The sequence below is a fragment of the Silene latifolia genome, chromosome 6 (assembly GCF_048544455.1).
Source record: "Silene latifolia isolate original U9 population chromosome 6, ASM4854445v1, whole genome shotgun sequence".
In the NCBI taxonomy this organism is placed as follows: Eukaryota; Viridiplantae; Streptophyta; class Magnoliopsida; order Caryophyllales; family Caryophyllaceae; genus Silene; species Silene latifolia.
In genome coordinates, this window is record NC_133531.1 from 27,501,183 (window position 1) to 27,573,271 (window position 72,089).

Below are 72,089 nucleotides of genomic sequence, written 5' to 3' on the forward strand. Positions count from 1 at the left end.
AGGCTCATGGCGACCTAGCTGTAGGTAAGCCAAAGTTCAAGAAGCCAGGAAACGGTAAGAGTGGGCCTGGTGAGACTAGTGGCTCACAGGGCAAGACAAAGAGCAAGGGCGGTGACATTGAGTGCCACCATTGTCACAAGACTGGACATTGGAGGAGGAACTGTCCCGTGTACCGTGAGGACATAAGGTATGTCATCTTATATTCATATGATTGAGATAAACCATGCAAGTTTCGGAACTTGGGTACTTGATACTGGCTGTGGTTCTCATCTGTGTAATAATTTACAGGACCTAAAGAACATCATACCTCTCGAAAAGGGTGATGTGGACCTGCGAGTCAGGAATGGAGCACGAGTTGCTGTAGTCTCGAAGGGAACATACGTAATCCAACTCCCTAGTGGTTTTGAGTTATTTTTATAACTGTTACTATGTACCCAGTTTATCTAAGAACATTATTTCTATTTCCGTACACGATATAGACGGTTTTGCATTTTCAATAAAGGATAATACCTGTATTTTCTTTTTAATGAAATGATTTATGGCAAAGCAGTTTCCATGAATGGAATTTACATCATAGATCAAACCACGGAAGTATTACACGTTAATAATAAGAAATTAAAGGTTGGTGACAAAGATCAAACCTATCTATGGCATTGTCGAATGGGACACATAAATGAGAAACGCGTGAAGAAACTCGTCGATAATGGGACTATTCCCGCATTCGAATTTTCTACATATGGCACGTGTGAATCATGTCTCATTGGCGAAATGACTCGAATTTCCTTCAAAGGTGTTGGAATGCGCTCTAGTGACCTATTAGGACTCATACATACTGATGTTTATGGACCTATGTCAATTACCGCTAGAGATGGCTATAGATATTTTATCACTTTCACGGACGATTTGAGTAGATACGGATATGTCTACTTAATGAAGCATAAAAGTGAGTCCTTTGAGAAATTCAAGGAATACCAGAACAGGGTTGAAAACCAACTGGGTAGAAAGGTTAAAGCACTCCGTTCAGATCGGGGTGGCAAATATCTTTCAAATGAGTTTGATCAACACCTTAAAGACCGTGGAATCGTTTTGCAGTTAACTCCACCTGGAACACCTCAATTAAATGGTGTGTCCGAACGGAGAAATCGAACCTTACTTGATATGGTTCGATCCATGATGAGTCACACGGTAGTGCCTGATTCATTATGGGGTTTTGCTCTTTTGTCAGCTGCTCTTATACTTAACCGAAGTCCGACTAAAGCTGTCGACAAGACTCCATATGAAATGTGGAAGTGAACGGTCCCTAACTTGTCCTTTATTCGGGTTTGGGGTTGCGAGGCATATGTCAAGTGGAGACACGAGGATAAGCTCGGCCCGCGATCGGTCAAGACATACTTTATAGGTTATCCAAAAGGAACATTTGGTCATTACTTCTATTCGCCTACCGAACATCGAGTTTTTGTTGCGGCTAGTGCGACGTTCTTAGAGAAAGAATTTCTCGAGAACATGACGAGTAATAGAACCTTCGAGCTATCGGAGATTCCAGAACCAACAACCGAGGAACAGATAGAGGAAGTTGTTCCTCCAACTGATGATACGGTTAATATTCCTGAGGAACCTAGGAGGTCGGGTAGAGTCTCTAATCCTCCGGACATATACATTGGTATGGTCGAGGAGAATGACGTTTTACTCCTTGAGAGTAATGAACACGCTACCTATAAAGGTGCTATGTCCTGTTCCGACTCAAAGCTATGGCTCGAAGCCATGCAATTCGAGATGGACTCCATGTATGAGAATAACGTATGGAATCTAGTTGACTTACCTAATAAGGTAAAACCTCTACAGTGTAAATGGCTTTACAAAATAAAGCGTTCTATAGACGCGCAACCAGATACCTATAAGGCACGACTAGTGGTAAAAGGTTTCGCTCAAGTGCACGGATTGCATTATGATGAGATTTTTGCACCTGTAGTCATGCTACGTTCCATTCGGACAATATTAGCGATTGCCACCTTTCATGACTATGAAATTTGGCAAATGGATGTAAAAACCGCCTTCTTAAACGCTTATTTGGAGGAAGAGTTGTACATGGTGCAACCCGAAGGTTTCATAGATCCTGAACATCCTAAGAAAGTATGCAAGCTTAAGCGTTCCATTTATGGACTTAAGCAAGCTTCTCGGAGTTGGAATCATCGTTTCGACCAGGTGATAAAAGAGTATGGTTTCACTCGATCGGTCGAAGAACCATGCTTATATATCAAGTTGAGTGGGAGCAAGATTGTATTCTTGATATTGTATGTTGATGACATACTCTTGATTGGGAATGGCATTCCTCTCCTATCTTCGGTTAAAGAATGGTTGAAGAATCATTTCCAGATGAAAGATCTGGGTGAGGCACAACGCATTTTGGGAATCCGTATCTACCTAGATAGATCACGACGGACGTTATCACTAAGTCAGGAGTCTTATTTGGATAAGATTCTTGAGAGGTTCAGCATGACCAACTCCAAGAAGGGGAACCTTCCAATGACGTCTGGGATGCAGTTGAGCAAGTCTCAATCACCCACGACGCCTAAAGGGATTGAGCGCATGAGTCGTGTTCCTTATGCATCTGCAATAGGATCAATCATGTATGCTATGATATGCACACATCCAGACGTGTCATATGCATTGAGTATGACGAGTCGGTACCAAAAGAATCCAGGTGAAACATAGTGGATAGCTGTTGAAAATATCCTCAAGTACCTACGGAGGACTAAGGATAGGGTATTGACTTATGGAGGCGATACTAAGCTATGCACAATCGGTTGCGCAGATGCTAGCTTCCAAACGGATCGAGATGATTAAAAATCTCAGTCTAGATTCGTTTTTACTCTTAATGGTGTCTTTGCTGGTCAGTGGAATATTTCAAACAGGAAGTTGTAGCAGATTCTACTACTCGAGCCATTGAAATATGATAAGCATGGAGGGCACGTTATTTTCATGAGAATTAAACGTGTACCTGAGTTATAGTAGTTGATTATGAATTCGATACGTTATCTTTTTCATATACTATTTATAACTTCATCGTTTTAATATAATATTTTGTTTTTCATGTGGATTGTACTGACAACTTTGAACGCCATAAAGTGAACTGAATTACATTATATTTTGTTTGGTCCGTAATCGCCTACAAGAGCTGATAACTCTGGCTATTATATTGTGCAGTCGATTGATGGTGGGTTCAACGAGCCATAAGTCAAACTGTTGACTGATCGATCACAAATGCGAGATTATAACGATACCTCGTAGGACAAATTTTTGGGACAACGTAATGGAGTCCTAAATGTTTAAAACATTCGGTGCTAGGTCGTGGATAGGACATCCATTGTATTCCTAGAGTTGATTCTTTTGACTATCGACTGTCTCTTGAGATTAAGGCAGTTTTTGGGTGACTTTGGTTTCTTTCTCACGGTCTGCCGTGAATCGGAGGCTAAGTAGATTTTTTCGGGTCATTTCATCTTTGTGCTTACATCGGCAGGATTCGAGTTGAGGAAAATATCCAACCCTTATCAGGTATAGTTATTTCTTAGGGCCACTCGAGGAGTTGTAAATCGAAATGCATGGCCATGCTCGAATGTTGATTCGTTTATCGGTTAAGTTACTCTCTAGTCGGGAAAACCACTCTTGATAATGATCGCTTGTAAAATACGACCTTTGTGAATACGGATTTGCAAATTGTTTTACATTGAGTGGGAGAAATTTTAGGATATGAGAATCGGTTATCGCACATACACTTGTGAGGACAAGTGGGAGTTTGTTGGAGCTTGTGTCCTCCACAAATTAGTGTGATAACATTTGTAAATCTCTTACAGGTTCACAAGGGTATACTTCGTATTTTAATCAGTTGATTAACGATTACCTAATAACGGTTGGCTTGCTAGAAAGTTTGACGTTATTATCATACGATGATGGTGATCAACTGGTCCTAAAGGTCACACCTATAGGATGTGTTTGAGAGATGTGGTTATAGAAATATAATCACATTGATGCCTTATATGACTAAACAGTTAGTCAATGTGTTGATGAGACAATTATTTAATGAAGATTAAATAATATTAGTTGAGACGAATTAACTGTCAATTCGTAAATTGAATATAATAAGTTATATTTAATTAAATGTATGTAATGTTAGCTTGGACGAATTAATCTGTTAATTCGTAATTAAATGTAATCGGTTATATTTAATATCAACAAGATGAATGCGTCATAGTGGTAATAGTGAGGGTACTCAAACCAAGAGGTCATGGGTTCAATCCTCACTAGATGACAATTTATCTTTAACACATTTATACATTTTTGGAATAACCGAAAATAAGGATTTTAATCCTTATTATTTCGGTTCATATGGGCCGATTTTTGGAAAAAGAAAATCAACCCTATTTCTCCATATACTCGGTTATAAGGAGAGTTAGGTTTTTTTTTTTTTTTTTTCAAAAAAACCGAATTTTTGCTCATCATTTTCTCTCATCAGAAAATCACACAAATAAACCCTAATATTTACAGAAAATTGGGGATCTCATTCTAGCAATTTGAGGGGCATTTCTCGGAGCATCTTGGGTGCAACTGATAGGAGAATATCATTGCGATATTGTTCATAGGCCATAAAAGCTAGGACCGAAGGTTATTTCTTAATCCTTTACTATTTTGTTTATGCAATTTATTTTATGACTAGTTATCATCACTTTATAATTCGTTATAATCCTTAAATATAAAGGGATGCATACAGATAAATCCCACACATGTAAATAATTCATTGTTGATTAATTCGTCAATAAGTCCCGACTTAAATCCCTTATAATTCATATTTGCAGGTTTTCGTCATTAAAGTCAATCCGGTTTTTAGAGGTTCGATTCATTAATATTGAGTCTCTGGAATTCGATCTTTGATATATTTCCATCTGTTATTTATCATATCCGTCATTGATTCATCCTTAATTTAACCTAATTAGTTTATTCAATTTATTAATTAACCTTTTAATCTCACAATAATTAGTTCTAATTAGTTTTTATCCATGTTTTATCGTTTTTATTACCTCAATCATATGTAAATAATCTATTAATCACTTTCATCCGAGTCAATTATTCATAATCAAGCATTAAAACCACCAACGAATATTAACAATTTGCAATTCCGACTTCACAGCCAGAACTGAGCCAAGGAACGAACGCAGCAACTGTTGCGCCTCTTCCAGGGGACGCAGCTCTGTTGCGCCTGTTCCTGGTTGATTTATTTCCCTGAACTCCCGTTTTGCCTTGACCTAGTTTATTAGTTTACGTATTAATTAACTATTAATCGTATTATCACCCTAATTCCTGTTCGTTAATTTGTTTATTCTTTCTTTTCTCAAACGATCCGTTTTAAATGTATTTTCGACATAAATCATTAAATCCGATGTAATTATTGTAATTTTCATTATTTTTGTTATTGTATTGTTTGTATGCTCTCACATGTAATCAATCTAAATTCCTACTTCGACATTAATTGCATGCTAAATTACGTGATAACCGACTTAGCTAATTCTCACATGCTAGGACTAATCTAATGAATGTTGCATTGCATGCATATAATTGACAATATATCGAGTATAGACAATTTCCCTAATCATTAGTAGAGGCCGCTATCGAGGCGGGCGGGATTAGGTGTTCGATCAAAAGAACTTCCTAATACGTAGCCTCACCCCTTACTCCAGATCTCTGTGAACATCCGTGTTCATTGGCATCCACGAGAGTCATTCTAGACATAGAATGCTAAGGGTAACGAGTTCTTGGTGTTCATGTTACTACTTTGTGTCTTGACATGGCACGAGGTATTCGAACGGTTTCCAATTTTCCACAATAAATTGGTAGCGACTCCACAAATGCAAACGCTTGTTCCCAAGCGCCCCCGTGGGCCCGCGTCCACAGTTCCTTGTAAGGAAAGACAACGAAAACAAGAATGATTCCATCAACAAACACAAAACAACAACTACTTTCTCTCTCTAGAAATAAGACTACCTTAAGCAACTAAGAGAGAGTAACGATACCGAGACCCAAGCCAAAGGCATCGGATAATATCTGAGATTACCTAACTGACTTAGGCATCGGAGAGGGCCCCATCGGGACACCCCACACCCTTTTCCGAGGCCCTGTGTGCTACGTGTGTAAGGACAGTTCGAAGGTAGAGGTAGAGGGGCATGCATCCAACAAATAATCGAGAGGAGCGCGTTGACCTGAGTCCGAGCCGGGCAACGTTGACTTGATTGTTTTCAACCCGAAACAGCAACGTTATCGAGTATTAATCAGTTGTTACACTTAAGTGACAAATAATGACTACTCTCTCCATTCAACTCCATAGTACCACTATACTTTTTGCACAGATATTAAGGCAAGTATTAAAAAATAATAAAAGGACAAGCATTAAAGTAAACTTGCTTTATTAGGATGAAAATCAAGTTGTATTAAGTATTGGATTAAGGAGTTAAAACTCCCACCAAAAAGTATAAACCTGAATAAAAAGCCAACCAAATTTACAAGTGTTTAAAAATCCCACCAATTACCCCCAAAAAACATCAAATCAGCAACCACACTTGCTCCTTTACAAAACCTGATTTCACCCTACATAATTACACATTTCTTCTTGAGCCAACAAAATTTACTCTTCACATCCAAATAATTTATAGTTTCCAGTCCAAAAATTACACAAACATTAAATTACAAAGGCAACAAAAATTTTAGATTCTTCATTCAGCAATGGTAGGCAAGTGTCTTTCAGAAAAACGAAGGCAGGATGTGGCCATATACTTGCTCCAACAATCAAAACAGGGCAAGCTCAATCGTGGTGCAGTGAAGGAAGAAGCTCTGAGGTATGGAGATAAGGATAGAACAAACTCTTATATTTGGAAACTTACAAATAAACCAAGATTAGTTTGTGAAATGCTAGATGTCAAAAGCAAAAGAATTGGCAACAACAATATAAAACGAATACTCCCTGACATATAGCAATTAAAAGCACTTGAATGGGGTCAAAGAGACACCATTGTTAGGGTGTCTGAAAATACAGGAGTTTCAGTGGGAACAGACCACTCATGGGTTTGTGAAGGTTTACTTAAACCACACTCAAGCCCACTACATCCTCAACTCACTGATACAAACAAGATCCACAGATTGAAGCATGCTTTGAAGTGCTTAGTAGTTGAACAGGTTGTACAAGAATTTGTAGATTTAAATGCAGTGCTAGTCATAAGTTCAAATTTGGTGAGATGAACAACATTATACGCATGGATGAGAAGTGGCTTTACATTACTTATGATGGTCACAAGTTTTGTGTGGTTGAAGGGGAAGAGTTGCCATATAGGAGTTGTAAATCAAATAAGTATATCACAAACGTTATGTTTATGTGTGCAGTTACTAGGCCAATATATTCAAAAGATGGGGAGTTACTCTTTGATGGAAAAATTGGCATGTTTTCATTCACAAAACAACAACTAGCAGCAAGGGTAAGTAGAAACAGACCAAGGGGAACATTGGAGACAAAGCCAGTTGACTCAATTACAAAACAAGTTATAAGAGAATGCATCATAGAACAAGTGATACCAGCAATCAAGAGTAAATGGCCTGAAGGAGCAAGTAAACATATCTTTATACAACAAGATAATGCAAGGCCTCATATAAAGAACAATGATTTAGATTTCATGGCAGTTGCAAACACAAATGGTTTCAACATTGAGTTAATTTTCCAATCTCCAAATTCACCAGATTTAAACTGTAATGACCTTGGGTATTTTAGGGCATTACAGTCCTTACAGTCAAAAAAAGCAGCTAGGTCAGTTGATGAACTAGTGAATTCAAATATGCAAGCATTTGTTGATTATAGTCCAACAAAACTCAACTACATTTTTCTAACACTTCAATCAGTTATGGTTCAAATTATGAAATGTAAGGGTCATAATGATTTTGCAATCCCCCATATGTCAAAGGATCATCTTGCTTCCCTTGGCATATTACCAAGAAATTTGGAGGTAAATGAAGAGTTGGTAAGGGAATGCATTGGGTATTTACAAGGAATAGGTCAAACAGAAGGTTTAGAGTACCTGTTGGGTGAATTAGGTTACAATGTTGAAGCAATTGTAGTTTAGAATCTGTATGTAATGACCAATGTTTTTGAGATTTGTTTAGAGAATAAATATTTCTAGTCTAAGAAATGTTTAACTTCTAATCAAATTATGATTGTTTGGATTGCTATGTAATGCAGAACAATGTAATGTAAGAAGTTCAGTTCAGTTTAATGTTAAAAGTTCAATTCAGTAAGGAATGTTAAAATTTAATGCAACAATTACATAAACTTCTCAGGCCAATGTGGCCTCATCATTGAGTTGTGTGAAATCTTAAGCCTTCCTACACAAAAAAAAAATGAAGGTAGACCATACTAAGTCCATGAAATAACAGTAAGAATTCAGGCAACATAATACATAAGTAACTCATAGAACATGTGTATGCCTTATTACTGCAATATACCATGATTAGCACACACACCCAATCAATTGTTAACCATGTGGAGGCTTAAATACTTCATGAAAATTAAGTTCTCTTTATCAAAGCAATGAAAATGGAATACTTGTAATGTGGAGTTAAATGAAGTTTTAAAATTGAAAGTGCTCTCAAACTATTAAGGAGTCATCATCACTGAGCAACCTCTTAGTACAAAATGAGCCTCACTGAGGTATAGAACCAACCACAGTTGACAGCCAAAAAAATTACAGAAGCTTCAATGAGCAAACGAAAAGTATATTAACTCTCAGGCCTAATTGGCCTCATCATTGAGTTATGTAAATTAGTAATGTCTCCTACACACACACCCAATGAAGGTATACCATACTATGTCCATTAAGCAACAAGCAACAACAAACACAACTCTCAAACCAGTCAAGGAAAAGTTATCATTGAGCTGAGATACACTTTGGTTTAGTTTATTACTGCAACTTAAATGAATAAGCACACACACCTAGACATTGGTAGACCATGTGATGACAAAACTACTTCAAGTAAATGGCCAATTACCTTAACTTTTTTCAACTCTAGAACAGATATTGCTCTTAAACCATTTAGGTACAATCATCATTGAGCAAATACTATGACTACTACGACCTTATACCAGCATAAGCCAACAGCAACTCATAACTGAACCCAATAAAAACCAGCCATGAAAAAACACTACCAAATTCAATAGTTAACCACCAACCAAATTCAGTAGTTAACTAACCACCAATTTCAGTAATTAACCAACGACCAAACTCCACAACCAATCATCAGAAATATTTATAACCAAACAGAATTAACAACAAAGAAAACAACAGAGTACCTTAACATTACCCAACAACACAATGCCCCATGTAACAACATAAACAGCGAAGACAAAATCACATGATAAAAGTAAATATACCCCAACAACAAATAAACAAAAAACATGTTGAAACACAATAACAAAAAACCAAAATTAAACCAGAGACAAACAATAGAAAATTAAAAAGAGAATGAAACAAAGTGTATAAAAGTTTAAGAAAAAGAATTGGACCTCCCTATTTAGATGATTAACTGCGTTTTGCCAAGAACCTCTCCTCATACTTTTTCATTTTAATTGAGCTTGGTGTTTCGTGTTACGCTCAACTTGTTGTGCATATTCATTCCCACCAGATCTACAAGCAACCTCAAAAGCAGACGCTTTATTTTGTTTTGCTATGAATCTTTCACAAAACTTTCTGAATTTAACGGAGCTTGGTGATTCAGGTTGAGACTCAACTTCTTCAACCGGATTAACACCAGACTAAATTCATTATCATCTCTTGGACGGACATATGGAATCTCATCATATTCAGGAGTATTAGGAACACAGAAAAGAAGATCATCAAACTCAATTTCACAAACTTGAGTTCCCAAATCCTCCGGATCTAGTGTGTCATGTACGACAATGTTTGGAGGAGGAGAATCATTGACTGATTGTTCTTGCTCATCTTCATCATCAAAAGTACCAAGTGTATACTAATCAAGAACACATTGCAAACACTCATTAGAACAGTTTGCATGTGATCTCCCTATGGTAATCTTACAACAAAAGAACGAAATTTGAAGATTTGTGATAAAATAAAACAAGAATAAGGCGAAAATAAAAAAGGATGAAGACGAAGACGAAGTTTAGAGAGTATGAGGAGGAGATAATCTGAGGGTTTGAGTGGAATTTTCTGGAGAGTTTAGAGAGAGAGAGAGAGCAAACGAAAAGTATATTAACTCTCAGGCCTAATTGGCCTCATCATTGAGTTATGTAAATTAGTAATGTCTCCTACACACACACCCAATGAAGGTATACCATACTATGTCCATTAAGCAACAAGCAACAACAAACACAACTCTCAAACCAGTCAAGGAAAAGTTATCATTGAGCTGAGATACACTTTGGTTTAGTTTATTACTGCAACTTAAATGAATAAGCACACACACCTAGACATTGGTAGACCATGTGATGACAAAACTACTTCAAGTAAATGGCCAATTACCTTAACTTTTTTCAACTCTAGAACAGATATTGCTCTTAAACCATTTAGGTACAATCATCATTGAGCAAATACTATGACTACTACGACCTTATACCAGATAAGCCAACAAAGAACTCATAACTGAACCCAATAAAAACCAGCCATGAAAAAACACTACCAAATTCAATAGTTAACCACCAACCAAATTCAGTAGTTAACTAACCACCAATTTCAGTAATTAACCAACGACCAAACTCCACAACCAATCATCAGAAATATTTATAACCAAACAGAATTAACAACAAAGAAAACAACAGAGTACCTTAACATTACCCAACAACACAATGCCCCATGTAACAACATAAACAGCGAAGACAAAATCACATGATAAAAGTAAATATACCCCAACAACAAATAAACAAAAAACATGTTGAAACACAATAACAAAAAACCAAAATTAAACCAGAGACAAACAATAGAAAATTAAAAAGAGAATGAAACAAAGTGTATAAAAGTTTAAGAAAAAGAATTGGACCTCCCTATTTAGATGATTAACTGCGTTTTGCCAAGAACCTCTCCTCATACTTTTTCATTTTAATTGAGCTTGGTGTTTCAGGTTCTGGCTCAACTTGTTCAGGCATATTCATTCCCACCAGATCTACAAGCAACCTCAAAAGCAGACGCTTTATTTTGTTTTGCTATGAATCTTTCACAAAACTTTCTGAATTTAACGGAGCTTGGTGATTCAGGTTGAGACTCAACTTCTTCAACCGGATTAACACCAGACTAAATTCATTATCATCTCTTGGACGGACATATGGAATCTCATCATATTCAGGAGTATTAGGAACACGAGTAAAAGAAGATCATCAAACTCAATTTCACAAACTTGAGTTCCCAAATCCTCCGGATCTAGTGTGTCATGTACGACAATGTTTGGAGGAGGAGAATCATTGATCGATTGTTCTTGCTCATCTTCATCATCAAAAGTACCAAGTGTATACTAATCAAGAACACATTGCAAACACTCATTAGAACAGTTTGCATGTGATCTCCCTATGGTAATCTTACAACAAAAGAACGAAATTTGAAGATTTGTGATAAAATAAAACAAGAATAAGGCGAAAATAAAAAAGGATGAAGACGAAGACGAAGTTTAGAGAGTATGAGGAGGAGATAATCTGAGGGTTTGAGTGGAATTTTCTGGAGAGTTTAGAGAGAGAGAGAGAGCAAACGAAAAGTATATTAACTCTCAGGCCTAATTGGCCTCATCATTGAGTTATGTAAATTAGTAATGTCTCCTACACACACACCCAATGAAGGTATACCATACTATGTCCATTAAGCAACAAGCAACAACAAACACAACTCTCAAACCAGTCAAGGAAAAGTTATCATTGAGCTGAGATACACTTTGGTTTAGTTTATTACTGCAACTTAAATGAATAAGCACACACACCTAGACATTGGTAGACCATGTGATGACAAAACTACTTCAAGTAAATGGCCAATTACCTTAACTTTTTTCAACTCTAGAACAGATATTGCTCTTAAACCATTTAGGTACAATCATCATTGAGCAAATACTATGACTACTACGACCTTATACCAGCATAAGCCAACAGCAACTCATAACTGAACCCAATAAAAACCAGCCATGAAAAAACACTACCAAATTCAATAGTTAACCACCAACCAAATTCAGTAGTTAACTAACCACCAATTTCAAAAATAATTAACCAACGACCAAACTCCACAACCAATCATCGAAATATTTATAACCAAAAAGAATTAACAACAAAGAAAACAACAGAGTACCTTAACATTACCCAACAACACAATGCCCCATGTAACAACATAAACAGCGAAGACAAAATCACATGATAAAAGTAAATATACCCCAACAACAAATAAACAAAAAACATGTTGAAACACAATAACAAAAAACCAAAATTAAACCAGAGACAAACAATAGAAAATTAAAAAGAGAATGAAACAAAGTGTATAAAAGTTTAAGAAAAAGAATTGGACCTCCCTATTTAGATGATTAACTGCGTTTTGCCAAGAACCTCTCCTCATACTTTTTCATTTTAATTGAGCTTGGTGTTTCAGGTTCTGGCTCAACTTGTTCAGGCATATTCATTCCCACCAGATCTACAAGCAACCTCAAAAGCAGACGCTTTATTTTGTTTTGCTATGAATCTTTCACAAAACTTTCTGAATTTAACGGAGCTTGGTGATTCAGGTTGAGACTCAACTTCTTCAACCGGATTAACACCAGACTAAATTCATTATCATCTCTTGGACGGACATATGGAATCTCATCATATTCAGGAGTATTAGGAACACAGAAAAGAAGATCATCAAACTCAATTTCACAAACTTGAGTTCCCAAATCCTCCGGATCTAGTGTGTCATGTACGACAATGTTTGGAGGAGGAGAATCATTGACTGATTGTTCTTGCTCATCTTCATCATCAAAAGTACCAAGTGTATACTAATCAAGAACACATTGCAAACACTCATTAGAACAGTTTGCATGTGATCTCCCTATGGTAATCTTACAACAAAAGAACGAAATTTGAAGATTTGTGATAAAATAAAACAAGAATAAGGCGAAAATAAAAAAGGATGAAGACGAAGACGAAGTTTAGAGAGTATGAGGAGGAGATAATCTGAGGGTTTGAGTGGAATTTTCTGGAGAGTTTAGAGAGAGAGAGAGAGCAAACGAAAAGTATATTAACTCTCGTGCCTAATTGGCCTCATCATTGAGTTATGTAAATTAGTAATGTCTCCTACACACACACCCAATGAAGGTATACCATACTATGTCCATTAAGCAACAAGCAACAACAAACACAACTCTCAAACCAGTCAAGGAAAAGTTATCATTGAGCTGAGATACACTTTGGTTTAGTTTATTACTGCAACTTAAATGAATAAGCACACACACCTAGACATTGGTAGACCATGTGATGACAAAACTACTTCAAGTAAATGGCCAATTACCTTAACTTTTTTCAACTCTAGAACAGATATTGCTCTTAAACCATTTAGGTACAATCATCATTGAGCAAATACTATGACTACTACGACCTTATACCAAAGATAAGCCAACAAAGAACTCATAATCGAACCCAATAAAAACCAAACCATGAAAAAACACTACCAAATTCAATAGTTAACCACCAACCAAATTCAGTAGTTAACTAACCACCAATTTCAGTAATTAACCAACGACCAAACTCCACAACCAATCATCAGAAATATTTATAACCAAACAGAATTAACAACAAAGAAAACAACAGAGTACCTTAACATTACCCAACAACACAATGCCCCATGTAACAACATAAACAGCGAAGACAAAATCACATGATAAAAGTAAATATACCCCAACAACAAATAAACAAAAAACATGTTGAAACACAATAACAAAAAACCAAAATTAAACCAGAGACAAACAATAGAAAATTAAAAAGAGAATGAAACAAAGTGTATAAAAGTTTAAGAAAAAGAATTGGACCTCCCTATTTAGATGATTAATCGCGTTTTGCCAAGAACCTCTCCTCATACTTTTTCATTTTAATTGAGCTTGGTGTTTCAGGTTCTGGCTCAACTTGTTCAGGCATATTCATTCCCACCAGATCTACAAGCAACCTCAAAAGCAGACGCTTTATTTTGTTTTGCTATGAATCTTTCACAAAACTTTTCAATTTAACGGAGCTTGGTGATTGAGTTGAGACTCAACTTCTTCAACCGGATTAACACCGGACTAAATTCATTATCATCTCTTGGACGGACATATGGAATCTCATCATATTCAGGAGTATTAGGAACACGTAAAAGAAGATCATCAAACTCAATTTCACAAACTTGAGTTCCCAAATCCTCCGGATCTAGTGTGTCATGTACGACAATGTTTGGAGGAGGAGAATCATTGACTGATTGTTCTTGCTCATCTTCATCATCAAAAGTACCAAGTGTATACTAATCAAGAACACATTGCAAACACTCATTAGAACAGTTTGCATGTGATCTCCCTATGGTAATCTTACAACAAAAGAACGAAATTTGAAGATTTGTGATAAAATAAAACAAGAATAAGGCGAAAATAAAAAAGGATGAAGACGAAGACGAAGTTTAGAGAGTATGAGGAGGAGATAATCTGAGGGTTTGAGTGGAATTTTCTGGAGAGTTTAGAGAGAGAGAGAGAGAGAGAGAGAGAGAGAGAGACTGTGTTGTGAGGAAATAAGGGAGTCACTTAGGGTTTCATAGGAATGATCTAGAAAATGGATCATTGAATTGGGTTGGTTGAGGAGATGAAGACCAAATTTTCAAACGGATTATAGGGGGTGAGTTGGGTTACTTTGGGGTGGGCCAATTTTTTTTGTAGGGAAAGATTAGTGGGTTGGGTTGGGTTATGAAATAAATTTGGGTTAATAATTAGTTTAGGGTGGTTTTTTTTTTGGTGTATTAAGGTGGGGTAAGGATGACATTTATTGTAAATATGGAATGTCAATAAGGATTGAATAGTCATTTTCTTAGCCAAATAAGGAAACCTGTAATGTGAAGTTGAATGGACAAAAAAAGAATACTTGTAATGTGGAGTTGAATGGAGAGAGTATATTTATATGTTAATCATTTGGTTAATTAATTATGTGGTAAAACTATAAGCATACTTTATTTCAAAATTTTGAAAGTTTACATTATTTTAAGCATTTATATTTGTTTTATTTGCTTTAAATACAAATTTTCAATGAATTTACTCATTTACAGGTCGAGTTCGAGTTTTGACCCTAAATTTGCGAGTTATTGTCGGGTCGGATTGTTTTCGAATTTATATTATTTTCGGATAGTTTACGCGGTACCCCTAAGGTTTGCCACTTCGCACGAAATACCCAAATTTTTGATCCGGAAATCTTAAAGAGGTCATAACTCGTGTTTATGAGTTCCAAAAGTGACGATTTTTTTAAAATTCCCAAACCGTTCATCTTTCCGAGAACTACAATTTGAAAAAAAAAAATTGTCGCATTTGGATTCCTCTATTAGGAGTTATTGTGCGTCAAAGTTTTTTCGACCGAACAAACTTTGAGTGAGCATATCTTCTGGTCACGAGTTCCAAACTCGTCCAACTTGTTTTTCAAATCGTAGTACTCGGAAAGATGATCGATTTGCAAAAAAAAAAAAAATCTTCACTTTCTAAGTTCGTAAACACGAGTTATGGCCTCTTTAAGTTTTTCGGATAAAAAATTTGGATATTTTATGCAAAGTGGCCACCTTCAGGGTACCGCGTGAATTATCCGTATTATTTTTGTGCGAGTTCAGTCGGCTTATTTTCGTACAGATTTCAGTCGATTTTTCGAATCGGGTCATCTTTTCATATGTCTAATTGCAACCGAATTAAAAAATACTCAATTTTTGAAAGATATCTATTTACTACTTGTTTCATCCATTTCACTATATTAATCTAAGTCCCCAACCTAGAGTTTTTACAAATGTAGTGAAATAGACTAAAGAGTACCTTCATTCATTCATCCCAATGAGGCAATGACCCAATCATCATCTGTTTACCGTTTTCAATTATGTGTGAGTGATATTTTAATCAAAGGTAAATAAATTACTAAAATGGAGAGAATATGCATTTTAAGTTTTACTTTGACTAATGCATGATTATTAAGTGAAATTTACAACTATCATATTGAGTCTCTACTTGATTCGACTTCGACTCAAATCAAAGTTGTACCGACTCAAAATAGTACAAACTATTTAAGGTGGTTGACTAAAATGCGCTGAACTATTATTATTATTTCAGTTCAGATCAGACCAGTTCAGTTCAGTTCAGGTTTATTAAGTTCAGTTCAGTTTAGTTCAGCTCTATTAAATACAGTTCAGTTTAGATAAATTCAGTCCAAAAGAACCGGGCCTAAGTGGTTGTAAACTTTGAACACATAAATTACACAACTTATTAAGTAGATATCCAATAATCTCAAAATAAGGTATCCGAAATACAAACATCCTTCCAACTCAAAATCAACAAAACTATTCCTGCTAGTTCACCTTTTTTTGGCAGGAAATCACATATGCTCCATAATCATGCCATGCACACAACTTAATAAATATACTCAGCATAATATAAATAACATATATAGACCGAATAACGGGGACATATATTAGGTTCCGAACCGGTAAGGACCGTCTCCCATGTAATGGCCATCCATGTAGATAGGGCCATTGTGAGGATGAATGCCATCCATCACCATGAACTGCATGTCTTCTGATGGTTTCCAATGCCTTTTCCTTTGGTTTATGAACCAATTGTTGATTTGTTTCTGGTCTAGTCCTGTTGCTTCCGCCAATGCCACCTTCTCCGATTCCTAATTCGTTTAACATTGCATGCATTATTCTTAGTGTGTTTCAAATCTCACTTGATACGGTCGAATTCCAATTGACCTAGCTAACCCTACATATATCCAACTCTTTTTTTGCAATTTAGATAAATTATAATTCATGTGTTTTGAAAAGGGTAACGAAATTGCAAAATAAACCTTCAAAATATGAATACATACCGAAGGATAAGGCCATTTATAGTGCAACTCCCACCAAGTGAGCAATTTCTGACGAGCCTCTTTAGGAAGTTTGCCTTTCTTCTTCTTCTTGGACAGCTCCTGCTTTAGACTACCTAAGTAGCCACTATACTTCTTCAACAAATGCTTCTTTAGCTCTCGGTCTTCTGCTCGAGGATCGATCTCTGCCACTTCCGCCTCGCCTCCACTGTTCTCTTGATCCTCTTCTGATGACCCAACTCCCTCTGATTTATCATCTAGGACATAATTGGTGTTATGAGCAAGCTAATTAGTTGTTAATAAACATTTAATTTTATCTAAAGTCCTTTAATTATTTATGTCTTCAAAGAAACTAAAGTCTGATGAGATTTTAGGCTTTTAGCCCTAGTCGATCACACGAGTATTACCTTTCATAACCTTACGCTACCATGGTCAAACTATCCAGTTGCATTCTTATCTAGATTACTAAATCGGTTTATCAATTTTTTTTTGCTAGATAAAACTAGTACTTTAACGTGAGACGATCTTTCAGAAAACTTAGGTTATATTTAATTAAAGACAGAAAGCGTGAAGAACCCATAAAACAAAGACAGAGAAGACAATAAGTGGAAGTGAGGAATGAAGAAAAAGGATGATAAGATAGTCACAAAGCTAATAAATCCTACGTAAGAAGAGCAAGTGACAAATACAGAAATACATTGAACTCTCAGTTAAGGAGGTCCCTTTGTCAGAATTAAACATGCCATTGCCCTCGCAAGCCCTCAACCCACATCTAGACATGACACCACTTCTCCAGGTAATGATACTCATCCGTCCCAGTTATTTATTTATCTTTATTACACAATTTATGTGGATAGCACACAATAAATCCCAGTATCAAGACATCGTCTTTTTCGTATTGTAATATCCTCATTTGTTTTGGTTTATATCAAAATTTTATTTGCGAAATAATCTTGTCATTCGATAAGACAATCCTTATATAGGTTAGTTATTTTAATTCAGATTGTTTTCGTTTGATAACATAGTTTAGTTTATGTCAATTCGGTTTAAACTCCAATGTTTTTATTTCAATTCAAATTTCATTTAGTTCCATTTAATTTATCAATAGAAAATTTCAATAAAAACGCAGCTTAAAGCATATGGAATATATTGTAGTTATAGAAAATTTCATTAAAAAAAAACATAACTTAAATCATATGGAACAGTTAAAGCAATTACATAAAAATGAACGGTTGGTAAGCATAAGACTTCTTACAACTTTTTTTATGTTTTCACCTTTATTTTACTCAGATGTAAAAATCGTTTTAAATTAAGATGATCTTAACGAATAGTGAAAAATGCCATGGGAGATTAAAGAGTATTAATAAACAAGTAAAAATGAAGTAGTACAAGAAATGTGTAATAAATCAATGTCTAATCAATAGGCCATACATGTTGTCTGACATTTTAGTGTATGCGTAGCTAACATGTGGTATGGTCTGCAGCTTCAATTTCCCATAACACAAGCAGCTCCATCAATTTCTAAATTAACTTTACGTATTTCACACAATTATTTGCTCTTATATTCGACATTTGGTAAACATTGACTAAAACACACTGTAACCTGAAATGACTACCTCTTCTGTAACAACATCAACTTATCTTTAATTGTATACCTTGAGAAATGTTCATATTCATAAATTCAACTGCAGTAAGATTGGGAAAAGGTCAATTGGGGGGTCAATTGATGAAAGGTCACCTTAATCCACATTTAAGCAAAAGATTAGGATGACCCAAGGGTTGAAAAGGTGAGAAGAGGTCAATTGGTGACCTTCACTTGCTCAAATTGACCCAAGAATTGACCTTACATGTGTCAAATTGTAATTGGTTACAATATTTAAAATCCAATAAAAAAAAAAGAAAACTAATATATTAACATTAAAAGTACAAAGAGTATGCGGTTTTTTTAATGTATGCGGTTTTTTTAATTATGTATACGGTTTTTTTTAATGTATGCGGCTTTTTTTAATTGCTCAAATTATGTATGCGGCTTTTTTAATTATGTATGCGGTTTTTTATTGTCAATGAAATCGGCTTTTCGATTATTAAATTTTAACTTTGTTATTTAATAATTTTTTTCCGAAGTGTATGCCATTAAATTAATGTTTAATATATTGGAGTACTTTTATTTTTTTAAAATTACAATAAAAACTTGTGTATAATTAGTTAGTAAATAATAATTGAAAAAAGTAAGAGAGAGGTTTTAGTGGGGTAGAGTGTAGAAAATGATTGAAAATGTTAAAAAGTGAAAAATGATTGGATTAATTGACCCAGGTCGTGACCTTTTGCTTGGGAGGGTGAACATGGGTCAAGTTAATAAGGAGTGATTAAGAGTAAAATTCTAATTGACCCGATTAAGTCGACCTTTTGCTCGGGGATGGTCTTATATTCGACATTTGGTAAACATTGACTAAAACACACTGTAACCTGAAATGACTACCTCTTCTGTAACAACATCAACTTATCTTTAATTGTATACCTTGAGAAATGTTCATATTCATAAATTCAACTGCAGTAAGATTGGGAAAACGTCATGTCATATACATAGAGGTATGTCACAACTCACATCACCATGAATATCCGTTTTTAGTTTGAGACGGGTTAAATGTGTTCATCTGAAATGAATGAATAAGATAAAAGTAGAAAGCATAGGAAAAATTAATGAAAATATTTCATGTAATATATAATACGGAGTAGAACATTTAGCTAATAAGATCAACACTTGGAGAAATATACATGTCGGATTAACAAGAGTTCAAGACCATGTTTTTCGGATTGAATTTTTCAAAACTAAACGAAAATTTAAGTCAACTGAAAACAATTTCATGGTAACATTATAATTATAATTTTATCCTCAGTTACAAATAACCAAAGTACATTTTATGGAATTGAGTTTTAAATATATAATTTCTTTTCAACTTATTCAGTCAAAGTTTAATAACTTTAACCTTAAAATCGAAATGAGAAGAATAAATATGGACTGAAATTCGAACGAAGAACTACAAGGGAAAAGGTTAATGAGCCTTAATGTGTAACGAAGGGTTTATTATAAGCGCTATATGTCTAAGTCTAACCTCGCCTAACCCTAAAAACAGTTTTATTTTTCCTTCCCCCATCATTTGTGTAGATCGTCAAAAGCTAAGGAAATATACGTAATAATTACTTCAAAGCCAATAGTCATTAGAAAGACGGGTCAAATAGTATGAAACATACATACATATAATGAATACGGTTAAAAAAAAATTGTCTTTGGATTAAGTGGGATGATATTTGACAGATTCCTTCGTCTTAAGGAAAATTAACTAATGGAGTAGTTATTATTGTTAACACCCTTAGCAACATTCGCCCTTAAACTTAATTGCAACGTAATTATGGTTCTTTTAATTTAGGTTTTTCCTATTAAGAAAAAGAGCGGGTTGTCCCATATTATCTCCACCAATTTTGTTTTTGCACAATAATTTTGTACACCCCGTATGATTCAACATAATAATAAAATAATTTTAGTGAATAATTTAATGAAATTATTGTAGGTTTTATTTTAATTTCGCGGTATCTCCTTGTATGTCAAGTCGGAATGTCGATTCAAGACACTATCCTTTCATGTCTTATATAGACATTCTTTTGACTGGAAAGCAACAAATGATAATAGAAAAAGAAGAATTTAGTGATCATAGCACGAGACTGTTAGACGTCTATCAGTGTAATAAATTTGAAAGAATATCTGACACAGTGTAGTACTGCTCTTTACAACAACAAGCTATGTTATCTACGAACCACTAATTGTTTCAAACAATATTTAATATACTGGTACAAATTAGAGAATAAGACGGTCTTATATTAATTTCATATTATAAAACAGTTATGAAATATTCATTCAATACTAACTAATAAGTTGTCTTTTTTGCATAATAAGACCGTTTTATAACGTTATAACTTCTCACGTAATAATTACTGATAAAAGTATAGGTTTACTAAAAAAAGCATCCTAAGTTGATAGATGTTTTACATAATTTGTTTGCTAAACGTAGAATAAAAGAGTGATTGCCGACAAATGTCATGCTAATTACGGAAAGATTGACTGTTTAACGTAGAAATACAAATGATTAACAATGATTAAGATTAAGTTATGGAGAAAAGCAACGACAGTCCATAATGGGATTTGTCGGAGTGTGTGTTTAGTGTTGGAAAACGTGTGTCGAGACTTGTTTTGGTTATTTTCTACATTCTTCATATATCAAACTTGCTAATTAGGAGTGTACTCGATCGAAATAGTACTTAACTAAATTAGTACGTATGTCATTAACAATGTACACTTTGAGTAAGTTTCAAATTACTCTTTTGATGACAGTTCAATTATGATATTAGGCTCGGATTCTGACTCGATTTTAACTATATTATTCGAGTTAACTGAAATATCAACTACTCGTATTTTAGTAGGCTCAACTAAGGTCACTAATCAGATCGTATCTAAATTTGAAAAACGATCTTATATGAATATATGAATATATGATACCTTATCTTTAAAAGTTAGCTTTTCATAAGGCCGTCATATATGAAACTTATTATAAGTCAATCTCATACAAGAATTAGTGGTCTAATAGACATGAAGGTACGGATCTATCAAGTGATATATAGTTGGGTTAGGCATGGTTTTTGTTGAGGTTTTTTACATATATTTGTTGTCAACCTCCTAATATTATAACCTCTTAAAAATATACTCTAAAATCATTGTCATAATTACAAATATATATATGTTAGGACTAAATAATTGTTATAATTAAATATTGTTTTTTTACGTTTATTGCCTCCTAAGATTATAACCTGTAAAAAATATACTCTAAAATCATTGTCATATTTGTGTTACATATATATGTTGCGACTAAATAATTGTTGTAATTCTCAATCAATGCCAAACTTTTACATTTAATTTCATTAAAAATAATAGAGTTTAAGACAAAGATAATTCAAGTATCAACTAATGGTAGTAAGCATCCTCTTTTTACCTATTAATACTATTATTATACATTATTAAATTTAGTAAATTATAACATTAAATTAAAATCATAGGTAATTTATGTAAATTTGTTAGTTTTGATACACTCTATATAAGACCACACTATAAAATGTCGTGTTGTGGCACGGGTTCTAACCAAGTAATTAAACATATGAACTTAATATGGTGGTGTGACATCTAAGTTCAACATTTAGCTATGTCATTTTCATGACATTGATTTAGGAAACCACAGAAATAAGACAGGATTAGAGTATCAAACCTAATTTAGCTTTAGCTAATATGGAGATTTGTTTAATAAAAAAATGATTGTAAAAAAATATACATAAATCTAATACAAATACAATAATAGGTTTTGAAAGTACAAGTCTTACAATTAGGAGGATGGGAAAGATCATACACTGATACACATTGTACCTTTTCATTTGATTTGAATTGTTGTATGGTGTAGATGATAGATTCACATATATAATTTGTCAACTTAAGAACAAAATTATTTTTCTTTTTCCATGGTTATGTTGATACATTAATTAGTTAGGTTAATTTATTTTTTACAAATTTAGATTTCTTTAATTGATGTTATAAGACATTCTATAAGAAAAAGAATTTTACGAGGAAAAAAAAAACAGTTAAAAGTGAACCGAATTTCAATGGAGAATATTACGAAGTACTCCCTAATCCATATTTATTAGATTAAATGGAATTTTTTTCAAAACTAAGCTCCAAATACAAAGAAATCAACAAAATGGGGCTACTTTGAAAGAAATAACCCAAAATGGGTCCACGTAGGATAGGTATGCACGAAGCTGAGCCACGGAATAAGTCGCTTAGCGACTGAGCGACCTGAGGTTAAGTCGCTCTCCTCCTCAGCGACCTTAGTAACTTGTAAATAAGAAGCAAAATATATAAAAAAAATTGACTTTGAGACAGTCGCTCAGGCGGGTAGCGATTATAATAGTTCTGCAAAAATAAATGAGTACTGAAACGCTAACAGGAATCGAACACGCAATCTAATAGCTCAATTCCTTCCGCACTAACCAACAGGCCATACTAAATCTTGTTATTTAAGGATGCAAACAAATTCTAATCATACAAAAAAATGTTCAGCGTGTCGTTAATTCGGTTTAATTAATGTAAGCGCTGATAATGTTCAAAGAAATTTGCTTGGTGTTGTGGTTAGAGTAGAACTGTAGTAGCCTTGCTAACGAGGCAGCGCGGGTTCTATTCCCACTTGATACATTTTTTTTTGCAAAACTATTTGAAGTCCAGTCGCTGCTCCCCAAAGCGTCTTCGACTCAAGACGCTCAGCCCCTAAGCGACTTGACTCAAAATCGCAGAGCCTTAATATCGACACTATTTACTTGTCACCCATGCTATGGTCGCTTAGGTGGAGAGCGACTTGAATCCGAACCTAGTTTCGGTGATGACGTGGACCCATTTTGGGTAATAAGTTTCAAACCATGCCTATTTTGTTAATTTATTTCATTTTTAGCCCCATTTTAAGAAAAAATTCGATTAAATGTAATAAATTGGACTAAACAAAATACTTGGCATCTTATATGTATGGGGTGTACTAAGACGACACTTATAATTGATGTATTATCCATTAAATAAAAGGAGTGATATAAAACGTATTATGTTAAGACGGTTTTAACTAAAACGAGGTAAATAAAAGATGGCTAGTTTCCGTATATTGACAAGCTAAGCTATTAAATTGGTGAACCGTGGAAAACTAGGGTTCCACAGTGGAGCACCAAACCTACAAATCTTAGCAATAATAGCTTCTTACTTTTCCAAACGCACTCATGTAATCCTATATCTGGAATTATGGTATTTATTGGGAAACTTAAGAATGTCTAAATCAATTTGACAAATCAATACTAGTACGAGTACTAATTTAGTCATAAAATTTATTAAAAAAAACAGCTATATTGTCTATCTAGTGAGAGAAACAAAACATACCAGTTGAAAAGACATTAATAGGTCCATTGCTAAGCATGTTTAGCTGTGCTTCTATTCTTCTCATAAATTCCATGGCTTCTTGCACTGGTCTTGTTAACTCCTCCCTATACTTCACCAACATATCATAGTATGCTTCCTGTTATCAACAGCGGGAGAGCCGGGATTCGAAGTCAGCGGGGTAAAAGGGTAATAGCATAAGAATTTAACTGAAAATTTCAAAATTTTCAAATGCAAGCGGGGCGAGCGCTCCTGTTAGCCCACCCAATCATTCCGTTAGATTGTAAAACCGTAAGACCGAGTTATTGGTGACGATTTTATCTTCTTTATACTGTAATGTTCTTGCTTGTGACTCGACAATCTCGAAAGTAAAGGATGTTGTAATAGTTTGAAAACATTATTTTAATTATAAAAAAAACTATTTGACCATTTGAAGAAATGAAATCAATCAATCAAGAGTATAATAATATATAATTAACCAACTTTTAGCTTAAAAGATAAGATTACGTGACTTGATACGCTCAAAAGCGGATCTAGCATGTTTTATTTTTAAATGCGTAGTTTACAAACTATTAAAAAAAATAAAAATTAAAAAAATCAATGATTTGACGACTACTCAAAATTAAAATTTGAACAAATTATCCTTTTCCGTCCGATGTCACGGGACACCTAATTGTAACCATGTATTTGACCGTCGATAAAACTAGGTCATAACATATATCTATCAAATGTACGATTTGTCTTCGTGTCACGTATAATGGAAGACAAAAAGAGTAAAGTTTGATTGCTAGCAGTGTCACCATAAATTGATCGAGCTCTGGATCTTTGGAGGCGTCTCGACACGCCGAGAAAGACGCCCTTTGACGAGCCTCGAACTCTTGGTGCGCGGCTGCCAGTCGCGCAGCCACGTCTGGTGGTGCTCCCACCTATACACACATGACGAGTAACAAAATGAGATCTAAAATAAATACATTCTCATTAGGTATTATTATGCTCATTGGATCTTGCTAAAAATAAGATAGGATGTCACTCATTAATTAATATGAGTACGGAAGTTTCAGTATCATTATATTCACATCTATGATGACATCAATTTTTTACATATGGCTTACTTTAGCCCTTGTGGCTCATTTGACACCAGAATAAATTATGACATCGATTTTTTACATACCACTTACTGTACCAATATTGACTAAGGTGCACCGGCTGTATAATTCATTAACTGATTTTCTTTCGTAAAATACATATATGTATATGGACCGACATGGAACCGTAAAAAAAATCTATCAGCATCAAAATTGCCCTTGTGAAAAACCAAATTGTATAAGCCTATTAATCTCTAAATACCTTGAAGATAATTAAATGAAGGGAATAAATAAAGTGTGCTACCTTTTGGCAAGCAAGATAAGCTTGTAAGAGATTAGAATATTGAGGATGAGCAATAATCTTAGCTTTAAGGGATTCAACTTCATGAGTAGTAACACTACTAATAGTAGTTTCATCAGCAGTTTCATGATCTTGACGAAGATGATGAAGATTATGAATCGAAGACGGTGTCGGAGAGAAAAAAGGGTAATGAAATCTTGAGAAATTATGAGTACTTGATTCAGTTTTCACAACTCTTTGATGATCTGGTGATTGTAGAAATGAAATGTGATTATTATTATATGGAGTTCTTCCAACATACATGGAAACTGAAGGTGATGATGGAGAAGTATTATTTGTTGAAGATGAATTATTATTATTGTTATTGTTATTATTATGATTATGATTATGATTATTATTGTTGTTGTTGTTGGGTACCAAAATTGATGATGTTACATATGAATAATTATTATTATTCCCTCTTTGTTGAGGATGAACTCCACTATTTTCACTCATTTCATAATTGTACTCCTCCATTTTCTTTTCAAAATTCAAGCCTAATTAATCACTTCACACCAAAAAAAAAAACTAAAAAAGAGAAGAATAAACAATAACCCTCTTCAACATGTTATATATAAAAGGAGTGAAAAAAGGACTTATTTGAACCCTAAAACATACTCCAATTATTCAATTCCACCAAAAAAAAAAAAAAAACAAAAATATTGCAAATAATTCACTTAGAAAAAACCTAAATTGTAAAAGGGTTTTTTTTGGTGAAAATGAGTGGATTTGCTAAACTATAAAGGTGAAATTGGAAGTGTTATTTTTTTTGTTATTAGCATTAATATAGGTTTATTTATAAAATAGGGTTAGGAAAGTTTTATGCATGTGTATGTTTGTGATGAAATTATAATTATAGAAGGGGGAAGAAAGATGAGAGGAACTGCTGAGGTTGAGAGTTTGAGACTAAAAAACAATTGCTTTTCTGGTGTGTATAGAAGAGTTATTGATAAGAAGATTCTTTTTGTTTATTTAGAGAGGGAAAACAAATATTTGATTGATGATTTAGTCAATCTATGGATGCTAAATTCTTGTAATCTTAGTTAATGACCATTTTACCCCAAGATCTATTACTATCAATTAATTGTAATGATTAGTTAAAAGTTTGGGCTCTTTTCGATTGTAATGACTTTGTGTCTCATTTTACGGATTATTATACTTTGTGTCGCTTTTAAATCGTTTCTTTTGCGTATAAACGCGTCTAATATATAATTATATTACAATTCGTACATTAATTCTTCACAACGTAAAGATGATTGAAGTGAGGTAGGGATTGCATATTAATGATAGCGACAACAAATTTTATTATATTACGAAATCTTATCTACAATAAGAGAGAAAGTATTAAGTAATTTTTATTATATATATTCATGATCAATCACTAAATCCATTTTTGAAATAATGGTCAAAAATAAAATATTTGTCGTTTTGGGTCGGTTTTGAAAATATTTGTCAAAATGGTGTCCACGTAGGCTCGGGAGTTCTGGACCTAAAACACGCCACTACCAATGGCGTGTTTATAATGAGTACGGAAAGAAACTTCATTAAAAAAATGGACTAAAACAAACACGCCATTGGGAATGGCGGGTTTCGGAGGGGAAACACGCCACCCCTAATGGCGTGTCTTATGTAATTTTTTTTTTTTTTTTTTTTAAAAAAAGTTCAGTCAGTTGAGGAAAAAAATTGTTGTAAAGACACGCCACTACTAATGGCGTGTTTCCTTCACAAAACACGCCATTAGTAGTGGCGTGTTTCAGGTATAGAAATCCCGAGCCTACGTGGACACCATTTTGACAAATATTTTCAAAACCGACCCAAAACGACAAATATTTTATTTTTGACCATTATTTCAAAAATGGACTCTCAATCACTTTAAATATTGTTCAACCTTCCTTTTGTTTGACGAAAACAAAAAAAAATTCATGCTCATATGTAAAACCCACATTATATAGAACACTCAAATTTATTTGTGCGACCATGAAATATATAAAGGGTTGTTTGATCGCATTTTAGTAGTGAGCGTATTTTAGACTGTCATTTAAATTTGTATCCCGTTGACACGGCTGTCGCAACCTTATCAAAAATAAAATCAACAGGCTCTAACTAATGCAGCAGAGGCAAGTCGGGTATCGTATCCACAGAGAGGCGGTCACTATCTACTCGTTACTCAGTCTGTCTACGTTCACAAAGTAGGGGGTTTGAGTTGTTTTTACTAAACTAACAAACTGAAATTAAATAGCAAGAATTGAAATAGGAGATTAATAAGATAGAGAGAAATATGCCAGGACGTCAGTTCACCATAATATTACACAAATCTGCTAAAGGTAAGGTCAGTCGGTCTGATGCGAGAAGGGTAAAGGAAAGGTCCTTTCGGTCCGCTATCCGCCCAAAAATACTACTAACTTAGCTTTCACCCTCATTAGAATATTCTATTGTTCATAACAGGTCTGTTCATTCCAATCTTTCGATCTAGGTCTGAATTTAACCAGTTTAATTACTTCAGTTGCATGCATTCAACCTAATAATTACAGTTATGTTGCTATCAAACAATTCTCACAACCAAATCTCCTAAACCAATTATCGCATCATCGTTATACTACCATGGTTCCCCTAATCCGAGCATTAAGGGATTAGTTACGCATAACAATGAATAAAACAATAGCGAAAGATGAAATAATAACAGACATAGTATAAAGAGATATGCAAAAGGGAATTAAATTAAATAAAGAGAGTAAAAGAAATTACAAAAGTTCAGATCCGGGGAAATAGAGCAAAGTAACGTCGAAAAAGTAATTCTCAGATGAAAGGAAAGAGAGATATGAAAGGAGATAAAAGGATCCCCTAAATGACCTAATAATCTCTTATTTATAAGAGATCATTATTATAAGATAAACTAAGATAAAATTGAAAGGTCTCGACTTGAAATATGTTGCGTCAGACTTGATTTGCTCGATCGACAAACTGTAAGTTAGTCGATCGAGAAGTATCTTCCCAAAAAGCATTCGATCAAACAGTAAAGTGCTCAAAAGTGGTCGACCGAATACTTAAGTGCTCGATCGAGTAGATTAGGTGGTCCATCGAATACTTAAAGGGGTCAATCGAGTAGATTAACCCCTCGACCGAGCAATGTTCAGCGCGTAATTCCTGCTTTGCGCACTGAACTTCGAACGGTCGCCATTTCTTCGTTACTTGGGAAAATAAGGCGTTTTTGGTGGCGTTGTAAAGCTAAGAGGATAATATTTCATCTCCAATTGGAATCTCATGATTATCATTTGTAGAACTCCAGATATGGCTCTTCAAAGTAGGCACTAGCAATATAGAGCTCTTCCTTTGTCCGCTAAGCTTCCTTACTTCTATGCGCATCTCAAAATAGTAGTCTCCAAGCTCCGACTCAACTCATTTCCTAAATGCATGCATAGGGATATGTTTTAGGCTTTATTAATCTCCTCTCCGGTTCATACCTGCAATAATACAAGAGAAATCAAAGTAGACAATTCGGGGGACATTTATAGCTAAACACTACTAAATATGCATAGGAATGCGTGCAAATGAAGTACAAAATGCCTATATAAAATGCACGCATCACCCATGTAGCTCAATCCCAAATCATAGACACGAACTCTACCCTTCATTTGGTACAATAAATGATGACCACAAGTTTGCGACCGCTACCAATAATAATTGTTTCGGTAAAGACTTCTTAATATAAATGTCGTATGATTAGCTACACAAATTAGCTAGATTAACCACTAGCTTCTCTATAGCCGGGCTTTGACCTCCATCAATGCTCATCCTCGGCTCCGACCCCAGTCAACCTAAACACGTAGCAAACAGGGTATGAGGGGTGTCCGAAGAGACCATCTCCGATGCCTAAGTCAGTACGTGTAGGAAATAGAGTTTTTACCTTGGGACGTACATGAGGTGTGTAGGGTAGGTTTCTCTTGCGGGCTCGTATAGAGGGAAAGCTGAGTTATGTGAGAGAGTATACATAGCGAAATAATGTCAACCTTCTTGGTATTGAATTGGTGTGGTATTTATACACAATGAGTTGTACCTTACTTTTGTACTCTTGACATGTGGTAACGTGACGTGGCTGGTCTTTAACTAAGACCCCGGGGATCTCAATCAATCTGAAGGAGACAACTCGTATGGACGAGTCTTCATCGTCGTTGCCTTTTATTTGATGTTTAGGGTTTGCTGGTCCTAACTTCGGATTTCAATCTTTGGACTCATACATCCTAATATTAGTGACGCATCAATAGCTAAACACAATCGAGAGGCTGAGTAAGCAACCATTTTACCTTCAATCGTAAAATGGACTTACGTTTAATTTTTCCTTAAAATTTGGGACAAACTAAGGCAATCACAAAATAATCTACATCCATAACAAAGCTATTGAGTAAGAAATTACAAGAATAAGGAAACGCAATAACTACAACACAAATTCTTATTTGTGACGGACATTTTTCGAAACAAGCTTGTGACATCTCACAAGATGCAAGTGGGAGGGCAAATGGAAAAGCAAGTGGGAGAGGGCTTGTGAGACGTCACAAGCTTGTGACAGAAACAAGCAACTTTTATTGTAACTACAATAATATGAACACTATAGTATGGAATTAGACGAAATTTTGAAAATATCGATTCTGTAATACTCGCCCCGGTTGACTGACCTTAGACACTTGGTAGACCCTCGAGAACCTTTCATACAATCGGACTTAGTACTTGGTGACCATTAAAAGTGGGGAACTCGATATAGCGTAGGCTACTCGATCGAGTAGTCTAGTAACTCGATCGAGTAGAGGCCACTCGATCGAGTATGGCGGTTTCAGCGATAAGTTATAAATTGTGAAGTCGTAAACCCCAAATCAGTTTTTCATTTCTTTCTTCCTAAACCTAATCGACGACACTTCTTCTCCTTCACCAATCTTCAACCTTTTGAGACCCTCTACACTTGGAGACACCATGGGGATGGAGATTTGAGTCGGGTAGCGGTCTTGTCGCCGGAATGCCGAGCATAGGTAAGTCATCATCATCATATTTAGGTTTCGTTGTATTAGTTATGGTTGTTAGTAATAGGGTTTTCCCTACTGTTTGTGATACGTGTGATGGAGGTTGTCTTATCTTCGTATGGATGTATGCGGTATGGCTGCTATTTGCTAAAGGTTGGTTTTTTCCTACTCAGTACTGTTGATTGTTTGTTTTGTGTAGTGTGTAACATCGTTAATTGTGTGATAGCATTATTGTGTTTGTGTATGGGGTGCGTCCCTGACTGAGTGAAGTCATCGTCGGGAATGGATTCACGCCTTGATTCGCCCCTTGTGGTTCCCGTCACAAGGGGGATGTACACATTAATGGACATGGGTTATTCGCTCGATGGAGATGAACGGGGCTTAGGTGGGAAAGGCTGTGGTCCCCCACTAGCGGTGTGGAATATCTGTTGCGTTGGATATTCTGGCAGGACTTTACCTTCGGGTTAGTCAGATGATTGATGGATGTTTGGAGTTGGAGTTGGATGTGTGTATGTTGTATCTTGTTTATCTGTTATTCTTCAGTTACTGACCTTGTGTGGTTTTATTTTCTTCTTTAAATTCTTGTTATGTATCTGTCGTGATCCATTATGGTGAGCAGTCAGTCTTAGCAGGTGTTGATATGTGAAGCTTAGCTGGGTGCGTTGGAGGGACGAGTCTTTCACCGAGTCTTGCCATGGATTAGTATCACCATAGTTGATAGTTGTTGTTGATCTGTTGTATCTTTTCTTTGGTTAAGTTAACTTGTACTAAACTTAAATAGTTCTTTTATTGACGTTATGATATTTACTATTCCTCGGGCAACCAAGATGGTAATGCCCTTATCTGCTAGGAAAGGTCTTGTTAAGTCTCCTTGGTAGATGGGGGCGTTGCAGATTCACTAGGAAATTTTCCTAACAACTTTTTGGTAATAATAATGTGCATAGGGTTAAGGATAGAAAAATAATCACTCTATATATATATTATTATTTGATTATTCAATTTCGTTCCCTCTTTTTTTACCAAAAACTCCTTAACATTCAATCTCCCAACTCAGTAACTTTTTCTTTTACTATTCTCTCATCCAGAGTAAGTCAAACCACAAATAACCACTCTATCATGTCACTTATACCAACCTCCACCACCCATCAACACCACCATCACCGTATAACCAGCACCCGCCATACTCGTTGTACAACACCCGTTATCTTCCCATTTGCAACCCAACCATACTCGCTTAACCCCGCTTAACCCCCAACCCAAAACCTTAAACCACCCCACCCCGCCCCTCCCCTACCTTCCAAAGCTCCTTGACATTTAACCCCCAACTCATCACAATTTTTCTCGGGAATTTTAACATTAAATGTTACTAAAAAATTATTTGTTAAAACTCGCTAAAATTAAAGTAAAAAAATTAGATGAAACAAGGAAATTACCTTAAAATTAATTGAAAACTTATATGATACCTTATATTTGCTAAAATAACATAAAATGGCATTCTTAATAGTAATAAATATAAATGAAAGGTAAAAGGAGAAGATAAAATATACTCCCTCCTATTCTACATAACCGTCCCATTGTGAAAATGGCACAAGAATTAAGAAAGTGAGTTTAGACCACACAAAACGGACAATGGGACAGTTATGTGAATAGACAGAAATGGAATTGAATTTGAACCACACAACACTTACCAAAAATAGACAATGAGACAGTTATCCGACTAGACGAAAATGGACAATGGGACAATTATCTGGAATAGGAGGGAGTAAAAAGTACTCCTCTCATTCATATTGATTTTTCACATGGCTTTTACACAGTCTCCAATGCGATAATTTAACCATAGTTTTTTTTTTACTACCATATATGTTACTTTTTCGGTTAAAACTTTATTTTTATGGAAGATTTTTGTATAACAAATGTAATACTCCTTTAAGATTTTTGTATCTTTTACATGCATGTTAATTATTTATAGGCTCTGTTTGGTAAACAGCGGATTAATATTGGCAGAAGCAGATTGTGAAAGCATATTATAATTAGCAGATTTTGTTGACAGGTTTGACTAGTATATTCGATTAGCAGATTTTGTTAAAGGTGTTTGGTAAGTAGCAGATTTAAATTAGCAGATTATCTCAATCTTTTGTAAAATGACAAGTAAGTACATGAATTAACTATGAAATAAAGGTAAGGTTATATTTTCCTAAGGGTAAAAATGTGAATTTATTTTTTTCCCAATCTACTCTTAGAATATGCTGGGGGGAGCAGCATATTGTAAAATAGTAGATTCGGCCCCAATCTACTATCCCAATATGCTGTTTACCAAACACCCCAAATAGCATATTGACCGGTCAAATATGCTTAAAGTCCCAAATATGCTATTTTTTTGTCAATCCGCTGTTTACCAAACACCCCCATAACCTTTTACTTCTTTAAGATTGAAGTTTTAAGAGTTTGACCCTAATTTGTGATGAAGTTAATGTGGAAAATCTTTAAGAAGGATAGAGAGCTGCCTTTCTCTTACCATGCCCAAGCAAGGTCAATTGCTAGGTCATGACCTTGTTTGGTCACACTAATCACCATTTAATTAGAAAATTATGGTGACCTTTGGGGACAAGAGGTCAATTTGTGACCTTTGGTGGAGCAAATTGACCCAACTCATGACCTATATATGTGGAGATATGTGATTGCTTGACAATATTAATAAATAATAAAAAAAATATGTGAAAATGTGATATAATGTGGAGAGTTGTAATTGGTTGGAAAGTGAAAAATGATTGGGTTGATGACCTTGGTCGTGACGTTCTGCTTGAGAGGGTGAAAGTAGGTCAAGATAAATAAATCGGGATTAAAAGTAAAACCGGGTCGCGACCTAATTAGCGCAACCTCTGCTTGGGGATGGTCTTAAGATGAGAAAAATGTCATCACTATATAATTAAAAAGTGACTATTTAATGATAAAAAGTTATAACTAAAATTGTCACTTTATAACAATAAACTGATGGTAATTTTTTATCGGAATTTTTCACATTTTATCGTAAAATAGTCATATTATTTTTGTCTTAATTTAAGAAGGATAAAACCTTCTGAATTGAAAATTTGAGATTTTACATGTTACCTCATATACCTTTTTATTTAAGGTACCATTGCCAAACAATTATACCTAAAAAAAATAAGCTAATTGAAATATTGATCAAAATTTTTAATTTAGTCAAATAAAATACCTGAAATATCTTTCAAAATAGAGCCTAAATGAAGTCCAAATATAACACAAACCCTAGAGTTAAAACTTTCCCTTCGAAACCAACCAAATACAATACGGAGTACGTCGTACGAGTACTCATCCTATATCAAATTTTCGAGCTTGAAAGGCCAACCCTTTAAAGATCCGGCCCGTCATGAGGCATGGCCATGGTTAGTGAGAGTGGTTGGTGACCAAGTAGTTAGTACACTAGCAGTGGCATTTTAGTACGACGGAAAACAGTTAAAACAGTAAACAGTGGAAAGGTAAGTTTGATCATTTCCAAGCCTAGCTTTAGCAGTGACTAACGATTTAACCTCTGATCATCCATCAATTTGACCAATTTTGATACTGCACCAAGTACCACGTGCAACCAATATGTACCCATAGTAAAAAGTAAACTTTGAAATCATGAATTTCACTGAAATTACAATGAGTTAACGACTTGTAATTATTGTAAGTTATTGGTTTTTTTTTTTGTCAAATACCATCTTTAAAAAAAAAAAAAAAAAAAAAATTCTAAACACTACCTTTTAAAAAAAAAGTTTGTCAAACTTAATTTTTAATATAATTTTTTTGGTCAAACACGACATTTTAGCCCGATTCCGTCAACCTTAAAGCATTTTCTGACCACTCGCAATGGGGTGACTTTCAGTCGATATTTGAGATAGCAAACGAGGTCAGTTTGAGGTGTTCTATATAGGACTCGTTGTAAAGGTGGGAGTACAGGATTTGCAGGGTTGTCAGCATGATGGTCAAAGGCGGTCTTATGTGGGGTCAATTTGTGTGTAAATTAAGGCTGGTCAGGAGAGGGTTGTGGTAAGCCTGGGTTTACAACGGGTGGTTAGGAGGTTTTTGGGGGTTCTTTTAATAGGGTTACGTTAATTTGTTTGGTCTGAAATTTGGTATGTAGGTAGAAGGGAGTGTAAGGTAGGTCGTAGTTGTGTTGTTTGTGGTGGTTGTTGGTTGCAAGTGGTGGTTTGAAGGGAGTCAAAGTAGGTTGTCATGTGCGAAACACTTAAGTGACCGGAAATGCTTTAAGTTGATGAAATTTGGCCAGAATGTCGTGTTTGGCAAAAAAATTTTATTAAACGTTGTATTTGACAAACTTTTTTTCTTAAAGGTGGTGTTTGGAATTTTTTTTCTTTTAAAGGTTATGTTTAACAAAAGCCCTAAGTTATTATTTGATTGATCAAAAAATCGGGCAAAAAAAAAAAAAAAAAAAAAAAGGAGTTGTCAATCACCGGCGCTAGTGGGTAATCCAAAAATCCCATTATATCATTGTAAATTTCTAAAATAGAATGCCTACATTTTACCTATAAAAGGGCAACGAAATAACTCTATTTTGTAATCCATGAGATTTTTGGATTCCCATTTTTATAAGGGGTAGCCAAACAACACTTAAAACAATTTGCATTTTTGCATCTTTTATCCTACTTTTGTATATTTTTATTATTTATAGTCCCAATATTCTTCGTTGACACAAATTAAAAACATAGTACAAGCACCAAAACTATAGTAGTATCCACGGTATTTATCTATTTAAAGGATGGAACATGAGATGAGATTATTTCTAATCTGCTAAGTAATCCTCTTATTTATAATAGCTATCATTTCCAAAAAAAAATCAAAATACTCAAATTGAATTTATGCGAGTTTCATTTTCAATCAATTTTAAAATTAAAAATAGTTTACGGACAAATAGATCAAATAGTTGGTTTCAATTTTAAAATTAAAAATAGTTTACGGACAAATAGAATAAATAGTTGGTTGTTGGTAATAGAATTTATGATGTCAAGGAGAGTATGTATTTACTCTGCATATTTCAACAAGACGAGTGACAAATCTTATTTAGTTAGATGTAACAATCATAATTTAAAAAAAAAATATCTAAAATGCAGAATGGATTTATAATTTTCAGCTTTATTAATAGCGTTATACTCCATAAATTTTAATTTTGTTAAATATTTTGAAGTTGGCAGAGGGAGGCGAAAATGCAGAGGATTCAAATTTATTTTGTTTAAATAGCCATTTCCAACATTATGAATGGATTTAAATTACATAAGTTAATAGCTTCCAATTGTACTATAACTGATTATATAGTTCATGAACTGAATTTCTATTTGTTATGTAAGATATATGTTTTAAGTTACATATACTCTTGAGTATTTCTGATGTATGAATTTCAATCAATTTTCATCAAGGACAAATTCTTAAAGTAGAGATATAGGATACGCCAAAAGTGCAACGTACAAACTACTAGTAATATAAGCATGCAACAAAATAGGCAATAATTGTGACAAATTGTACAGAATTGATGTGAACTGACTTAGTAGAAATGATAATAAGGTTGTCTATCAAATGCTATTAACTTATTAAGTTGTCTATATCTTGTCCAAGAACACACAGGTTATCTAATAATAGTGATAAGATAACATCAATTTTTAAGATGGAGTTTATAAACGGTATTCAAAATTATTAGACCTGGCAAATAGGTCATTTTGTTCAGTTTTGGATCAGGTTAAATCAGTTTGATTTAAATAGGTTGACTTCAGTTTTGGTTTCAGTTTGATTTCAATCGAGTTCATTCCAGCTAGCCACTTTGATTGGTTTGTAGTATTTCGAGTTGGGTATGTTTTGGATAATAGTACTAGTTGTCCACTAATAAAATATCTCATTAAACCTAATTCATCTAGTCTTGAATAAAAGTGCAATTCTTATATCTTAAACCCATGCGTAGGATACTTCATACTCCCTCCAACTTCCCACTTATTCTCAACTTCCTATAGTATTTTTTTTTTATCAACTTCCTATTTTTTAATTTTTTTTAAAAAAAACATAAACATTAACTCCACTTTTAGGAAGCAGTTACCATTGTCATATTCACTTTAAATGTTTTGTAATATTATGTTCACGATCACGATATAACACTATCATATTCACTTTAAGTTTAGTGAATATAGAGATATTGTTTAATGAACACTACTCTGTATTATATAGGCGATATTCACAAATATGACACTATTATATTCACTTTTAGTTTGTTTGATGAATATGAACTATGTAGTGTGATATTCAGTTATTCACTACATGACTCTATTATATTCACTTTCAGTTTAGTTAATGCTCCCTCTTATTCACAATAAACTTCCCCTTTCATTTTGACACAAAAATCAAGGAAATACATTACCCCACCATATAAATAAATTTGGACCACACAAATACACTGACCCAGTATACAATTAAATTTGGATCACACAAACACTTACCAAAAAATGAAATAGGGAAGTTATTGTGAATAGACGGAAAATAAAATAGGGAAGTTTATATTGAATAGGAGGGAGTATAACATTGTAGTTTGATTAATATGTATTGTCTCGTGTAATATTTAGTATGGTCATAAACGTTTTATTCCTTATCAAAATCGTATAGTACAAAATAATTTGGAGGAATAAAAATAATTCTGTAATATGATACAAATATCTCATTATTATGAATATGTCAATAAGTGATGCGAATATGTGAGTAAAATTAAAATAAATAACAAAATGTATCAAATATGATCTCTATTTATAGAGAAATAAAAAGTATGAATAATGGTATTATTTTTCCTAATTTATAAAATTTAAGATTTATTTTATTAAAAAAATTAAGAGTGAGAGTACCATGCACTATACTCCTGGGTGCATGGTATAATTTACCCATAAAAGTGAACACAAATGACGAATACACGACATTTCAGTTAGAGGTGACAATTGGGGCAGTTGGGTTGGGTTGGGTTGGGTTGTGTTTGGGTCGGGTCAGATTTTATCGGATTCGTGTCAAATGGGGCCATCCTACTCTTTCGGGTTGAATCGAGTTCGTGTAGGGTCGTATTGAGTCGGGTCATTTCGGATCAAATGATGTATAGAATCGGATCAGGTTTGGGACGGGTCTTATCGGGTCAAGTTACTTTATCACATTAATTCATTTGGCCATTAAATTTAGTTTTCAACAATTATTTGGCTTAATTATTTCATTATTAATTCAAATGTAAAACAAAACCGGAAAAGTGGTGATTGACCCCCATAACTTTGTGCAATTGTGAAATTAACCTCCACAACTTTCAATTAGAGTAATTTGGCCCCATAAGGTGCAATCAAATTCAATACAAAACTTCACCTAAATATCATTATATACCAACAATTATACTAACACGTATACGTATAACATACTAAAATCATACGTATTACATACTAAAACCATTTTTTTACATACGTATATAATTCGGTATAATTTAAAAAAAAAATTAAAAATTTTATGTGAATTTTTTTGAAATGTTGAAAAATAGAAATATTTGAATATTTTTTACTCTTTTATTATATTTTTTATATTTTTTGTCATGAAAATCTTTTATTCCCACTTCTGATTTTAACATAACTACCTAACAAAATATTTTGCAATTGAAATATTTTTACGAAAATTGTGAAAAAAATTTGAAAATTTTCTACTTTATATAAAAATAATAAATTGTTTGATTCTCGTAAAATATTTTTAGTTTTTTTATCTAATTTATGCTATTTTTTTTATTTTGATTAAATTTATTTAACTTTTATTTTATATTTTTCATAAAAACATAACCTTTTTTTTTTTACTTTTGTGATATGATAAATTGAATTTCTCGTGAGATTTTGATCGAAGAGTTTAATTTCACTGACTATGTAAGTTATGGCATAATCACTCCAATTAAAAGTTGTGGGGGTTTATTTCACAATTGCACAAAGTTATGGGGGTCAATCACCACTTCTCTGCAAACCAAATATTAAATCACTTTCATCTTGATAAGTATTAAGTTTAATAATTGGGTCACCAATTTAGTCGGTTAAGATTCGGCTTTTGGTCACTGATTATTGGGTTCGTGTTACAGATCGTCATCTGGTCGGGCCGGTTTCAGTTTGCAACATTCTCTGATTCTGTCGAGACGGGTTTGCTCGGATTTGACGCAGACCACTTGGATTGGACCAGATTTACCAGCTCTGGTTTCAGTAGAATACAGGAACTCGAACCCTAAATCGTCTGAAATCCACTAATCTACTCACCCACGAGCCGTAATATTCACATTAGAGCCGGCTCGGGTTCAGATTGCCTCTAATCAAGGGGAGAGAAGCTGTTTAGGCAATGACAAATACGAAGTACATTAATACAGAGTACAAAGTGGTGGGTATAAAGTAAAAATAAAGAGTGAAGAAAGGTGAGAGTAGTGACATATCAAGAGAGCAGGGGCCCCATAAATAAACTTCATCGCCCGGAATACTCGCGACCTTTTTTTCCAGTATTAGTGCCAGTCAGTCATCACTTCGTGGGTCCTCCTTTCACTCTTTCACCCTTGTTTACATCTCATTCTGCAAAATAAAAATAAAAATCTTTCTTTTAGGTTTTCAATAGAATCTTTGCATGATTGGCCCTTATTTGTTTTCTAGATCTAAAGAGGGAAAGGTAGTTTTGATGTTAATGGGATTCGAACTCAGATCATGAGTATCAGTTCTTATGACTTTATCAATTAACTTAATTAATTTAAGTGGATATACCCTAATTTGTGAGAAATTGATTTTTAACCATAAATTTGTGTATAAGGCGATTTTATATAAGATGTTTGTTTAAACAATAATTAACTTTTATTTAAATGAGTCAAAATACTTTATTAATCGACTAATTTTACACGATGTTTGTGTTAGGCGATTTTACATGATAACAACCTTTTTTTACAAAAAAAAAATGTTTGTTACAGTTAAATGTATTGATCTAAAAAAAATTATTCTGAAAATTGTTTTGCATGTGCAACAAATATAATTCTACTCTATTTTCTGGATTTAATTTTAATAATATCCTTTTTCTTTTTTCCACTTGTGTACCACGCTTTTAGAATGGCACAGTTAAATTGGATTGGCTTGAATTAATGCTCCTATATAAAAGTATAAGATAGAGTAACTAACAAATATAAGTTAGTTATGTAAAAGTTTGTTATAACTAACCTGAGTTAGTTATAGTAACCATGGTAGTTAAGATTATGTCGGTGTAGTGTATGCACTATAAATACATGATGCAATAAACATTGAAATCACTTTTGCTCAATATAATTTCTTCCTCCAATCTTCTCTCTAATCATGATCACATATTCATCATTCTAATATGGTATCAGAGCCAATTAGTTCGATCCACCGTTTTTCTTTCCAAAATTATTTCATACTTTCGCTTCCGCTTTCATAATCAATCATAAAATCATATTTCCTGATCAAATTTTGATCAACATCATATCAAACACATTTCTTGATCGGATTTTGATCAACATTATATCAAACACATTTCTTGATCTTTTTAATTCAATCAAACTTACAATATGCCTGAGAATTCTAAAGAAAGTAGTCATGGTTATGACTTCTATGATGATCCTTTGTATTTGTCATCATCTGATGAGCCGTTTTCGCACCTGATTTCACCATTGTTTAATGGTAATGACGGAAAAAGGGTTGGAAACAAGATATCTTGATGGCTCTTGCTTCGAAGAACAAAGATTGCTTCATCGATGGTACGCTTCCTCAACCTCCTAAGACGGATAAGAAGTTTCATCAGTGGGTGCGCTGCGATTTGATGGTGATGAAATGGATTCTCAATTCTTTAGACAAGTCAATTCGCGACAATCTCAAATATGTGAAGTCAGCTAAAGAACTCTGGGAGAATTGCTGGAACGATATGGTCAGGCGAATGCTATAGAAATCTATCAACTCAAGAAGGATCTTGATGTTGTAAGTCAGTCCAATTTATCTCTTGTTGAATATTATAGCAAGTTGAAGAATTACTGGGAAACATTGGACAGTCTTGACCCAATTCCTCAGTGTTCTTATGATAAGATTGCTCAATGTTCATGCACTCTTATGAATAGAATTGTTGCTCGAGAGAATAATTCCAAGCTAATACAGTTTTTAATGGGATTAAACACTGGTTTTGACAATATTAGAACCCAAATTCTTTCAATGGATCCTTTGCCTACCATCAATAGAGCATTAGGGTTGTTACAGAAAATTGAGAAACAAAAGCATGTTGTTGAGTCTGTTGAAGTCTTGACTGAAGCATCTGCTTATGCTTCTTTCAAGGCTGTTGATGTTAATACTCATGAGAAAAAGGAGAAGAAGTATTGCAGTCACTGTAAGATGAACAATCATAACCTAGATGAATGTTTTTGGGTTAATGGGTGTGATTACTGTGGTAAACCAGGGCATAAGATTGATAAGTGTTATCGTTTGGTTGGATTTCTTAGTGATAAGACTGCTAAGCCTCCTACAAAACCTGCCAAACCTAAACCTAAGAATTTTGGTGGGAAGTCTGGGTACAAGAAAAGTGCAAATACTGTTCATGTTATTGAACATAATGATTCTGAAGATGATCATCCTCTAGTTCAGTCTTCTGATGCCAGTACTTCTCAGTCTTTTGATCCAAATATGTTAGATGGATTGGTCACATCTGTCGTTGATCAGGTTCTCAAGAGGATTTCAGACAACATGCCATCTTTATCATCCTCTAATTTTACAGGTATGGTTCCTAATTCACTTGCTAATGCTGTTCATCATAATTTGTTTTTACATGACTGGATCATTGACACTGGTGCTTCTGACCATATGACCTTTAACACTCGTTTATTGCATAATGTTAGATTCTTGCCTAAATCCTTGCCTATAGGTCTTCCAGATGGTAGTATTAAGCATGTATCTAAAGTTGGTGATATTAGATTAAATGACAAAATCTTGCTGCAGAATGTTTTATTGATTTCTGATTTTAAACAGAATCTCCTATCTGTTAGTAAACTGATTGATGATAACAAATTGTTTGATGTGTTTTCTGCTGCCAATTGTTCTTTTCAGGATCTTTCAACTAAACTTGTCATTGCTACTGGCAGACGAATAGGAGATCTCTACAGATTTCAAAACTTTAACATTCAAGACTTAGTGAATAAAGTAGTTTCCATTGTTTCAAAAACTTTAGGTTGTACTAGTTCTGTTAGCCAGTCTTTACATTCTGCAAACAGTAGTTCATGTTCAGCTTCTGTGGATTTGTTACATGCCAGATTAGGCCATATAGGTTTTGATAAACTCAACTATGTAAATACTCTTCATAATAATGGAAAGAAGGTTAAGCATTGTGAAACTTGTGTTCTATCTAAGCATCATTAATTGCCATTTCCTACTAGTTCTTCTAAAGCTTTTTGTGTTTTTGAATTAATGCATATGGATGTTTGGGGTCCTTATAAGACCCCTGCTATGTCAGGTGCTAAGTATTTTTTAACTATCCTTGATGATTTCTCAAGGAATACTTGGACTATATTGTTTAAAACAAAGGATCAAGTTTACAAGTTAGTCAAAGATTTCTTTGCTTATGTTATCACTCAGTTTAATGCTAAGATAAAAATTATTAGAACTGATAATGGGTCAGAATTTTTGTATCATGTCCGTGGTAATTTGTTTAAAGATATGGGTTTGGTTCATCAGACTAGTGTTGTTGGGAGGCCCCAGCAGAATGGTAGGGTGGAACGTAAACATAGACACCTACTAGAGACTGATAGGGCACTCAAAATACATGCAAGTCTTCCCATAAAGTTCTGGGGAGACTGCTTGTTTACTGTTAACTCATTTGATAAATATGATGCCCTCATCTGTCATTAATTGGCAAATTCCTTAAACTTTAATCTTTGGCAAAGCACCACCTTATGAGTCTTTAAGGATCTTTGGGTGTTGCTGTTATGCCATCATGCCACCCACTTACATTGATAAGCTGGGGACGAGCAAGAAAATGCATATTTTTAGGTTATCCTCATCAACAAAAGGGTTACAGGCTGTATGATCTAGCTACCCACAAAGTCTTTGTTAATAGAGATGTGATTTTCAAAGAAGATATATTTCCTTTCAAAGAACAGTTTCAAGTTGTAAACGAGGATACACAATTGGTTAATCCTGCCCCATCTACTTTAATATTATCAAAAACTAGTACAAAGTCAAATAATAATTTTCCTAATACTATACAAGCCACTACTGATGAAACTGTCAGTGCTGGTCAGGGCCCACCTGATACAGCAGTACCTGAGACTGTCACAACTAATAATATTATGCCACATAATACTACTATAACAACCTCAGAATTTGAGCATTTACAAGCAACTAGGAAATCTACAAGACCCAGGCAGCCATCAATTCTTTTGCAGCAATTCCACTGTCCCCTCAAATTATCCAGTAATGCCCCTGCATCATCTTCACATGCTGCGATCTTACAAGACTTGTCAGCTTTCTCCTCTGATTATATAGCATCCTTGGCCACATTTATCAAAGAGTCTGAGCCCTATAATTTCAAACAAGCAAGCAATCAACCTAAATGGGTTGAAGCTATGAACAAAGAGATCAAGGCATTAGAAGAAAACAATACATGTGAAATAGTTGATTTGCTTGTGGATAAGAAACCCATTGGTTCAAAGTGGGTTTCAAAATTAAGTATAAAGCAGATGGTACTGTTGAGAGATATAAAGCTCATTTAGTAGCAAAAGGATATAACCAGGTCAAAGACAAGGATTATAAGGATACTTTCTCACCTGTTGCAAAATTCACAACTGTTAGGGCCTTGATAGCTTTAGCTGCAGCAAAGGGCTGGAGTTTGCATCAGTTAGATATCAATAACGCATTTCTTCATGGATATTTAGATGAAGAACCTCCAGAAGGATATATAGTACAGACTGGACAAGTATGCAGATTGCTAAGGTCATTATATGGATTGAAACAAGCCAGCAGGCAATAAAATAAAGAATTGACCAAGTATTTGCAGAGCATTGGATTTGTGCAGTCTAAACATGATTATTCATTGTTTACAAGACATAATGCAGTTAATAAGTCCTTTGTGGCTGCATTAGTCTATGTATATGATCGATGTTTTATTATCAGGAACAGATGACACACAGATTGAGCACATCAAGCAAGGCCTTGATTCCAAGTTTTCCATCAAGGACTTGGGTCATATGAGATATTTTGTTGGGACTAGAGATATCTAGAAATGCATCAGGGATCATGATCAACCAAAGAAAATATATCTTAGATATATTACAAGATATGAAGATGGAAAATTGCAAGTCTGCTAACTTTCCATTACCAAGGGGTCTCAAATTATCTACTGATGAAGGACAACTATTGGAAAATCCTGAAGTTTACAGGAGGTTAATTGGAAGATTACTTTACCTTAACTCATCCAGACCAGATCTTTCATATTCTGTCCAGCATTTGAGTCAGTTCATCAGTGAACCACGTATTTCACACTTGCAAGCAGATATTCATGTTCTTAAGTATATAAAGGCACCATAAACACTGGTTTATTTTACAACGCCACATCTGATTTATCCCTTACTGCATACAGTGATGCTGATTGGGGACAATGTGCCTTTACCTGCAAATCCCTAAATGGATATTGTGTTTTTCTTGGCTCTTCTCTGATTTCTTGGAAAACAAAGAAGCAGCGCACTGTGAGTAAGAGTTCAGCTGAGTCTGAATATCGAAGTCTTTCTTACACTTCTTCTGAACTAGTCTGGTTGGATAACATTCTCAAGGATTTGAATGTTATTGTACCTAAACCAATTCCCCTGCTATGTGATAACAAGGCTGCAGAACATCTTACTCATAATCCTATCTTACACGAGAGGACAAAACATTTGTCCATTGATTGCCATTATGTTCGTGAGAAACAACAAGAGGGTTTTCTATTCACAAGACATGTTAGGACGGGACTTCGGTTGGCTGATCTTATGACCAAGGCACTTGGCTTTGAACAGCATCAATTTTTGGCCAGCAAGCTTGGTTTAATGTTTACACCCACTCAAGCTTGAAGGGGGGGGGGGATATAAGATAGAGTAACTAACAAATATAAGTTACTTATGTAAAAGTTTGTTATAACTAACCTGAGTTAGTTATAGTAACCATGGTAGTTTAGATTATGTCGGTGTAGTGTATGCACTATAAATACATGATATAACAAACATTGAAATCACTTTTACTCAATATAATTTCTTCCTCCAATCTTCTCTCTAGTCATGATCACATATTCATCATTCTAATAAAAAGCATCTTTAATTGATAACTATTTAATACATTGTAACTTGACCTTTCACCTTGGTTTTTAAGCTATTTTGTTATTCGGTTACATGTTTTATCATGTATGAGTCCTACTCCGTACAATATTACAACCAATCAATGAAAAAAACTATGTCCTTTTTACAAACTAAGTTACTTGTCTTTGTAGAGCTACCATGCTTGCAAAACGTATTTATTGATTTCAACTTTAACAAAAAGTTATTACTTAATATTTTATAAATATTAAAGTAAGGCCCTGTTCTTTTGGACTGAAACGGATCTGATCTGAACTGAACTGAACTTATAGGATCTGAACTAAACTTATAGGATCTGAACTGAACTGAACTGAACTTATAGGATCTGAACTGAAATGAAATTATTGGATCTGAACTGAACTTATAGGATTTGAACTGAACTGAACTTAAAGGATCTGAATTGAACTTATACGATCTGAATTTAAATTAACTTAAATTATTATTATTATTATTATTATTATTATTATTATTATTATTATTATTATTATTATTATTATTATTATTGTTATTGTTATTGTTCTTGTTCTTGTTGTTATTTTTGTTGTTATTATTATTATTTTTTTTTTTTTAAATCGCAACTTTTGTATTATTATTATTATTATTATTATTATTATTATTATTATGCGCGCAACTTTCATTATAATAAAAATAAAAGGTTTACATGAAATTGGTGGGGAGCCGAGAAACAAGCTGGGCTCCCACACCCTTAGCAATAGTAAAGCTAATACGAGTAAAAATGTAAGCGGCTACCCGAGCTGACAAAGATCCCGAGATACCGAGAATTTCGGATCCGCTTGAGCAAGGCAACAAAGATCCGAATCGAACTCCCAAGTGAAGAGAAAGAGAAAGGTAGGAAACCATAACCCGCTACCGCGCACAAATCCCCATACTTAGCACACTTTCGCCGGAAAGAAAGATCGCGCGACAACCCTAAGACACAAAATCCGCTAACCTTGCTTCCTCGAGTCAAAGGTGAAGAACCCGTCGGTCGACGCACACATCACGCCCCCGTCCCAAGAATAAAGCAATAAATCCGCAGGACGAAGAGAGCCACCATGCCCATCAACCAAACCGATATCAACCTCCTTCCCGCAGAAATACCAGATCTATAGCAGATGTCGAAAAGAGTGTCCTGGACAAGGTTATGCCGATGTTTAACGCCCAAGATGCCCAGTCAAAGACAAGAAACAGCGTGGTCCCCAAAAACATCCTCAAAGAAAAACCCGAGAGCAAGCGGGATGGGGCCTAGATACCGAGAATAACGGAACACCGGGCGATACCCAAAGACACTACGGTAAGTCCTCCCGTTCATAGTCCGCCCCAACCCCGAGATAGGAACCGCACGCAACCAATCGGAGGAGTGAGAACCCCGCCGAGACTCGCCATAGAGCGATCTCGGCGAGGTGTCAAAGAAAAAACAGACTCGAGGCGAGCAACCGTCGTGAAATAAATATCCGCCAATTTCTTCATAAGTTTGGGGGCAGCAATTTCACTAGGGCGACCTAATATATCGAACCCGTAGTCGCAGTAAACACCTGTGCGGCATCATCAAAAGCAGGGCCAGCGGCTACAACACGAGAAGGGCCGAGGAGCTTAGCTCGCAAACCCAGACCGCAAGCGGGACGCAATAAAAGCATAGAACAAAACATCTCCGACCGCATAAACACCAAGGCCACCCAGATGAAAAGGGAATGTAGCAAGGCGCCACCGCCAATCCCAAAACCCGCCCCGATGCGGTGACAATACGTTCCAAGCTAGAACGCAGAGCGGCATCAAAAGGAAGATGACAGGACCCAAAAACACTAGGGGAGCAAGTACGAAGAGAGAAGTAGAGCTTAGATATACCAAAGACAAGCTCGAAGAAGAAGCAACTCACATGCGGGTCCTCAATCCTCGCAACCAAATCCATCACTCAATGGTCTTAGTTACTCTCGTCGCCACAATCTCACTTCTAAAACCAGGACAATCTTGACAGTCCTCCCAAACTGTAACACCGCGCAATGGCCGAGAGATAGAAGTGGGGAAAACCCCGGAAGCGGCTCCGTGGATCCTCAACAGTGCCAAAAGACCTCCGTCTTGGAGACATTTAGGTGTAAACCAAAACGAGGGCCATCCAACCTAATCAAGTCCAAAGCCTTCCCCACCTCCAAAGTATCTCCCACAATGGTGCCATCATCTAAGTACCAAGCCTGCAAAGTGAGGTCAAAAGTGTCCCGGATCTTGCAAACCAAAGGATGCAAAACCAACGCGAAAAGCAAAGGCCCCAATGGATCACCCTGCCTGAACACCCCGACAAGACCATAAGCGGTGCTCCCCATAAAAAAGGCGGGCGGGCTGGAATAACAAAACTCCACCCAACGGGAGAGAGCCGGCACCGACAAGCGGACCTCCTGAAGCATGGTCGAACGGTCAACAAGGTTGAACGCATTCTCGAAATCAACCAAAGAACATAGAAAGCCCCACTGTTCCCCGAGCCTCAATGAGCCGGTTCAAGGCATGCAAGATAGCCTCTCCTCCACCGGACACACCCACCCCGAACTGAAGCCCATCAAAATAAGAAGATAAGGACGGGCCAACCATAGAAGCACCAACCTTAGAGACAAGCCGTCTCCAGACCGTACCGACAGCAATAGGACAAACACCACCACCCGGTTTAACGAGTGGCGTGAGAGGGGCGCTGGCAATGTACTCACCCAGAGGAAGAGGGCACCGACCCTCAAGAAAAAGATTAACCACCCTAGTAATAGAAGTGATCAAATCATCGGAGATAGCCACAGCAGCGCCACTCAAACAATCCATAAGGTGCTGGGCACGAAAACCATCCCTCCCACAAGAAGTACCACGAGGGAAGCTCCGAATCATATCCAAGACCACCGCGGAAGAGGCAACCAGAGGATGATGATCCCCAGACAGAGGAGGCAATGAAGGAGGCGGGGCGACCGGATGCTTCTCACGCAGGGCCACGAGAGTGGCATCGGAGTAGGGGGCGACCCCAGAGGAAGAAAGCACTCGACAAAGAAGCAGAAGATAATGGCCATCGATATTTTCCGCCGGCATTGGCGGAGGTTAAGGTCACTCAAATCGAGATCCTCATCCACATAAAAAGAAGAAGGACCCTCATCGAAGCACTCCTCAGTAATAACCGCAAACCCCCTGTGTGTCCCCAAGCAAGAATAGCCCTGGCAATACTCTCCTCCTGATGCTGACGCCGAATAGCAGACCGACACTCATGATTACTCCGAGGAGCGAAAGTCCTGAGCAAACAAAGAGGTAAAGCAAGCAAACGAACCCAGCGGGAGAGATCACTAGGGGCATCAAACACCGCATCCAAGGCCCCTTTCAAAGCCCGAGCAAACCCAAGACGGCACTTAGGAGGAATAGATTTCACAGTGCGAAGGCCCAAAGACAGCAAACGACCCAACGAAGATATAGACCACTGAACGAGCTCCACACTATCATCAGAAGAAACCGAAGTAGAAGGAGCCAAAGGTCTCGGAATACCATGAATATGGAAGGAGTAAATGCCATCAACACACACCGGATGCTCCACAATATCACCCCGATTATGCCGACATCTAGCACCAAGAGTATGGATCATAAAACACACCCCACACAACCAGAACCCCATCCGTCGCAAAGAACTCTCGGCGTTGGAATAGACAGTCAAACTATCAGAAAGAGTCTGCCGCGTAAGGTCCAACGCCCCTTCATGACAATGTCGGTCCTGCAAATGTTTCATCCAAGCGGCCTTTGTAAGGCCCTTACCGAAACCATCCCGACACCCATGAAGACTCGAAAAAGGACAATGGTACCGTACAAGTTCGGGCATGAAGGAAGAAAACCACCAAAACAAACCACGACCAGAACCACCAGCAGGCTAGGACCGAAGTAAAAGGCCACCACAACTCCGGCACCAAGCAGAAACTTAGCACGAACAAGCAGCGGTAACAAGGCGGCGTAAAAAGGAAAAAGGAAAAGCTAAAGAAAGAACCCAACAAGATGGTGCAAAACTGACCGTGGAAGTGGCACCAAAAGGCGGCAGCAGGAGATGCTTGCAGGTGGTGCAAACCGGCAAGAAGAACCCCGCACAGTAGCAACAAAAACCCGCAAAATCGAAACCGACAAAACAGCAACGACCTCCGGCAAAAACACACCGGCAGAAGCAGCAGTAACCACCGGCACGATCCCACTACCCTGAAAAGATGGCCACCAGCAAACGCAAACCCACCGGCCAACGCTAACCCAGGCCAGACACCAAAGAAACCCGTCGTCGTATTGGTGATGAGAAATAGCCGCAAAAACGCACAACCAAAACTTCACACCACAGGGGCCTGCTCCGATGACGATCACCGTTAATAGTTGGCGACCACAACTTGAGAAGGTGGCCGGCAACCAGCAGACGATCAACAACGACAAACGGAAACGAAAACAAAAAGAAAACCCTAAAAAGCGAAAAGCAGCAACGCAACAACACCAAAACGAAAACGAACCCTAAAACAACAGTGCCCACACCAGTCAGAGGACGGCGGCAGCAGCCGTAGGGTCGCCGTCAAGGTGGCAGTAGCAGCCACTCGAAAACCCCACAAACCTCTCTCTCTAAAACCTAAACAGAAAAACGCAAAAAACAGGAACAACACAACCCACGATTTGGAACGACGGCGACGTGAGGTTGCCGGCGCTGAAGAGTGTTGACGGCGGCGACGTGAGGTGGCCGACGGTGGGTGTGGTGACGTGAGGTGCGCAGATGAGCCCTAATTATTATTATTATTATTATTATTATTATTATTATTATTATTATTATTATTATTATTATTATTATTATTATTATTATTATTATTATTATTATTATTAAAAAACACAAACTTTTATTGAGATTAAAAAATTTTTTTACATGAAATTAGTGGACAGCCAAGAGAGAACACTTATAAGAAAATATAGTCTAAAACACAAGGTAAGATAATAATACGGAGTATTTTTTCGCTTTATATATACATTGGTTTGTTCATACATTCTACTACGGTTACATTACGATAAAAAATAATGAGAAGAGTGATAATTTTTTTTTAAATAATAATGTATATATGTATCGAATAATTAATAATATCAAATGTTTTTGCGTCGGTTTTTAAAAATAATACTCTGTATATAACTTTTCTAAACTGAATTTATAGGATCTGAACTGAACTTATAAGATATTAACTGAACTAAACATTTAAAGTATCCATATTCACCCCCGTCATCAAATTTAGTTTTTTTTTTCTTTTTTTATAAATAGTTAATGTGGGACCTGCAGCAAAGAATCTAGAATTAATTTCTCGAAACCACCATGTTTTATACGTAAATGTTTATGTTATAGAAACTGAACTGAACTGAACTTATAGGATCTAAACTGAACTTATAGGATCTGAACTGAACTGAACTTATAGGATCTGAACTGAACAGGACTTATAGGATCTGAACTGAAATTATAGAATCTGATCTGAACTGAACTTAACTTATAGGATCTGAAGTGAACTTAAATTAAGCGACTTTAAGTCCAAAAGAACATGGTCTAAGTCGTAATCAGTTATAAGAAAATATAACCTCACTCTCCATGTTCGATCCATCATTCCCTTTCCTAGGTGTACACTTTGCGGTAGCCCTTCCCTCCCTGAGTCCACCCTCCACGCACTCTGAGATTGTGATCTCGCTGCTGCCACTTGGTCCTATTTTAATGTAAACCATTCCTTCTTCCTTCCTGATCTCCAACATTAGATCTTTGAGAACTGTACCGCGAAGGGCGAATGGCCCACCCTCTTCTCCTTCATTATGTGGCGTCTTTGGACTAGACGTTGTGACACTATCTTCTCTCCTACCCCTTCCCTCTCTCCTCCTCTGTTCTGCAGCTCCATCTCTTCCCAGGCCGCCTCTTGGAGTGCCGCCAACTCTCGTTCCTCTCCAACCACCCTCCTTAGCTCACCTGTCTCTGCCTTTCGCTTCCCTTGTAGCTGGGCCCCTCCGCCGCAACATTGGTGTAAGATCAATGTAGATGCGGCCTTCTCTCCCTCCTCCTTGGTCACTAGTTTTGGGTGTGTTGTTAGGGACTCCGTTGGTTCTTGGATTCATGGGTGGTCTAGCCGGTGCTTTGCTACTACCTCCTTTATTAGTGAGGTCCTTGCTATTAGAGAAGGGATCCGTTTTGCGGTTTTGTCCACGGATAAGTTTGTAATTGCTTCTGACTGTATTAATGCTGTTAATGCTATTTTGAGCTCGGCCTCCCCCTGTGGCCCTTATGCTAACATCATCATTGAGTGTAGGGAACTCTTAAAGGTATCACCAGGACTGAAGCTCGTTTTTGAGAAAAGATCGGCTAACAAGGTTGCGGATGCTCTTGCTAAGTTCTCTGCGGCGGATGCCACTTCTTCTAGTGGTTGTTTTAGCTGGGACTATGCACCCTCTTTTGTTACAAACTTATGTACTCGTGACTTTTTAGAGGCTTGCACGTCTCTCAACACCGACCCTTCCCCATGATGTACTTGAACTCTTGGTTCCCTTTTTAATTTAATGTTCATTTTGACCAAAAAAAAAAAAGTCGTAATCAGTAAAAAAAAATAAAAAGCCGATGTCTTAGTTTTATATACGTCGCTACATTTCGCCACTTTTACTAGATCAATTTTCAGGAAAGAGGCTTTAACATAAATAAAACAAAAGAGAAGGCACAAAGGCAGTATAAATGTATAATCATGGACACAACTCAAATTGTTTTATTAATATTTTATGCATCCTAGCTCGGCTCATGTAGTTAGGGAATTATAAGCATAATCTCATTGACATGTGCCTAGATTTGCTAGTTTAAAGTGAGTACGGATTATTGATTAAAAAACTTGACTCTTTAAGTTATGCTAGTCACCCCTTAACAAGTCCTCTCCAAGTCACATTTGTCCGTTGTTAAATAAATTATCTTCCACTTAAGTAAAAAGTTTAAATAATTGATAGTGATGGAGGTATGTAGACCTGGTAAAACGGGTCACTCGGGTCGGGTACGGGTCACTTTGGGTCGGGTCATTTCGGGTCTGTCACATTTTTCGGGTCGGGTCACTTTCGGATTTCGGGTCGCTTTCGGGTGACTTGTTGTCGGGTCATTTCGGGTCGGGTCATTTTCGGGTATAGGTCATTTTAGGTTGGGTTGCTTTTGAGTTAATGGCTAAGCACTTAAGTTAATATATTTTGATTAAGAAATACTATTTTGCAAATTTAACTATTTATTAGAGATTATTGTAACCGATGAAACTATATTTTGATATATATAGTATTAATATGAGTTAGTACTAGTTGTTTCGGGTCATTTTGGGTCACTTCAAGTCATTTGGGATCAGTTCAGTCATGAGTTGGGTCTTTTCGGATTGGGTCACCTCGGGTCGGGTCAACATTGGGTCAGACAATGTTCGGGTCGGGTCTGGGTCTGGGTCGGGTCAATTCGGGTTTCGGGTCATATTCGGGTCATTTTCGGGTCTCGGGTCAGCCTTTTCGGGTCGGGTCATTCGGGTCTGACCCATTTTGCCAGGTCTAGGTATGAGTGATAAAGAGACGAGATAGCTCGTGAAAACTCGGCTCGTGTGAGATTGGATATAGCTTCATCACTTAACGAGTCAAGCTGAGTTAAAGTTAACTCGGCTTGAAAAGTTTGCAGCGGCTCGAACTTGTGTAATAGAATAATATTTTTCTCTCATTAAAATAGTTATCATGATAATATCTTTATATAATCATATTAAATGCTTCATTGATTTAACCAATATTTTAATATATAATCTCCGAAGTCTAAGGATAAAAACGATAACTTAAAAATTATATATAGGCTTGAATTGAACTCGGACTCGGCTCGAGTTGGAGTTAAAGCTCGCGACTCGCGAGCATGATAATTAATGAGATCGTATTTTTCCAGCTCGAGCTCGAATTTTATTTTATAAACACAAGTCGTGTAAGGTAGAGGGAGTATAATAATTAATTAAATAATTAAATACTACGAAGTATAAAAGAACATTATTGAAATATTTGAAAGTTATCTCTACTTAGAAAATTGATATTATATTACATTTGACTGTACTATAGTTTTAAAATGGGATTTTATGCGGTGTATCCTTATGTTTTTTTTTTTTTTTCAATTCTATCATTTACCTTCGCTTTTTAAGAAATATCTAATATACCCCTAAATTTCTAGATTATTTTTTTAAATACCCAAAGTATCCAAATTTAGGGTTTTAAGCGTTAAATATTGTCACATAAAAATGTTTATTGATGAGTAAATGATGATTATGTTGATAGCTCAACGTATTTTTGATGAGTAATCAACTAAAACCGACCAAATTTGGGCATTTAGAGTATTTCTAGAGCATTTTATAGAGTATAAGGGTATCTTGTGTGTTTCTGAAAATCTAAGGTATATCGTAGAATTCGAATAAACACAGGGATACACCATAGAAAAACCTTTTTAAAATTGTTACTTTTTCCGTCTCAGTCATTTGCTTACCTTTTATGTCATTGTAAAGAATTTCAATTAAAGATAAATAAATAATTGAAATGGATTGAGCAACTTCAGAATTAAATATTCCGCGTGTTTAAATAAAAATATAATGTGTGATTAGATATACATAGCAAAAGGATAGTAATATCAGCCTCTCTTGCCTGCCTGTAACTGTCACAGACTTATGACCTCTCACAAACCTCTCCCACTTGCCCTCTCACTTGCCTCTTTCACTTGCTCTTTTGTCTCACGTCACAAATTTGTAACGAATTTTATCCGGCACAAATGAGAATTTGTATAGTAATATATGATCATAGGATGAAAGAAGTGGCTAAAACACTAGTAGTCGGAAAAAGCAATGAACATTTCCAAGACAGACAAGAGCAACAGATGCTCAGCTCCTTCTCATTCACTTGTCATTCCGACTCTTGTCTCTCATATCATGCTTCGTACATTGCTCTTTCCCTATGTAATTCCCTTATCTCTTCCTTCTTTTCTCAAGTACTCCATATGACCATATGCATGACGTTTTAAGTACTCCTAATATACATTTGATACTACAATTATTTAAATTTTCTGAAAGTTGTTAAAATTAACATTGAAGTGATTAGATGCATACCCCGTCAATTTCGCTATAAATTGCTTAAATATGGAATTTGAAAAATATAGTGAAATAGATGGAATTTAGAGAATGTTAACCAAAATGTTTGATGGTATTGATCGAGACTTGCAAAATGCAACCAGTTTCTTGAAGAGGGGATAACATATCATGTATTCCATTCGTCAAATCATTTATACTTTTGATTAAACTATGCCTAAAAAAAAAAAAAAAAAAAAGAATGAGATAGAGAGAGAGAATAGCAACCCTTATCTAAACTGAGAATAGTTTAGGTTTAAGGAGCTTACATAAATGTTCAAAGAGATTAATAGTATATCAACAAAGTACAACTTCTTTTATTTCTATAATGTTACAGAGTACATCTGTACATGTTATTAAGATCGAGCTTCAAAGTTAAACGCGTTTGATAGAAGTGATATACGATTTGGAAAAGTAAGGCGATAATGAATGAAAGCGAGACATATTTGGTTTGTAAGTTGTAAGGTCAATAATACTCGGTCTAGGAATTCTAGGGTACTATTCCTCTACTTAGGAAGTTAGGATGGCAACATTCACTCATTGACTATGAATTGGGTCTTAAGGTGCATAGAATGTCTTAGAAGAGTGCGATGTGGCCTACATACAAGATTGATAACAAGATAATTTGCAACTGTTGTTTCTAAGGATTCGTGTTGGCCATTAAAGATTTCAAATAAACACATCAACTTGATTTCCACCTTAACTTGCTTGATTTGGTTTTTTGACATCCTTCATGTGTTTCATTTATCAGTCACTTATTATGGCTCTTTTGTACACATTTTTTGAATCTTAGTCCTTACCGTATCAGATATACGAATATATGAAAATACATAAAGTATCGTATATCATATCATGTATCATGTATGTATAAAAAGCGTATCGTATATTTTTGCTCACCCCTCTTCCTTACTGTATTTTCTCTTTGGGTATTCTCTTGTTAAAAGGGCTAACGTTTCATGTTTCAAATTGCATACCTCGTACAGCCCTAGCTATAACTAACAATTAGCTACTTCTTTTGTCGAAACTCACCACATTAGGTTACTATGTACAATCGACACCATTTTCGGACCAGAAGTACTTACCCCAATTATGGTTAATACAAGGCATCGACTGCCTTGTATCACCCATAATAGGGGTATAAGTACAACATCAAACCTAACTCGATAGAATCACACCATTCTCACCCCACCTGAGACCCGAGATTAAATCAATAATCGATATTCGATACTCATGTACATCCATGTGGGAGGTGGGGTCAAGTGAACCGGTGCCGGAGATGGAACTAAGATGGAGACCATAACTCAAAAGCTCAATATTCGGAAAAAGGGACCCAAAGAAGGTCTCGTCAAGGGGAAGAAGATGGTGGGAGAGTGTCTATCAAACTGAGTATGAGTGATGGGAAATGTGGGTCAAAGTCATGTCATAATTGTTCATGTAATAAGGTACATTTACAAAAGTTGCATACAAAACTCTTTAAACTAAACCAATCAAATTACATGAAATGGGTCCGTGTGTTCTCCTATACAATCTCTTTTAGGTGGAGATTACGATTTGATCCCCCTTTGTGTATGTACTACAGCATTCCCATCTTTTCTTTCTTCCTATTTCATTTCTTTTCATATTCACCTCACAACTTGTTGCATTACATTCTTCCTTGATACAAAAACATGACAAACTAAAATATATATCACTTCGTATATATAATTGAAATGCTACACAAGTACGGAGTACAATAATGTTAAGATGCGGTACATGACCGAGTAGAGTTAAAATGTTATAGAAAGTGGAGAATGAGATTACAATTGAAAAATTCACGTGATACATAGTACTCAAAATTTATATATTTCTAAATGTGGTACCCTTAAGTTTATTTCTTATACCCACCATAACCTAAACCCTAACGCCATTAATTTTTAGATTAAATGAAAACGCATCACTAACAAATTAAGGGTATTTTGTGTTTTGTGCAACCTTTGACACACCCGAGGTACTATGTTCAAAAACTCGTAATTATTGGACCCTAAACTTAGCATTAAGGTCACCAACAAGGTCAATGTCACCTTAATCATGATTAAGGCAATAAATTAGCATGAGCTAAGAGGTGACAACTGACAAGGCAAGAAGAGGTCAATTTGTGCTCTGTTTTACTCACATTGACCTCTTTGGTGACTTAATAGGTGTCCACATCTCATTGGTAGGTCAATTAATTTATTTATAATTTGTTAGTAAAAGTAGCAATTGAAAAGGTAAAAGAGAGGTTTTAGTGGGGTAGATAATGTGAGAAATGATTGAAAATTGAAAAATGATTGGGTTGGCGACCTAGGTGGTGACCTTCTGCTTGGGAGGAGTAAGTGAGTCCAGATAATTAAAATGGTATTAAAGGTTAAAATGTTAATGACCCAATTAACTTGACCTTCAACTTAAGATGGTCTTACAGTTACAAAAGACAAAACTCAAGGGTGGTCATAACCTACCATGCCCAGAAACTTAAAATTTTGGATGCATGAATGAAGTGTCAAAACTATTTTACATATACGGTTTTTAAAAATTAACTTTTATGAACTAAATTTATAAGATTTTTTTTATGAACTGAACTTAGGCCATGTACATGTTCTTCATTTTCTTTTAATTTGGACTTAAAATCACTTTATTTAAATATAATTCAGATCCAATATATAAGTTCAGTTAAGAAAAGTTCAGAGTTATAAGTTTATTTTAGATTATATAAGTTCAATTTAGTTTAGTTTAAATCCCGATAAATTCTGAAAATTTCAGCTCTTATAAATTTTGTTAAGATCCTATAGGCCTTGTTTTTTTCGGCTGAAAAGAGCTGAACTAAACTGAATTGATTTAATGGAGCAGAACTGAATATAGTTGAAATGAGCTGATATTAAGTCTAAAAGAATAAGGGCTAAGTTCAGTTTAGTAAAGTTCAAATCATATAAGTTCAGTTTAGAAAATAGAAAAGTTCAGTTTAAAAAAGCCCGGCTTATGTAAGTTTAGTTCTATCCTAAAGAGAAGAGTTCATTTTTTTTTTGTTAGCTTTTTTTTTTAATACATATAGTTTACAAGTATTAGTGCCCGACCCCGCTCGGGCTACCTTTATTTAGCATTAAAATTTATGTTCAATTAAATTAAACTACATTAAAATTGCATAACTCATAAATTTATCATTAATATATTTTTCTATGATATATCTTAAAATTACGACGAAAGAAATTATGAGACAAATTCACTACTCCCGTTATTAATATTTTACTTAAATCGATTGTTTAGCTCATTGTTTATATAAACTTTATTTTGTTGTAAGTATTGTTACTTTTATTGAATTTGTTATTACTACTGTTACTTTAACTACTACCACATTAATATTGATAATTTTTAACCAAAATAAAATAAAATTAATATTGATAATTTCACTACTCCCCTTGTTCTATTACTTTCGCTATTCCCGCTCGCTGTTAATATTGTTACTTTGATTATTCAAATAAGTGATTACTATCATATTACTATATATCCAATGTTATTCCAATTCTTTTCACTACTAACATAATTACTTTTACTATTTAGCCATGCAATTTTAAGAGTCTTATATATTTATATAAATATATTACATATATCCATTAAATCAAATAGAAATAATTATGGAATATTATATTTTTTTGGATAGCTTGATTTATTTACCTTTTAATAGTTTTCAAAAATATAATATACTTATATTATATGTGTGTATGTTAAATAATTAACATCTTTATACTAATTAATAGCATATGTGGAGCATGTTTATTTCAAGGAAAATTACCATACTTCAGTGTTTTCTGAATTTATACTTCAACCAAAACTATATAATATTTCCATTGAAATCCCTTGGTCAGGTCTATCACACAGTACTATCGATTTAAAACTATATAGTATAATTAACTTGTATAGATTTATTTAATTGAAATTCCTTGGTTTTTAAAACATTATATATATATATATATATATATATATATAGGAATGGGATCATGTGAGGATACACTATCTTTTTGAGGATTGAGGATTTCGTTACAATATCACAGGTTGTTCAATACAATATCACAGGTTATTCAATACAATATCACAAAAAAAAACACCTGTGCAAAAAAAAAAAAAAATTATAATTTTTTTTTTCAAAAAAAAAAAATTTTTTTTGGCAAAGGTCAAATTTTTCGTGATATTGTATTGAAGAACATGCGATATTGTATTCACTAATCCTCAATCCTCAAATATTTAGGAGTTCTCACCGGATCCCGACTCTATATATATATATATATATATATATAGTATTGATTGATTTGGATTTAAATCACTTTATTTAAGTTTAGTTCAGTTCCTATAAGTTCAGTTAAGAACAGTTCAGGTCTATAAGTTTCGTTCCGATAAATTCTGAAAAGTTCGGCTCCTATAAATTCTATTAAGATTCTATATGCCTTGTTTTTTTAGCTGAAAATAATTGAACTAAACTGAATTGAATTTAATGGAGCTGAATAATATAGCTAAACTGAACTGAAGTGAGTTGAAAGTAAGTATAAAAGAATATAACCTAAGTTCAGTTTAGTAAAGTTCAGATCCTATAAGTTCAATTTAGAAAAGTTCAGTTCATAAAAAGTCCAACTTATGTAAGTTCAGTTCTAATCCTACAGAGAAGAGTTCATTTTTTTTGGGGGGTTTTGATAACTGTTACCACAAGTAATTCACTTTTTGAGAACTGCTACCAAGGTAAAAAAAAGTTTAAAAACTGCTACCTTAATCCTTGGTTTGGTTAAAAATCAGTACCAATTAACACTGAAACTCATTTTTTTAGTTGAAAAGACTAAAATGCCCCTTCTTTAACCTTCCCCTTCTTACCCATTCATATAACACAATTAACCTAACTTTTCAACTTAGCACTCATACTCACTCTATCAAATTCACCTTCATCACTCCACTTGTCATCTTCATCACTCATACTCAATCAAATTAACCTATTCATTTGAGGAATTTAACCTAACAAAATTCGCCTCCATCACTGGACTTGATTTACCTGAAAAAGCCCTTTCTCGGCACTTTCTACTCATTGTCATGTTTGTTGTCCATCCGTATTTACTCTTTATTCTTTATTCTTAATTTACCTTTAATTTAGTAGTGCAAAGTTCATAAAGGTCTTTGATTTCCTGAGTTATTTTTTTATTAGATTGAATGATTGAATTGTTTATTAGATTCCATAAACCCTAATTTTTGAATTTTTAATTTCATTGAAAGTTGTTCCATTGATTTGTTTACTTAACTCCCCTATAATTGAACCCAGAAAATGAGCTCGAAGACATTGCTGCACAATTCAAATAACCAAAACCCAGATTTCACCACCCTAATTTGAAAACAAATGAGAGATTTAACATAACTTAATGGAGTAGAAGAAAAGACAATGAATGAATTGAAGGCAATGTTACCTGATATGATAGATTCAAAGAGAGGGAAATGAATGAATAGATTCAAAGAGAGGGAATGAATAAAAAGATTTAAAGAGGGGTTAATGGAGTAAAAGGGTGTAAGGAATTAGGATGAGTGTAATGTTATAAAGAGGAGGGGAAGGGTAAAATAGGAATATAAATTATGACTTAATCTAAGGATTTGAAATGAATGGCTGAGATTCATTTTAATTGAGCTTCAGTGTTAATTGGTGCTTATTTTTAACCGAACCAAGGATTAAGGTAGCAGTTTTTAAACTTTTTTTACATTGGTAGCAGTTCACAAAAAGTGGATTACCTGTGGTAGCAGTTCTAAAAAAACCCTTTTTTTGTTAGCTTTATTTTCTTGTTTTAATATATACTTCCTCCGTTTTTATATAATCTACCCATTTGTTGAATATATGAGTGTAGTATTTTAATAAAATGGGTAGATCATATGAAAACGGAGGAAGTATAATATAATGTGGCCTAGTTTATGCCTATCACCGATCCCTTTTTCATGCACAAATTATGAATTGGGGTTCTCGAAATCCATATCTGATCCACTTCCTTATTCGATCACCAATCCATATTCATACCCGATTCATATGCAAAACATTAAAATTCATATCCGCTCCACAATTTATTTGTTTTTTTCAAAACTATACTCGTTTCAAGTCCACACCCGATCCACCATATAGTCAAAATTTCGAGTAGACTATAAAAAAATATTCTTAGTTGACAAAATTTTACGAATGACAAATGGGTTACATGAAATTTAAAAGCAACGGATGGAGGTTCACCCGACCCGAATGTAATCCAATTACCAGGGGCGGCCCATAGCATGAGCATTTCGGCTTGCTGCACCTTTGCAGGGGTCCAACAGGGTTTGGTGTAACACCCCCATATACAAAAGTGTCTTACCAAGGACCACCTTAACATATAAGGGTGCTACCATCTCGGTTACCCGAGGTAGTATGCATCATAGAAACGATCTTAATAAAACAACTTTATTAAAACAACTGTAAAGAAAAGGTTACAAGTCTTTAAACTCCAAAACCAAATAACCAAATCCAAAAGTCATAAAGCTAAACTCAGCTACAACTAATCGACACAACAGTGATGACTCCGCCCGTCCATGTCCCGCGAGCTATCATAAAATCCATCACCTGCTAGTCAACTGCTCACCATCCCCAAGTGGATCACCACAGTTTTGAAAACATAAAACGGGGTCAGTCAACTATATAACCAAATGATTTTGGGATCTTCCTGCAAATGGGAAGGAAAAAAATCACAAAAAATCCTCCTAAGCCTAAGAAATCTAAAGCAAAAACTTGTCTTTCTTTTGGTAATTGCTCTGATCTACACTTGGATATGGATACTTCTGCAGATTCCTCATCTTTAGCGGTACCGAATACTGATTCTGAGACAATAGTGGCGGTTCCGCAATCTGAGGAGGCAAGAACAACGCGTACTATGGGCGAAATTATGGGTATTCCAGTGATTAATCTTAGTGCTATAGTGGAGGATGCTCAGACTGATACAGAGAATAATGATGATGATGGCGAAGGTTGGACTACGGTTTCTGGTAAGTCACGGTCTCCTTCCTCGTCTCCTAAAACCATAAACCCATATGGTATACTTCAATTAACACTAGATGATGTTCAACCTGAGATTGAATACTGGTCTTTTGCGGTGGTCTGTTATGTCTTGGGGGGTAACCCTCCATGGGAGCTTCTTTCTGGTTTTATTAATCCCTTATGGGGCAAATATAAATATGATAAGATTTCATTTCTTCCTAATGGGGCTTTCTTTGTTCATTTTCCTACCTTGGAATGCAAAAACTTGGTCCTGCAACAGGGTTTCCCTATGTTTAACAATAAACCCCTTATTGTTAAACCATGGACTTAGGAGTGTAGCTTGGCTAAGGAAAAGGTTAAATTTGTCCCTATTTGGGTTAGACTATGTGGACTGCCTTTGAAATTTTGGGGTGCTTCTAGTCTGGCAAAAATTTCAACTCTCTTAGGAAAATTCATGAGATGTGATGCTGCAACAATGGAAAAAATCAGACTTGGGTATGCCAGAATTATGATAGAGGTTGAAGTGGGTCAAAATTTTCCAGATAAAATCTATTTTAAAGATGAAAAAGGGAATGACATCTGTGTGCTGGTGGAGTATGAGTGGAAACCTGATGTTTGTTCTTCATGTAAGGGTATAAGGCACATCACTGATGCCTGTAAGAAACAGGTTACTACTCAGTTTCCACCAAAAATTCGTCAGGAATGGAGGCCAGTGAAGAAACCTACTGCAATCCCTGCTAAAGAATCTTCTGTGGCTGTTGTAGCTCCCCCTGGTGGCACTACAGTAACCCATGTGGTGGCTACACCAGCTGCTTCTGGAGGATTATCTAGGCAGGATGTTCCTCCTGTGTCTCCAATCACTACTGTATCCACTTTGGTAAGGCAAGAATTTCAAAATTCTTCTTCTGTGAGGCCTCCAGATTCACCTACATATGCTGAAGTTGTTAATCCTAAGGGACATGGGAATGGGGGACTGATTATCACACCTGAAAGTAATTTAGATGGATAATATTAGTAGTTGGAATGTGAGGGGTATGAATAAACTTTCTAAGCAACTTGAAATAAAAAGATTTTTGCATCAAGAATAATGTAGGCTTATATGGTTTAGTAGAGACTAAAATAAAAACCCTTGATTGTACTGGTGTGTTGTCTTCTTTTGGCCAGCAATGGAGAGGAGTGAGAAATATACAGTATCATCCTGGGGGTAGGATTTGGCTTATTTGGTAGGATCACATTTTCAATGTTAATGTGCTGAGTATGTCTTATCAACAAATTACTGCTAGAGTTGTTGAAATTGCTTCTGGAAATGAGTTTTTTTTCTCTGTTATTTATGGTTCCAATGATGATGGGGAGAAATTATTATTATGGGATGAACTTAAGGGACTCAAGGATACTTGGAATGGACCTTGGAGCATGTGTGGGGACTTTAACAATCTTTTGGACTTTAATGAAATGATTGGAAGGCATGTTCTTTAGAATGATATTGTGCATTTTAAGGAATGTGTATCTTATTGTGAGCTGATGGACTTACAAAGTCAGGGTGCCTTTTTTACTTGGAACAACAAACATGATCCCTCATCTAGGGTTTTTTCTAGATTAGACAGATTTTTGGTTAACTCTGACTGGCTAAACCTTTACCCTGACTCTTACTCTTATTTCTTGCCTGAAAGCTTGTTTGACCATAATCCTTGCATATGCTATAGGAGAGTGGTTAGGTAAATTACACCCCATTTTAGGTACTTTAATATGTGGGGTCAGGATGCCCATTTCAAGGAGACAGTCAAACATCATTGGGGTAAAAAGGTTTCTGGATCTTGGATGTTTCAAGTGGTCACAAAACAAAGGAACCTTAAATATCCCTTGAAACAACTTAATAGGAACAGATTTTCTGATGTGGAGAAAGCAGTGGAGATTGCTAAAATCAGACTTACTGATCTGCAAATTCAAATGCATAATGATCCTACTAATCCTGTTATTTTAGAATCTGAATCTGTTGCTTCTTATGAGTATAGAGCTCTTGTTAAAGCTCACTTTTCTTTCCTCAGTCAGAAAGCAAAGGTTGCTTGGGTGTGTGAAGGTGATGACAATACCAGGTATTTTCATAATCAGATTAAGGCTAGACAGATGCACAATAAGATTCTGCAAATCCATGATAAGGAGGGTCTGATTCATACTTCTCCTCTGAAAATTGAACAAGCTTTCCTTGATTATTACATGGAATTATTGGGTACTAATGCTCCTACTGCCCCTGTTCATACTCCCACTGTTAGAGCTGGTCCCCTCATCACTGATCACCATATTAATATCTTAATGAAGCCTGTTCACCCTGATGAAGTTAAAAATTGTATCTTTGATGTACCTGCTACTAAGTCTCCTGGTCCTGATGAGTTCAATAACCAATTTTATAGAGACTCTTGGGATGTTATTTGTAGAGATATTACTGGAGCAGTTCTGGATTTTTTTTTGCTACTGGTGAGTTATTGAAGCAGGTAAACACTACCACTTTACCTCTTATTCCTAAAGTTAAAAACCCTAGCAGTGTGCTAGAATATAGACCTATTGCCTGCTGTAATATCCTATACAGGTGCATCACAAAAATTATTTTCACTAGACTTGGAGAGGTTCTTCCTGATATTATCAGTTGTAGCCAGGGAGGGTTTGTTAAAGGTAGAAACATAGTGGAAAATGTGTTGATTTGCCAGGACGTAATGAGACTTTATAATAGGAAAGTTGCTTTCCCCAGATGTCTTATTAAAATTGACCTTAGGAAAGCTTATGACACTGTTGAGTGGAAGTTCATTCACCAAATGCTCAAAGCTTTGAAATTTCCTAATTCCTTCATTAAACTGGTCATGGCTTGTGTGACCTCTCCCTCTTATTCTCTTAATGTCAATGGCAATTCCTTTGATTTTTTTCATAGTAAGAGGGGTCTGAGGCAGGGAGATCCTTTGTCTTCTTTACTTTTCACTCTTTGTATGGAATACTTGTCTAGGATTCTATATATTGTGCCACAACAGGAGAATTTTAGGTTCCATCCAATGTGTGGGCATATAAGACTCAATCATCTTTTATTTGCGGATGATGTTTTAATGTTCTGCAAAGGTAATGTGGAGTCTATTATGTGGTTGTTAAAGGCTTTCTCTACTTTTTCTTCATCTTCCGGTCTTTGTTTAAATAGAGATAAAACTGATATTTACTTCAATGGGTAAGGAATGAAGTTATGGAAGATATTATTAAGATTTCTGGTTTCAGAACTGGAAAACTTCCTTTCAAATATCTTGGGATCCCTATATCTTCTAAGAAAATCACTAAGTATGAAGGACAGAAACTCATTGAGAGAATTGTGCTCAGAATAAGATCCCTGGGGGCAAGACATCTTTCTTATGCTGGCAGATTAGTGCTTGTGAAATCTGTCCTAACCACAATGCATTCTTATTGGGCTTCTATCTTCCTCATTCCTGCTGGGATAATGAAGAAGGTGGATTCCATTTGTAGAAATTTTCTTGGGGGGGGGCAAGGATGCTTATCTAAGATCTCCTAATGTCAGTTGGGATACATGATGTTCTCCCAAGGATGAGGGTGGGTTAGGTTTGCAGAATGCCAGTCATTGGAATAAAGCTCTCCTAGGTAACTATACTTCCTGGCTTGCTACAAAGAAAGATCATCTATAGGTTAAGTGGGTCAATCATGTCTATATGAAAGGTAATGACTGGAGGGATTATACTGCCCCATCAGATTGCAGCTGGTCTTGAAAGAAGATTATTCATGTTATGGATATTTTCAAGCAAGGGTACACTAATGATTTATGGCAAAATCAAACTTCTCCTTATTCTGTTGCAGCTGGTTATCATTGGCTTAGAACTCAGACTGCCAAGGTTCCTTGGAGATTCCTCTGTTTGAACAACTTGAATGTGCCTAAACATTCTTTCATTTTATGGGCCAATCAGCACTGCAAGCTCCTTACCCTTGATAGAATGACAAGAATGGGACTGGAGCCTATCTTTACTTGTTTCATCTGTGGTCTGGAGGATGAAAGTCATGCCCATTTATTTTATAATTGTGTGTATAGCAAGAAATGCGTTGGTCTTCTGCACGATAAACTTCAGTTGATGTTCCCTGTAGATAATATGGTCAAGTGGTACTCCTTAGGAAGGGATCGAAGGGGTTTACAAAGGTTCTTTACCGGGGCTTGCTTTGTAGGTATTACCTATGCCATCTGGAATGCTAGGAATCATGCTCGTATTTACTCTCATCTCATTGCTCCCTAGGTGCTCGTGAATCAGCTTTGCAAGGATATCAAAATGCGGTTTGAGCTAAGGAATAGGAGTCCTCTCAAGCAATATGATAAGGAATGGATAGAGATTATATCTAAGGCATTTGTTTGATTTTTGTTCATTCTGATTTTATTTGTAATAGCTGAAACTCACACTCTTCTTTGTACTCGATTCTTTTATTAATATATACTTACCCTTCACAAAAAAAAAACGATATAACCAAATCAATATACGTAGCGGAAACAAATATAACAACACAATCAGTCGATCTCCAACTCCAACAACCACCAATCACTGACTACACACTAAAGTGTGTAGCCCTGCCAGGTTACCCATTGCAACAGGTAACCAGCACCGCCAGTGGGGGACCGCAGCCTTGCCCACCAAATCCCCGCTCATCGCAACGAGCTATCCCAGCTCCTTAATGTGCACATCCCCCTTGTGACGGGAGTCATAAGGGGCGAACATGGGTATGAAACCATCTCCCGACATAGTTCCATAACAATCATCCAACCATCATCACAAACCAACCAACCTCCATCAACTCCAATCAACAATCACATGTCAATAGTCAATCACAAACAATCAATTTAATTATGCAGCCAACTGAGTAGGAAAACCCTACCTTATCAGATCCAAGCAAAAGCACAGCAAATCAAGCTAGAACGCCTCCTCTACAAAGTGCTCGCCTATTATAACAACAATCAATCAATATACAACACATAATATGATACTACCCCAAAATCCCCAAATTACACAATTAGGGTTTGCGTAACTATAACCAACATGAAAACTACTAAAGACATAAAGCTTACTGATTGAATCTACGCGGAAAGAGATGCAAAACCCCCAAATCAGATGACTCCAGCCTTTAGAATTATAAGAATAATAGGAGAAGCAATGCTACGTTGATTAGAGTTTGTGAAAAGATGACTAAGAGTGATTATAAAATGATTTAGTCTGATAACACGACTTATATATGCCTCTCAAATTATCTTAATCAAACCGCGGAAATGACCGTAACTGAACCGGTACTCGCTCGAGTAACGGACATACTCGACCGAGTATCACCTGCTCGGTCGAGTTCTCCTAAAACAGAACTCTGATTCAAAACTCAAACAGACACACTCGGTCGAGTATCCCCACTCGACCGAATTCCCTAGGCACAGAAAACCGTGGTATTACATTTGGGGCCTCATTTGGAAACAATTACCTATTTAGTTATATTACATTTAAACGTCCACAATTAATAGATTGGGTTCCTTTGGCAGAATCAAGAGTGGTAGTGGCAGGTAATGATAATGTTCAACATTTGGTGGGATCGACTCCCATTCGTTATTATTTTTACATACCGGGCAATTTAACCTTGTACATAAATTGCTAGTTGATGAATTTGATGACTGACTCACACACTTAATATTCTTTCGATCTTTTAGTTAGTCTAAATTTATCATTTTGCTTCAGTTTTTTCTTTTAATCTCTTTAATGGTTGTCGTCCGCAAGTTTTAAAAATCATTTATATAAATTTAACCCAATAGTAATTATTGAGTGAGACGGTCTCATACTATAAGAAGGTCCCATCATGTAAATGAACCGCCTCAGGATGTGAGACCGTCTTATTCTATAATTTGTGTTAACCAAAATAATACGAGTACGATTATAGTTTATGATTAAAATCAACTCATTCACATAATTAGAGAGTTTGAAAAGTGCACCTCCTCAGATATTAAGGGTCTAATTTTCTTATGAGTGGGGCGGATCTTCATAGTGGGCTTAAGCCCAACTAGTTTTTAGGAATATAAATAGTTCACATCACTAAATAATTATTGTTTTAACCTAGCTCAGTTGGCAGGAGTTTTTACATGTAAAACTTCCTTCTTTGTTGTGAGGGGCGGGAGCATGGTTTTTTGTTTGGCATTCCTAGTCTTCGTTTTTCCTACTTCTAAATCCTAGATCCGCCCCTAAGTTATAAAAAAATACGAGATAATCATCAAAAGGGTATCCGAGTAATATTTGGCCTCAACAATACATTGGCTGCCCCTGCCACTGACAAGTGACATCCTTGTAAATTCTTCGATTTCGTCAGCAAAATCAAATTATTTCTTGCGTGATTGCTTGAAAAATCACACAGAAACCTGAAGTTAAATTGTATTAGATGCTAAAAATATGCGTGAATAGTTCGTTGTGAATGCGTTTGATACTGTTGAGATTCTGTTATGTTGATAATTTCACGTTACAACTTACAATGTGAGAAAGTCGCAAGACTTAGCAGGGAAAACCTGAAGTAGAGTGCAATTGCAGTAGAACTCTAGTATAGTCCGTTAAAGTGAGTTGTAGGCGGAGACAGGCGGGGGCGAGTAGGGGAGTTCACCGCACTGCACACAGCACACTGAGAAAATTAAAAACTTTGATTGAAATTTCGCTTTTCTTTCTAGTTTACTCTATTATATTAGTAGTTCATTCCCGCTTGAATTTCTCGCTCCCTAACGTGAAATGTTTGCTCCGCCAAACAGTCAAATTTACCTTGTCTAGGCATCTTCACAAGAGTTAACAGACAAAACGATCCACACTATGACACAACATTGGACTGTCCACAAAATGTTGTTCAACTTCTCTGTAAGCTGAATCTAAGGCCTCGTTGCTATCAGCTACTGTGAACTATTAGATGACCTGTGCTTCAGAAGGAGGTGATTTTGAATCCAAATGGTTTATGCATTAGAACCGACAGCTTCCAATGCCGCAACTAAACCTATAATTTTACAAGTAATAAAAAGCTAGTGCAAAGGAACAGCAGAGATCAGTACACAATTTACGGCATAGAATACCATTTTTAATTTAATCCCGTTTTAAATCACAATACAAACATTTCGCAAGGCTATCAATCAGCAAACACATCAGATTTTCCGACTTGTCTTTGACGTACTTGGTAGATCATCGGAGTAATAAGGTACTACCTGGGCAAATTATCAACGAACATTAATTACTGTTTGAAAGTGAATTTTTCCTACTGGTTGAGCGCTAGCTTTGACAGCAGATTATAGTTTTCGGAACCGTCGTAGCATTCCACAGACAAAAAGTAAATCAAGTTTTGAACAACAGTATCAAACGCATTCACAACGAACTATTCAGTGCATATTTTTAGCATGAATAATCGGTTTTTCTAACATATGTCCTTTGAGCACACTACTCCAAAACATAGATTCTCACCGCCTTCTTGCCCTTCTATGGTAAATTAAGGCTGAAACCAGTTGTTATCCCTTAATTGTTACTCCAAAAACCTAACCAACCGGAGGGAAAAAAATCCAATTCAAATCTCATAGCCGATCCATCATTTTAAAACCTATATTTAAACAAACATTGAAAAGCCCGAACCAAATTTATTAACATATTACACATCCAAACCTGATCCAATTAACTTTTTCGAAAAACTTTTAGATTTTTACTAGAATTAAGTTGTCAACTTTGTCTTACAAGATAAATTTGAATTGGGTCAAATCACGTTCTGGATCGAGTTTTGAATTATATTATCAATTGATTGTGTACGGATTTGGATTTCAGATCATATACGGAGTAGATTGGATTGGATTTAGATTGTGAAGCTGTGGACATTGAACAGGTTTGGGTTAGAATCAGTGTCCACTAATCATGTGGGTCGGGTTTGAATTTTACGAAATCCGATCTAATCCGGGTTTGACAAAGTGTAGTATAACTCGAATATGAAGAGGAAAAAAACAAAATAAGATAGAAGAAGAATCCTGCAAAAATAAAGAGGAAACAAGAAATTGTCAGGAAGAAAGAGATAGGGAGTAGAAGAAATGGCAGAGAAGTTCACGTGAGTAACCTGAGGAAAGTATGAGTCGGAGAAGTCCGCCATGAAACTCGACATTACATAACATTTTGCCATTCCTTCTTTCCCTTTTATGGCCCCCCCTCTTGCAGCAGGATATACATGTTACATACGTACACGTTACACTTGTTTTTCTCTTACCCGGCAAATTCAGTTTATGGGCTTCTGAACTGAGCCCGACTGCCCGAGCTTGGCATTGTTTGACTTGTGCTTGTAAATTTACATTTGAGCTTAGTAGATCTCAAGGTCACCCGAGCTAAGAAAATTGAGTTCATTACCATGCTCGCGAGCTTTAATTCAAGCTCGAGTCGAGTTCACACCAGTCGAGCTTTGATCGAGCTGAACTGGAGCTGCAATGGTTTCGTCTCGTTATCACCCCTTGTTTAGACATTAGATTCGATTTCTCCAAATTCTCGTTTATCGAATTAAAAGGTTTACTAATGTAGTGTGCATGATTGTACTTCCTCCGTCACGGTCAAAAGTTATCTATTTCATTTTTTGGGTGTATCGATTAATAGTTATCTATTTCTTTTTTGGCATATTTTTGTGGGTCTCTCTGTGTAAGTGAGAGATGATTGATTTGTGTGGTGCAAAATCATTTTCACATGTTTCCTTAAACTTTGTGCCAAAAAGTAATAGATAACTCTTGATCCGGACGAAGGGAGTAAGTTATTATATATTTTTTGTGCAGACGTAGTTGGATTAACGGATAAAGTCGATAAGTGATACTCATGAACTGAGTTTATAACTGGTTGGCAACATATTCGTCTTAGTGGCTCCCTTTACACTGAATAATAATCTTTTCTTCATTTATTTAGTGCGTATTCAATAAGAAGATAACGAATGCTAATTCCTTGCTATTAATTGAACCAATCATATGACTTTAAAATATCAATTTGTTAATGAAAAATATTAGGAATGGTTACACAAATTGGTCACATTCAACCAAATACCGGTTAAGCTGAATTTCATCTAATCTTATACAAAACTAAATCAACCCAAGATGACTCAAATCAATTGAAATGTAATCAAAGTCATCGTGAATTGAATTATACTCAAATCAAAACTAAAGCTCCCATAGTAGAACTGATTTGATTTGATTAAACTCAATAAAAAATCCAACTGAATAACATGCTTATTATCATGTTGACTACTCATTTCGTTTTTGACCCTCGACAAACTATTCTCAAGCAATTAAAGATGCTCCAAATATTGGACAAAATTTTCCAGATCTTACTAAAAGATACTCGTACCCGTCTGTCTCGTCTTGTTCCACTCTTAATTTTCCACTCTTCATTTATGTCTTCTTTACTTTTAAGGCTATTCCCTATATATTTGACCATCAAATATTCCCAGACATTATTTTGCATCGTCTCGTTATGTTACGGTAAGTAATATACTCTGTTAAGGACATCATATAAAATTCGAGAAAAACATTACATAATTACTCGGTACCTAGCAAATAAACTTGAGAGATCGGTTCCAAAAAACTATTTGAGGCTCTGAAACATGATTTTTCTAGTAAATCTTACTTGTACATGGATATTTAACCAGCAAATTCGACTCGAAAAAGTTTAGGACCCCAACTCAGTTAATTTACTACTAGCAACAAAACAATTAACAATCAGAAAATAGTTGTATCTCACGTGCAACTGTGCAAGTGCACAAATTACCATACTTTGGTGAAATGGTGACAGAATTCAAAGGTCACTTCCTAATGACAGATTATGAACAGGCCTACCTACCTAAGACTACCATGTTTACTAGATTATCTTGTAGATTAACGTAAGCAACACCTTACTACACGCTTCATTTTTCACTGCACCTTCGTTTCTCGCAAATTATAATGTAAGACAATGTCATACCATCATACGATTCCTTTATATAAAAAGATAGCTCATAGACTGCCTCAGAGTATGAGACCGTCTTGCAGTACAATTACCAGTAAATAATCAGATGACAAAACCCATCAACCAAATCCTCTAATTACACCACATAATATTGTATTTAACTATTAATTAATTAATCAAATCAAGAATTGATTCCCTTCCTATATATACAAAGCATAGAGAATTAATCTTAATTAATCCTAAAAATTAATTAACTTTGTCTAATAATCAAGGATTAAAAATGGTATCACCACACTTGCATTTCCAACTCATAGGTTTATAATTAGACAAAGAATCTCCTCTAGCATATGCAATTTGTGTTCTTGATCTTACAAAATGATTTCTTGGGAAACCTTGTTGTGGTACTATTGGTACTTGTATTGCTTCACAATGTCCACAATTTCTGCATCTTCCTTCACATCTTGGTGGACTTGATCCTATTAATCCTCTTTCTATCACCTTCTCTTCTTGTTCCTATACATTACATTCAAAACAAAATTGCATGTTACTTCGACATTTCACTTTGGTCACGTGTCGCAACCAAGAAATTCAAAACTTTCTTGATTATAAATTAATTACCTTTAGTACCACCACATTTGAGTCTGAAATTTGTCTACCTGTAACAAAACAAGTGTTATTGTAGGACCGTCTTACACAATAATTACGGAAACAAAAAAAAAGACGGTTTTGGAATCGTAATTACCTTGAACAGAGCCTGTAGGATGAAAGAAGGAGGAAGACAAACAGAGGAACAAAGAAATGACAAGATGTCGAATTGTGATGGGAAAGACAAGATTTTGAGAGGAACCCATTTGAGAGAATGAATGAAAATGGTAAGAACAAGCAAAGAAACAAAGATTTGATGTATAAAATTATGATTAAGTGATTGAATGAAAATAGCAAGGAGAATTGAATTTATAATAAAGATGGGAAATATTGAGAGGGAAGAAGAGAAGGCAAAAGG

General features: G+C 35.5%; 3 protein-coding genes across 3 annotated transcripts; 2 read left to right on the plus strand and 1 right to left on the minus strand.

The window, feature by feature from the left end:
* Positions 1-6,768: 6,768 nt before the first annotated feature.
* On the plus strand, positions 6,769-8,153 carry LOC141587912 (uncharacterized). The gene is made up of 2 exons (XM_074409377.1): positions 6,769-6,881; positions 7,250-8,153. Exons 1-2 carry the CDS (start codon positions 6,769-6,771, stop codon positions 8,151-8,153), a joined length of 1,017 nt encoding a protein of 338 aa, XP_074265478.1.
* Positions 8,154-16,471: 8,318 nt separating this feature from the next.
* Positions 16,472-26,560, minus strand: LOC141586598 (homeotic protein knotted-1). Its single transcript, XM_074407890.1, has 5 exons — positions 25,509-26,560; positions 24,920-25,045; positions 24,123-24,258; positions 17,114-17,367; positions 16,472-16,921 (listed from the first exon to the last, which is right to left on the minus strand). Exons 1-5 carry the CDS (start codon positions 26,019-26,021, stop codon positions 16,718-16,720), a joined length of 1,233 nt encoding a protein of 410 aa, XP_074263991.1. The 5' UTR covers positions 26,022-26,560; the 3' UTR covers positions 16,472-16,717.
* A 13,600-nt stretch (positions 26,561-40,160) lies between these two features.
* LOC141587913 (uncharacterized) lies at positions 40,161-41,988 on the plus strand. Its single transcript, XM_074409378.1, has 2 exons — positions 40,161-40,289; positions 40,522-41,988. Exons 1-2 carry the CDS (start codon positions 40,161-40,163, stop codon positions 41,986-41,988), a joined length of 1,596 nt encoding a protein of 531 aa, XP_074265479.1.
* Positions 41,989-72,089: the final 30,101 nt, after the last annotated feature.

Coding starts and splice junctions, on each gene's coding strand:
- LOC141586598 (XM_074407890.1), bottom strand. CDS start 26,021: ATGGAGGAGTACAATTATGAAATGAGTGAAAATAGTGGAGTTCATCCT. Junction 24,259..24,919: donor CAGAGCTCGATCAATTTATG/GTGACACTGCTA, acceptor TGTTGATAACAG/GAAGCATACTATGATATGTT. Junction 16,922..17,113: donor ATAAATGGCCTTATCCTTCG/GTATGTATTCAT, acceptor TAAACGAATTAG/GAATCGGAGAAGGTGGCATT.
- LOC141587912 (XM_074409377.1), top strand. CDS start 6,769: ATGGTAGGCAAGTGTCTTTCAGAAAAACGAAGGCAGGATGTGGCCATA. Junction 6,882..7,249: donor GTGAAGGAAGAAGCTCTGAG/GTATGGAGATAA, acceptor ATTTAAATGCAG/TGCTAGTCATAAGTTCAAAT.
- LOC141587913 (XM_074409378.1), top strand. CDS start 40,161: ATGCCTGAGAATTCTAAAGAAAGTAGTCATGGTTATGACTTCTATGAT. Junction 40,290..40,521: donor ATGGTAATGACGGAAAAAGG/GTTGGAAACAAG, acceptor CGATATGGTCAG/GCGAATGCTATAGAAATCTA.